The sequence below is a fragment of the Python bivittatus genome, unplaced genomic scaffold (assembly GCF_059951505.1).
Source record: "Python bivittatus isolate LINGU-HERP-01145 unplaced genomic scaffold, Pbiv_v1 ctg000440_np1212, whole genome shotgun sequence".
NCBI classification, from domain to species: Eukaryota; Metazoa; Chordata; class Lepidosauria; order Squamata; family Pythonidae; genus Python; species Python bivittatus.
The window spans coordinates 4,585,694-4,636,308 of record NW_028277063.1 but is presented as its reverse complement, the minus strand read 5'-3'; the positions used below and the strand labels follow the sequence as shown (position 1 = coordinate 4,636,308).

General features: G+C 43.5%; 3 protein-coding genes across 4 annotated transcripts; 1 reads left to right on the top strand and 2 right to left on the bottom strand.

Moving 5' to 3' along the window:
• The first annotated feature begins 349 nt into the window (after positions 1–349).
• LENG8 (leukocyte receptor cluster member 8) lies at positions 350–21,396 on the top strand. The gene is made up of 15 exons (XM_025168410.2): positions 350–1,319; positions 4,866–5,043; positions 5,613–5,714; positions 6,840–6,956; positions 7,684–7,966; positions 9,275–9,419; positions 11,244–11,429; positions 11,930–12,247; positions 12,663–12,791; positions 13,651–13,939; positions 14,651–14,752; positions 15,544–15,612; positions 16,630–16,759; positions 17,202–17,409; positions 19,687–21,396. Exons 1-15 carry the CDS (start codon positions 1,279–1,281, stop codon positions 19,847–19,849), a joined length of 2,460 nt encoding a protein of 819 aa, XP_025024178.1. The 5' UTR covers positions 350–1,278; the 3' UTR covers positions 19,850–21,396.
• LENG9 (leukocyte receptor cluster member 9) lies at positions 21,210–26,307 on the bottom strand. The gene is made up of 2 exons (XM_007430992.4): positions 25,839–26,307; positions 21,210–24,535 (listed from the first exon to the last, which is right to left on the bottom strand). Exon 2 carries the CDS (start codon positions 24,531–24,533, stop codon positions 23,022–23,024), a length of 1,512 nt encoding a protein of 503 aa, XP_007431054.1. The 5' UTR covers positions 24,534–24,535; positions 25,839–26,307; the 3' UTR covers positions 21,210–23,021.
• A 5,492-nt stretch (positions 26,308–31,799) lies between these two features.
• Positions 31,800–49,642, bottom strand: CDC42EP5 (CDC42 effector protein 5). Of its 2 annotated transcripts, XM_007430991.3 has the most exons (3): positions 49,342–49,642; positions 41,599–41,965; positions 31,800–36,387 (listed from the first exon to the last, which is right to left on the bottom strand). In XM_007430991.3, the coding sequence occupies exon 3, from the start codon at positions 36,385–36,387 to the stop codon at positions 35,713–35,715; it is 675 nt and encodes a 224-aa protein (XP_007431053.1). In that variant the 5' UTR covers positions 41,599–41,965; positions 49,342–49,642; the 3' UTR covers positions 31,800–35,712. The 2 variants fall into 2 exon arrangements, with proteins under 2 accessions (XP_007431053.1, XP_087998825.1); XM_088142699.1 differs by lacking the exon at positions 49,342–49,642 and having other exon boundaries at positions 41,599–42,213.
• Between the last annotated feature and the right edge of the window lie 973 nt (positions 49,643–50,615).

Here is a 50,615-nt window from a genome sequence, read left to right as displayed (position 1 = left end):
TCCCCTTCCCCACTTTTGTCTCCTCACAACTCCGTAAAGTAGGTTAGGATGAAAGAAAATCAACAGTCCGAAGACACCGAGCTGGATGCAGGTTACAACCTGCGTCTCCCATGTCCTGGGATAACATCCTGTGTGGATCCCCTCAAGTTGAGGTTAATTAAACCTGCAGGGCGATGGAAGTTGGAATCCTACGCCTCTCGAGCGGAAGGCAGACCTCCCGGCCTATAAAACAAACCACGTGACGAAGCTCCGCGGTAACGTCGCTCGCGTGACGCCACCACGCACGTCGACGTGCTCTCTTTCCCCGCCTTCGCGCGCACCGCTTCCTTCGGGGCAACCGGAAGGAAGGAGTCTGGCAGCCGAGACGGGTAGAGGAAGGGAAGAGTCAGCGGGCGCCATTTTGGGATGCGATAGGGCTCCTCTCCTCCGTACTTGAGCCGACGAAACTCGCGGCCTGCTTCGGACTGTGGCGCCAGAAAGTGGCCTCCTTTCGCCACGGGTGGCGACGCGGTTGGGGCTGAGCGGGTGGCGCGCTGCTCCTTCCGTTAGGCTGAGGGCAGGAGGAAGAAGTCGGGAGTGGGTGGGCGAGGGCAGCGAGACGGCCCGGAGTAAGTGCCGCTCGGGGGAACCCGGGGCAAGGCTGAGGGCAGCCTGTGCAAGTGTGCCTGTGGTAGGCAGGCAGCGAGCGAGCGAGCGGCGGACCCGAGTAATTTTTGGTGGGAATCTTTTTCGGGGTGCTGAGAGGGGAAGGCAGGGAAGGGTGGGCCGGGGCTCCGCTGCCAAGGAAGAGAGTTGTGGGTGAAGTTTTTGTGCCCGAGGGTGGGGGACCTTAGACTTTAGTGCAACCGAAGAAAGGGAGAGTATGTCACACTACAGAAGGGCCTCACGTGTGATATAGTTAAAAACGGGGGGGGGGGGGGCGAAAAGAATATAAGGCCCCAGAAAGGAACGTGGGGTGATAGGACTACATAGCATCTCGCTTTGTTGGAAGAAGCTTGAGCAGGGATCTCTTGACTAGTGTTGCCTACTGGTTGTGAAATCTTAAATTCCCGAGGCTCCTGAGCTCTTGCTTGCCCTGTGGTGAAAAGGGGCATCAGGAAGTTTATCTGAGAGTGCTAAATCCACGAGCTTGAGATGTGCCTGTTCCCTGGTTAACTTCCTTTGTTTGGCCTCTACTTGTGGAAGAAGAGAGAAGAAAAGATATTTGTGTCAAGAGACATTGCCAGGCTGTGGATTTGCAGCCATTTGATATCTACAGTTGCCTGTTCTACAAATTAGATGATGGCTGCCAATATAGGAGACCAGCATTCTTCAGAATGGTGATTGCAAAAGTTTATTTTAATTCAGCTCATAGGATGGGTTGGGGGGGAATTAAGGCTTGGGTAGGCTTGGGCTGATTTGAAATGTGTGTCTACCAGCAAAACCTTATTACATGGAATTGTTTATGAGGTGATGTCCTACTACTTTTTAAATAAGAGTTTGTTTTTATAAGCAAATTAACCTTTCTATATTGCAGTTAAGGATAGGTAACATGCAGCATTCTAGATGTTGATGGACCAACTCCCATCTGCTCTAATGGCTAGCAACATCTTTTGAAATACAAATTATCAACTTCTGAATTGAAAGATACCATGTACTGGATTTTCTTTCTGTATCTCTAAGCTGAGAATCCCAGCCTACAGCTGATAATATCACAGTCAAAACTGAGGAGGAGGGAAGAGAAGCAACTGCATTCCTTTGTATTGATAAATGGGAGGTCAAGGCTACTGAATTGTGACATGTTGACTTTTTTGATGGGGACTCCTATGAAATTACCAAGGGAGGGAGGTTTGAGGTAATAGGATTCATAATTATTGTAGAATCTTTGGAGTGCATCATATGTTGCAAGTTTTGTTATGCTAATCAGGAATTAGTGTTTTGGATTTTTTATGTTTCCATTTACATTTTTTTTAAAAAAAAATAAGATTTGAGTTTTGCTTTCAGAATTCTCTATAAAGTTTTTAAAATAGTGTGATTTTTCAGATCTAATAATTTCAATAATCAGTTTTGGATTTGCTTTTTTGTTCTTATTTTACCCATACTTATATTTTAGTTACTGCTAACCTGTATCCAGCTTTTGTAGGTTATAGCACCATCTCCACTAGACTTAACTGCCTTTTGCATGTGAAAGGATAAATTACTTTTATTGAATAATATAAACTTACTACCTGAAGATGACTAAGGAAATACTTTGGTTTCTGCTATAAAAGACCTTATAACTAATAATGCTTTCCTGGATTTGGGTTGGTCAATGTATATTTTCTGAATAAGTAAAATAGTAAAGTGAGGTTAGATAAAAATATTTTAGGACTTTATAAATTATGTATTGGAAATAAGAGACCTTTATATAGAGTGGAAAAATCTCATATCAATAAAGATTTGTAATTACAACAGCTTTCTGAGCAAATGTAGTCTTTAAGTCTTAGCTAAAGATGTTAATAGCTTCAAAGAATGAGAATGTGTGAGAAATCATGTTCTCTGATTCTGCTGTTTTTTGACAAGTAATTGAAACAAAATGTGTTTGTATTGTTGTACTTGTCCAAGCTACTTGGGTAATCCATTTGATATATTGTTTACAAAAGAACTATTTGTTACAGAGAGTATCTAAATATTTGCCACCAGTTAGATCAGGAGGAAATTTGAATGTTAACAAGAAAGAAGAGTAAGATATATTATTTAAAAAGCAGTATTCTGCAGTAAGAAAATTCACAGCTAAACCTCTTTCTTAGACTTGATTCAAGTTGAAATTGACATTCTGCTTATGACATCATAATGCTGATGATATTACAGGCTTATAGGTCTTACATAGATGACCATCAAGACATACTGGTAGAAGGCTAGGTGAAGTAACACTCTCCAATTAAACATAACTAGTTTAACCACCAAATGTGGGTAAGTGTTGGTTTTGGCTCGCTCATTTATTACTTGATAATTAATGTATTCCCAGGCAAATAATTTTAAATTTTGTTGTCATTTTGTCCTGGTAAAATTTGCCTGAAATATTGACAACAGATTTTATTTTTACCTATTTTGTTGTATGTAGGCAGCTTTAATTTGTTCTTATTTTTATTGTTAGGTGTCTTAATTATAATTTATAATTTGGTTATAAGGCAGCTGACACAAACACTGTGTTAAAGTTACTCATATTACCAGAATATAATAAGAGGGTAGGCCCTACTCTCAAATTTATAAACAAAAAGAAGGGAAAAGATAGGAAAAACTTTCTCAGATTCTTAATATTAAATGTGAAACCAGATTGTTGTGACACTGCTCACGCACATGAATAGAAATTCTCATTCTTGAAAAACAAAATCCAGTATTTTATGGCACCTTACAGACTTATTGCAACATATGTTTTGAAGGGGGAGAATTGTGAAATTAAGAAAAAAAGCATGTCAAGGTACTAGTTGAGCAAAACTGCTTATGCTTGCCAGTTAGAGTGACTAAACAAATTTTGCTAGGAGGAAGAGAAGCCAAAGTTCTCAGTGCATAATACTAAACAGCACAGAAGGCATTTCCTTTCTTTCTGGCAGGAAAAGCATGCTGCTCATTTAAGATGAGGTAAAGATCTAAGAATTCTGGATTGGTGGAATATGCAAGTGTCGTGTTCTAGCAACAGTCTAACATTGCTATCTCTTTTAATATTTAAATTCTTTATCCTGATGTATCTGAGAAATATGTATCATAAAAATCAGGTAAAAGGGAATATACAGTATGTCATTCTTCACAATAACATTTTTAAGTCACAAGTAGGCAGTGTGTGGCCCTCCACTGTTACTCAGGTTTCATCACTGTTAGTCAGTGTGGTGAGCGATAAGGGGGGTTTCAGTCTAACATCCTGGGGCCAGATGTTGCCTACCCTACTCTATATGAAAAGGGTGATGATAGTTTTGGGCAAAAACAATCTGATAATGTATAGGCTTACTTATAACAATTTTCATGGTGACTAGAATTGGTAATTGACCAGTCAAAAGTCTGTTGATTGTTTTATTGTAGTCCATGCCCATGAAACCAAGCTACTGTATACCTAGATACTGTTTCTAGTGAGAAGAGCAGTGGAGGTAGTATTGCCTATCTTGGGGTTACCAGAGATTCCAACTTCTACGCAGCAGGCACTAGGAAGTATTCTTTCATATGATTGGTTGTTATTCTGTCTCTTGAATTGAGAAACCTGCTGAAAGCTAGTTTCACAGTTAATTAATTTGAAGTGTTCTATCTGGACAACAAGGTAAAGGGGCTGTAAAGGTTGAATGTTTTGGATGGAGATGGGTGGGCAGCAAACAGCTAGCATAGATGTATGAGCTTGCTAACCGTATTTCAAGACTGAATTAGGAACTGGCTTAAAAAATGAAGTAAAACAAAGATTCTGGATTGACTGGTATAATTGACATTGGCAATATATATTGGCGAAGGTCCATGAGTAGAAGAGCACAGAACTTTCAATAATTTTTACTCTTAATTTTAATCATGCAAAGCTAATGAAACAGAAACTGTTCCTGTGCCACTGTCTTTTCTCCCTGTTTCCTGTTGAAACTATTATTTTACAAGCTCTAAAGTCATATTAGCTGGTGTATATGTAGATAAATTTTCTGTGATGACTCAGAGGCTGAATAATAATGCTCAGTTAGACTGAACCTGAGTTCATATTAAACCTACCCAGATTTTCTTGCTAGCAAACTTGAGCATAAGTCCTGTAAACTGAAAACAAGCACATCTAACGGTTGGAGATGCTGTGTGATTTCAAGGCTGTACCGGTGATACATGGGAATAGAAGTCCCTGTAACAACCGCGACTGGAATTCATTCACTTTCTCTTCTATTTTATAGGGCTTCACAGTACAGCCTGGGTTCTGCAGGCACCAGAGAAAACGGGATGGAAGGCCCAATGCATGAGAACCCTGAATGGGAGAAGGCCCGTCAAGCACTGGCTAATATTAGCAAGGCCAATGCTGCAGCTGCTTCTAGCAACAGTAAAGGTGCCACCAATGGTCAAGGTAACGCACAGGTAAGAGGGATCCAATGGTTCTTGCATCACTGTGCATCACTGTGGGTGTGTCTTAAATAATAATTTGAAGAACTCATACAATTATTTGTATCCAGCCTTGCTTGTCTAAGACTGAAACTAATATTTACTTCATTTTGTTTGTTGCTAACTTGGGAATTCAGTTTTGGGAATTCAGAATCAACAAGAACTCAAACTCTATTCAAAACCATTATTCTGAGGAAGGTTTTCGACAAGCTCACATGACTCTTTAAGTGTGGAAGCTGGAAATGAATGACATTACTGTCAGTATTCTGTTGATGTATCTCTTGGAGAAACTGGAACACTCTGTTTTTTTGTTGGGGAGCGTGTAAAAGGAGGAGGAGGAGCTTCTATTCTGGAATGGCTTTAGGGTCTGCATTATTGGGATTCTTAAGCACTGGGCTGCCACACACTAATTTGTCATCCTGCAGTTAATCAGAGGAAAAGACTTGCACTTGTTGGACAAGTAGCCTTACTTATTTTCGTTTTGGTAGTTGTGGGTGTAAACATTTGATCAGTGTATGACACACTTCTCCTGCTGTTTTTCATAGTACACAACACAGCAAGGAGAATCCCTGCAGCAGCAACAGCAGTACTACCAGTGGTATCAACAATACAGCTATCTCTATCCCTATAATTACTATTATCCTATGGTAAGTAACAGCATTTGGCTAACTTCATAAGGTCCCTTTAGAATGTCTTAACTAGGGTGTTGGTGAGGGACTCAGTCTTGTAAAAGCAGAGAATAATACTGCAGAATAAATAAGACAAGGTGGAAGTTTCCACGTCAGTTGAGCTTTATCTATGCCCTCCAAATCCACACAGTTTAATAGAATGATCCCAACTGTGGCCAAGTTGTGTAATGGAATTAAATAGCTCCTTGTTGCTGCTAACTTGTGCATTGACACTTAATTTAGGATTTTCGGGATGGATACCAAAGAATGAGAACACCAAGGGCAATGCCAGGATGGCAAACAAACTTCTTAGAGAATGTTTATTAAGAAATTGTCCCTGAATATATTCACAGTGCCAGGGGGCCCCTCCTTGATCTGCTGGGTGAGCCCAAATGGCAAGGATGGTCTCCAGAATTTGACTCAGGAGGAAGCTTGGTTTGTTGGGCAAATCTTACAGCCCTTTCCCCTCCTCCCCCACCCTTTGGAATGCTTACCCTGGCGCTGGGGCAATTAGCAGGAAGGAAATTAATATTTGTACGTACATTAATTGGAGAAGAAGGGATTACAAGTGAGTAAACAGGCACACAGTTGGGAATATACATTGAGAGGAATGCGCTAGCCCCTGCTGTTTGCCTAGCAAGACACATAGGAGGCAAAACCCTTTAGTATGTAACTGATTCAGGTCTTGTCAATTTCAGGCAGCAGTGCAAGTAGGCCAGAGGGTACTAATCAACTAATTAAGATCACAGAGCAGAGTTTGTTAACTTGTGAGAAGAGCTGCTCAGGAAGAGATAGCATTTTTAAGCAATCTCTCTGCTCTGGGAGGGGGGGGAAAAGGAAGGAAAAAAATAGGTCAGCCACAGGACTCTACTATACGTACCTATTACATATGAGATAAACACAGAATTTCATAAAGTTGAAAAAAGAGAGTTTAGGATTTCAGAATGCCAGAAATCCACTAAATGGAATCCAGTAGGCTTGAGGCAAGAGAAGACCTTGAGTGGAAACCCAGGTAATTAGCTTCTGCTTTTATATAAAAATTATATACTGCCTATTGTGTGAAGTACCTCTTCACTGATCTGAATCCATGATTTGCCTTCCCAGCAAAATGTCTACCCTGGGTATGGTTCTCCCGGGCAATATGGTGTCCCAGGCTCTTATTCCCCAACGACACCCCAACAGCCACCAGTTCCTGGGCAGCACCAAGGGAGCATGAGCCAGGTAATATATTTTATTTTATTCAAGTACTGTTTTTCTTCTATTTTAAATAGAGTAGGGGGAAATGTAAATACACAAATCCAATCACAAAAGATTCAAAACTCATCTCAAAAGTTCTTAGTAACATCTTAAAATTTGTTAAAAAGAGATGGCTGAGTAGTGATTTGATTTTTTCTGATACTTTCCTAAGGTTTTCTCGCTGTAATGCCACTTCAGTGTATGCAGTTGATGAGCACAGGCAATTGTATATTACACTGTACAGTATGGGGGTACAACTTGCTTTTTGGCTTCTCAAATTTGTTACTTCAGCAGCATCCAGTGACGGTGCAGTAGTTAATGACTGAAATGTAATGGAAGATAACTACAGCATGTAAAAATAAGCTTATGAGTCCAGAGGCTAAACAAAGTGTTAGAGGTTTCTGATTTCTTCTTGAACTAATGGCAGAAAGCAGAGAGTTTGGAATCTCAGTTTTCAGAGAGAGAAGTGAAGCTCTCTGAGTAAACAAGTTGAGCAACTTGTGGTCCTTAGGGCATTGCACTGCATTTCTGTTGGCCCCAGCCATTGTAGTCAGCAGCTCCTGAAGATGGGGGATTTAGTGTAACAATGTGGAAAATTAGAACCTGTCCATTCTTACACCAGCTTACACCAGAGTGTAAAGCTCTCTGCTTTTAACTGTTTTTAAAAGTGGGGCTGGCAGAAGTAGTAATGGCACAAATCTCCTTTCTCTAGCCTCCAGTCCCAGGCATGGAAGATGGAGGGATGTCGTATCCAAGCCAACCTCAGCAAATGCAAATCCCTAACCCGCCGCAGTCCCCTATGCAACATCCCAACCACCCTTCACAGCATAGCAACCTACCCATGGGCCCTGGGGGGCAGCAGCAGCAGGGTGGTCCTCCTGGAGGGTTGCACTCTCAGCCAAACCAGTCGGGTGCCTCCTATAGCCAGCAGCAGCACTCGTACCCGGAAACAGCCAAGCCCAAGAAAGGACAGCAGCTGTGGAACCGCATGAAACGTGAGCTTCTGGGAGCCAGAGGTGGAGTGGCTTGAGTGGGCCTTCAGTTTCCTTGAGAAAAGGGAGATAAAGCACTTTAGGGGCTTGGTTACTGGGAAAGGGAGTTGGAGAAAGCTTTATTCCTGGCTTCTGACGCATTATCGACAAAGAGTTGGTTTAAAAACCATTTGCTGTTCTCTCTGGCATAATTTAAAGCTTTTGCTTTAATGAACAAACTTTTGCTTTGAAGTTTATTAGCATGTATAAAATTGGGAAAGAGAAAAGAAAATGTATCTCTGAAATGCTTTGTTTCCTGTGCAGTACTCAAAAATGGTTTTAATTCACTTGTTGTATTGAGTCTACAGAAAGAATTGCCAAAGCATTAGTAACAAATTTAACTCTGCTGGCAAATCAAGAATGTTCTCTAATGTAGAATAAACAATATCCAGTTTTTAAAGATCTGCTGGCAGTTCAGGAAGGCATATTAAACTACTTTTGATTGACATCAAGTTTCTGTCATGGATTAAAAGAAGAGGAATTGTTGGCACTGTGCACGCGGCCCCCTCTCATCTGTGTTGGGCAGTGGGTGTGAAAGCTTCCCACTTTACTGAACTTGGAAATCTTGCTTGGGCTTTGGGAAACACCATCACACATTGGGGTTTCCCTGCTGCTGACATTTTAGTCCCCCCAGAATAGGGTGAATATCCTGCAGGCCACAGGTGGCCTTGAGCATCCTAGCCTATCTCCAAGAATGTGTTGTAAAACGGCCAGATTCTAGCATTGTTATTTTTTTGTTAGCTCAACATTAAGGGTGGGAATGGAAGCAGGCTGATGCATGAATTAATATAGGAAGGTATAATGGAGTCAGAGTTTGGTATTAATTTATGGGTCCCTGTGGGCAAGTGGAAAACCTTTCATATTAGAAGCTCTGTGGATTTAGTCCATTATGTTGGAGCCACACTAAGTTCTTGCACTTGTATCAATGGTTTTGGCAAGAGCTGTGCATGGCTTAAATCTTACTGATTTAAATGGAAACTGTAGCCTACATCTGTCCCATAGTGTTTATGAAAATACACAAAATACTCTTGATACTGCAGTAAGGGTGTTCGCAAATGCATAAGGCTGCTACCTCACATATGCAGTCTCAAATCTGGGGAGTATTGTTTATATCAAAATCAGTTAAAATAATCCTTGGTTTCTGTGCTTCTCTTGCAAGAAAGGTTTATATGTAGCTTTAGAGAGATGCATAGGCTACTAAATCTGCAACAGGTTTTTTAAAAATATGCATGCACACACATACATATGAATCCTCTTTTTATTTTTAAACAGAAGCACCTGGGTCTGGTGGTCTAAAATTCAACCTTCCAAAGCGTCCCTTTGTAGTAACAAATCAGAACTTCAGCTCTTTGGAGCAGCAACAGCAGCATGGAAACTTTGGTTCCCAGCAGAATTCAGAGAAACGTCACAATCACAGGTTTGCAACTTTCATCTCATCTCATTTGTTTATTCATATGCAGCCCAAATCACCAAGGTAACTCTAGGTAGCTTATGTCATAGGGTTAAAGCAATGATAAAATCAGGAAGGAGGACAAAAACAGATAATTTCGTGGGTGAACATAACGTGTGAATATACTGGGCAAATCCCAGGCTGGGGAAAAACTTTGTAATAGGACTTATGGGAGGCAACCTCTTGCTACTTCTCATCCCAGAGTTTTCAGATTCTGAATAGCAATAGGTACAGTATTTTGCATATAGAAATAAAATACTGTATTTTTCCATCAGTAATTCCTCCCTCATGTACAAGACGACCCCCACTTTTCCAACCCAAAATTAAGAAATCAATATTTTAAAGATAGTGCAGAATACATTTTTATTTAGTAATTAGGTAACATTTACCTGATACACTCGGTGGGAGGAGGTCCAAATCGTCTCTCTGCAGCTCTATTTCCATGCTCTTTTGCATAACTGATTACATTCAATCATGAGTGAAACTGCCGATAGCTTGTCTCTGCAAACAGACTTCCTCCAATTGGTTTGTTCAGCATCAACTGAGGTCAGTTACATAAGGCTCGTGATTGGAGGAAGTCTGTTTGCAGAGACAGTATGGGCAGTTTCACTCGTGATTGGAGGCTCATGATTGGAGGAAGCCTGTTTGCAGAATCAAGCTATTTCACTCGTGATTGGAGGCTAGCAATAGGAGGAAGTCTGTTTGCAGAGACAAAGTATGGGCAGTTTTGCAACCGCGCGGTTCTCTCCTCGGCTTACTTCCTTGAATAAGACACCCTTCAATTTTTAGTGTAAGGATTTTAGAAAAAAGTATCGTCTTACAGTCAGAAAAATATAGTATATTGGATTCTGTTCATTTGATGCTTATTAAATCTGTGCTTAGGATTGCCAGCCTAAGAAGCATCCTGGCCTCCTGCTGCATCAGATGGTGTGCCAGCCAGATGGAGGGAAGCCACAAAACACTGGTGCTTTTTCTTTGGTTTTCATAGCATGTTGGCTTCTGCTCCAGTAGCCCATCCTTGAATCTTCTTAGCTGGCTGATTTCGTGGTATATTTTGGGTGAAAAGCAGAAACTTACTTCACATGAAGTGGTGGTGCTTCCAACATGGTGAACATGCTCTGAAAATGAGGCATTCTTGTTTAGGGAGCTTAAGAAGCAGTGCCTTTTCCAGTGCTTTATGGAGTATGAAGGTCACAGTTGATACCAGCAGGTGCCCCATATAGAATAAAGTCATACATATTTTTGTGAAGATCCTTGCAAATTGTAAAAGAGCACTCCTCATGTCCAGTGGGAATGCTGTGAGAACGTGGCAGCAGCCTCTTGGAGGATGACAGTCTCTGTCTCATTCCATAGGTTGTGATGTGCTGGGAGGGAAGCAGTGATGTCAAGAGGGCAGAGGCCGGTAAATCAGAGCTCAGTGCTGCCAGGTCTTCTGCTTTGGGCCCACACATTTGAATGCTAAATGAGAAGGCTTCATGACTATTGTCTTCATTGCTTATGGAATATCACCTTGTAAGGCAATGGGAGGGGTTTTCAGCTTGGTGCCTGAATCTCAGCCAGTGTACGTGTGAATTGTCATGTGAAGGTAGGACTCAGGAGCAATTGGGCTAATGAGATAGGATGCAAATGTTTAAATAGCGGAGCACATTGAATTTTAAAATGAGATGTAATGGAACAAGTTACACAATGAGATGGTTCCAGGAGTGGAAGCTTTGCCAACTCAAGTGCGCATTGAGATTAAATAAATGTGTTAGCGGAGCCTTGCTATTTTAATAATTTTTTTCTGTTTAGTTCTTCAACAGGTAAGCCTGAGGATTGGCCACAGGACATGAAGGAGTATGTCCAGCGCTGCTTCACAGCCTGTGAGTCAGAGGAGGACAAAGACCGCACAGAGAAGCTACTTAAGGAAGTCCTGCAGGCCAGGCTGCAGGATGGCACTGCCTACACAATTGACTGGAGCAGGGAACCACTGCCTGGGTGAGTAGCTTTTGGGGCAGAGGATGGAGATAGAATTTTGGGGAGCGTTGATCTTTTTTATTAGTGCACAAATAACCCACCCAAACAAGCTTAGTGCATTGTACATATTTCCCTCCCATTTTATTCTGACAATATTCCTTTAAGATAAGAAGAGGCAAAAAGATAGTGATTGGTTAGAGAGTGAGGAACATTGTCACTGACTGGAGATTTGAATAATTTTCTTACCTATATCTAATGAACTAGGAAAGGAAAGAATGCTTGGAGGACCAAGATTTCTGTTCTTTTTTTTTAAGGATGCATTTTCCTTAAGAGGCAAGTAAGACTAGTAGACTTGATTGCATCTGGTGGATTTAGCAAACGACATCTCCAACTTTTTAAGCTGGTGTATATGTTTAGAGTTTAGAATGCGTATAATGGATGATCTAGTTGCCATGTTGAGTAGATTGCTCATTCACAAAACCATTTCCTAAGATTTAGCAGATCTGTTACTCTTCCTACAGCTTGGGCCGAGACAACTTGGCCGAAAGCCCCAAGAAAAAACAGCAACGCTGGGAGGTTTCTTCTCTCCACTCGCCACGTGCCTCTATGCAGTCAAGTCTTGCCCAACAGCAGCAAAGGAGTGGTGGTGGCAATTCTCAGCCCCAGCGAGGGGGAGGTAGTGGAGGAGCTGGGACTGGTCGGGCTCGTGGGAATGGCTTTCCCACCAAATTTGGAAACCGCAATGTTTTCATGAAGGAAAATAGCTCGTCCTCAAGCGTTGATTCACGTTCTAGGTCAAGGTCATCATCACGATCTCCCAGTCGCCACTTCCGAAGGAGGTAAACAACTGAGGTCAAAGAATAGAATAGGTTTGGGGCAGTTATCTTGGGGTCTGGGCAGTTCCTTTAGTTCTGTATTGGAAATATCATTTCATATCTTGCCTGTGTACACAGCAACAGTGATTAAAGCTTCACCTGTTTGATATTGACAAGCCTTTTATACTAGAACTAGAAGCTTCACTTTTTAAAGAAAAAGGAAGTTACAAACCAAGATTCATGGAAAACCTGCCCATATTCTATGATTCTGATTGGCAGCAGCAGTCTTAAAGATAGCATGACCAAATTGTTCCTTTCCAGCTCCAATTATATTGTTTGTTTTATTGAGCTTTTTTTTTTTTTTTTGGCTGATTACAACAATGCCAGGCCTTGAGTTTAACATAACAGCTAAAGATAATCTTTTTTTCATCTTATATAGTGATTCAGATTCAGACAGCTCCTATTCGGGAAATGAGTGTCGCTTGGGTGGCCGCCGGAACGCTCAGAAAAACCGAGGACGTGGAGGCCACATGGATAGAGGGCGGATGAGAGCGCAACGAGGAAAAAGGCAGGTTGCATGGGGAGAGGGATGTCAGTGTGACGGCTAGTTGCTAGTAGGTGATTTAGAAATAATCAGAAACTTGTAAGAGTGATTGTAGGAAATTTTTACTCTTTGTCTGACCCTCAGAGGAATGGAATCATACAAGCAGCAGTGTTGTACTCAGAACTGTTATGTACAGAGTTAGGGCACAGTCCTCTTTAACCACTTCCTCTCTGCAAGATCCTTAGGGATTTTGAACAATCCAAGTGTGAGATCCAACCCAGATTTAGTATAGTTTTATTAAAGAGATTATTCCTTACTGACACGTGTGATTACTCATATAGCAGATGTGGCTTTCTTCTAGGAGTATGATAGATTTCTTCAGACGTCTCAGTGTTGACAGTACATTCATGATCTTAAAAAGTCTTTCCTGATGTTGATCAGCTTAGCTCTCTTGGGATTTGTCTAGCTTCTCTTTACGTTCCTGGTCTTTCTTTAGCTTGCAAATAACAAATCTTTCTCTTGGAGACCTCAAAGGTTCCTGCTGTCTTCTTGGCATCAGTTGTAATTTTCAGTTTTCCAGTTCATCACATTTCTTGACACAGTGCCTTTGTTTGTAGCTGTTTGACTCCATGTTTGCCCATTCTTCTGCTTCCTGCGACATTTTCCCACTTGTCTTCCATTCATGCTCTAAAATGCTTATGTTGTGTTTAAATTTTAATTGATATATAAAGATTACAGCAGTAATGAAGACACATGGTTACAGAAATTAATACAAAACAAATAGATACAAAAACAGTAATAAGTATGGTATGGATGATTACATAAGGGTCTTACATAACAAAACTTCAGAGGATCCAGTTCATCTCTCTCTCTCTCTCTGTAGGCACGACCAAGGTCCTCCCAAGCGCAATCGGAAGCGCAACACTATGGATTATGAAGATCCTGAAAAGGAGTTCAAGAAGGAACGGCGGGCAGCACGCTTCCAGCACGGAGCCCATTCCAAAAAGCTGCGTCTGGAGCCCCTTATCCTACAGATCAATACCCTTGACACTGTTGGCTCTGACGGCCTTGACTGGAATGAGCTGAAGATTGTAGGCACCTGCCAAGAGATCACAAAGCATTATCTGCGCCTCACTTGTGCACCAGATCCCTCTACTGTACGGCCTCTCTCAGTGAGTAACCACTCAGGGGGAAGCAAGAAGTCTTTTCAAAGAGCCTGCCTAGTATCTTCTTCCTTCAGGTCTCCTTGCTGTTTCAACTTGCTGTTTTACAATTCTGGGATGGTTTCTAGGAAATAGGCACTGATAGGATGCAAAGAATTCTAAGAAAGAAAGGAAGATGAAAAAGAAGAAGAAACAGATCTGCCCAGCCAGGTGTGCTAGACAGGATGAAGTGGTAGAAAAAAGACATATATCCCTTTACTCCTATTCTGTGCATAACAAACATCCACTCCACTTCTCTACAGTGTTGCTTTGTCCAGTATTCCTGCTTTGTGAGCTAGGCAGATGGGCAGTCTTCTCACAACTTGGGCTGCTGAATGGCAGACTGATGTATTTTTTGATTAGTAGACAGAAAATGACAAACTGGGCATGTGTTCTTTTGGGGAGGGGGAGAACTGTTAAATATAAATCCTGCTAGTTGCCTTGAATATTCCTTGGACAGAAAGTGCAGGCTGATCCAGAACGATTATGCCAATCACCCTGCAGTCTTGGCAGTGGTCATCATTCCTCCATCAGCAGTTCATGTTTGTACACAATATTTTGTTTGTCCCTTTTTGAAGGATATTTTTCCTGGACTATGTCCAGTCTTGTTCCAGAGCTGTTTTAGAAGATGGTTTGTGTTTGCCAGATATCTTTAAACTTCACTTCCCTCTTTTCTCCCAGGTACTTAAAAAATCTTTAACTGCGGTGAAATCCCACTGGAAAGAGAAGCAAGATTATGCCTATGCTTGTGAGCAGATGAAATCCATCCGGCAGGACCTTACAGTAAGCCAGTTCAGGCCTTGGCACGGGCAGAAATTCATGGCTCAGTTCACAGTTTGTGTGCTGAGCTACAATTTTCTAACCATGATTTGTTAAATAAGCCACATGTGGCTGACTTCATACAGCATTGAAAGCCAGAATTAAGCAAAACAAACTAGACAGCAGCACAATATGAAGCTGGCCATCATTGTGATAGCTGGACTAATAGTATCTTAATATATTTAATTGCTAGTTGCCATTTTGTAGGTGGAGAAGTTAGAGGTACTTTACCTGCTCTTGAATAAGAACAGGGTTTTCAAGTCAGAGTAGAGCATCCTGGAGTCCCCCCCCCCTTTTTTTTTTTAAAGATCTGAAAATCTTTTGACAGATTTCTAAATCGGAGGTTTTCAAACTTTTTCAGGCCATAGAACCTGTTAATTAAAAGAAAAAAAATCCCAGAATCCTTGATCAAGAGGCAAAACCATTTCTGTCTATCCTCCTAGTTTTGGCAGAAATTATAATATATGTTATTTGGGAAGGGGGAGAGTCTAGAGATTTCAAGCTTTCAACCTTCTTCTCTAAATGCAGTTTTGGTGAAATAGTACTTCCCCTTGGGTTCCTGCCCTACAGAATTTCTCCACCCTTTCTATTGGCTAGAACTCAACTTTTGAATTTGCCTTGCATTTTGTTTAACCCATCTATATTCCAGTCCTTCTGTTGTACAAAAGTATGCAGAGATTTCAAGTCTCCTAAGCTAATATATGAAGCTCTAGGCTATTGCAATTCTTGGCAACTCTCTCTCTCATTCTGTTAAGGTTCAAGGAATCCGTACAGAATTCACAGTGGAAGTATATGAAACCCATGCCAGAATAGCTCTGGAGAAGGTAAGCATAATCTAGTAGTTAAGATAATGTTCCATACATCCAGGTTTAACTCCATGCTCATCAATCACTACCTTTCCCCTATCTGACTTATTAACATAAAATATTAGATATCTGTGCACCTTGGAAGAAAGAAAGGATGTAGTGGTGTACAAAATGTTTTAATTTGAACCATGTTGAATTAGAAACACCCTGTTTTCAGTCTGAAATTATTTAACAGAGTATAAACATACTGAAGCAGTCATTTTATGTCATGCAGTACTTCCACGCAGCATAAATCTGATCAAGTAGGAACTCATTTTCCCCTTTGTTTCTTAGGGAAATAAATTAATTTTCTTAGGCAAATTTTGAAAATATGCTGTTAATTTACTGCACAGATTCCAAACTAGGAAAATGACTAGAGCAGCACTTGGAGGTCCAGTTCAACCACTTTATCCCCCTTGTTGTTTTTTTTTACTATGCATACCTTCCTGCCACCCAAAATATTTGGACAATTTATATTCTTTTAAGGATTGGAGGAAAACATTTGATTTTACTTCATGCTGAATGTGTTCCTCTTGGATCAGGGCAGCATAGATATAGTGTAATATAAGAGAAACGTGACCTTTGGCACATGAAGATTGCAGCCCCTTTTATACTTGGCAGGGCATAATAAGTGTAAATGTGTCTTTTTATGTTTTACTCATAACTATGTAGCAGTGCAAGAGAGCTAATTTGGCTGGCTCAGATTTTGATTGAGTTATTGATTATATACCATCAACTCTTAGTGGCCACATAGATAGATTTTCTCCAAGATGATCTGTCCCCAGCCTGATCCTTCAATTCCTCCAGTGGTGTATCCATCATTGCTGTAATTGACCATCACTGCTGGTCATCCTCTTCTCTTCCCTTTCTCAGCATAATGGACTTATCCAGAGAGCTAGGTCTTGCAGAATTGCTAAAATTGCTATCTTACTCTAGTAAAGGTTCTGGTGTATGACAGCATAAATATTTTCCATGATGATGGGTTATCTTTTCCAGGGTGACCATGAGGAGTTCAACCAGTGCCAGACACAGTTGAAGTCTCTTTATGCAGAGAATCTCCCTGGAAATGTTGGAGAATTCACTGCTTACCGCATCCTCTATTACATTTTTACCAAGAACTCAGGAGGTACATGGTGGGGCTGTTGAGAGATGGACTTTTGGGGCTAGTCTTTGTAGGGTTTATTTCAACACCTGGGAATCCTTGCTGTTGTGGAGAGTTTCTGCACAAACACTCCCTTAATAACCCTTTTGGCCATGTTGTGATCTCTGCCGGTTTAACCCAAGAGGTTTTACAGATGTTCCCAGACTCTGTTTCTCTTCCTTAAAGCATTTTTCCCCCCCATAATAGCCAGTGCCAGTCACTTTGGGGAACTTTGTTCTTAAAATACTAAAGAAGCTTCTGGGGAAGATAATTTTGAAGACTAAAGTTAATTTAACAGAGCAGGCCAAACCCAGTCAAGGATGCATGTTGGAGCAAAGAGTAGTAAATATTTAGCCTAAGTCAGTGCGTGGTGAAAGTAAGTGAGAAACGGCTTACTTTGTGAGACTTGCTTTTCTCCCCCCTGCAGACATCACAACCGAACTGGCATACCTGACAAAAGAGTTGAAAACAGACCCTTGTGTGGCACATGCCCTTGCCTTGCGAGCTGCCTGGGCCCTCTCCAATTACCACCGTTTCTTCTGCCTGTACCGCCAGGCCCCTTGCATGTCCGGCTACCTCATTGACAAGTTTGCTGAACGAGAGAGGAAAACGGCCCTCAAAGCCATGATCAAAACGTATGTGGAGCTGAACCAGACCTTGGGATGAAGTGGGGGGAGATGCCTCGCACCTGCACGCTTCCCTCCTGCTCCCCCTTTTTTGCAATGTCTGGGAAAGGGGCAGATTAGTATCCAGTAGATAGAGGTGGGTCAAACGGGGTTCTCTTTTCTGCAGCTTTAGGGAAGTGGCTGTGTCCTGGGCAGGTAAGTATGGTAATTGCAGTCTCCTGAGGCAAGCATCCATGATGCTTGATTATAAACAGTGGCTTGGCTGTCCCTCGTGACCAGGTGGCAGGGTCACCGGAACTGTCTTGATTCACTTAGACAGAAAATGAATTCTTTTGCAGAAACCTTTGGCTCTGAAGTGTTGATGTAGAAGTATCTTCATTTGAGAAATGGTTGCAGGTTTATTTGGGTACCTGACAGTAGTGGCTCAGGTGCTGGGCTAGAACTCACAAGGGAGACTGTGAGGTCTAGTCCTCCCTTAGATATGGCAACTGGCTGGGTGAGTCTCTCAGCCCAACCCCCCTCACAGGGTTGTGCTTGTGGGAAAAATAAGAGGCGGGAGCATTGCCTACGCTGGCTTGAGTTGGACAAACAAAGGTGAGATATAAATCAAATAGTAAAATAAGCCATTAGTCAAAGCAAAGCCCAACTGAAAAAAAATGGGGTAGTGGGAAGAATCAGAGTAGACCTAGGATTGTCTTCATAGTTTGTTTTGCCCTTATCTTTTTTTTTAATTCTATACCTGAAGGGACAGACTTAATCTACCAGAAGCAGGGCATGCTGAATAGATACCCTTGTGCTTTGGACGTTCATCCTGGTTCCCTCACAGTCTTTTCGATTGGGAGGGAATCTCTCCATTTGTAGCTCTCCCTTCTTGACCCTTTCCTTTCCCACATTTTGGTGCCCAGCATGCAGATGGGATAGGGAGACAGCGATACCCAGGTGCTGTACCAATGCATGGCCCTGCTGTAGAGATTATCCAGGCCCCTGGTGGTTGGATCAAGGCAGTGTCAGTGGAGAAAGGAACTCTGGAATGGGAGCAAGAAGCAGCCAGGACATGAGAGCGAATGCTCGGTGAATGACTGAAAAGTTAAATCTGATATTTTGTTATGCCTGTGTCTGGCCATGAATAGTAAGTGATCAGGGAGGCAAGAAGAATGGGGTTTGCGCTAAATAAGAATTGTAAGCATTAGTTGCTCAAGTAGAATGCTTGTGTACCGATGTAACGTTCTCTGTCCTGCTTCTTTCCAAAAAATTAGTCTTGTTCACCAACAAAAGTGCCATAGAAAGTAATTCTGCATCACTGGAGGAGGGTTATTTCTCTTCTTGCTTGGGAGGCACAACTGTATTTATTTTTATAAGGCTGTCCCTATCACTGAGAAGAGACATCATTTCCTTTTTCTGTCTGAGCCTTTCCTACTCTGCCCTGATGAGTTAGGGGAGGCTTCTGCTTCAGTGCTAACCCCTTACAGCATTTTCTCTGGTTTAGCTAATCAGTTACAAGGAAAAGCACACCATGCTGATGTATTATGCTGGCAGCACGATCATCAAACACTGAGAAAACAAATCTTGCCGAACTTTCTTTTGAAAATGATCTCCGCTAGATATTGCATGAATAGGCTATCAGCTTCTATTCTTAAGCACCTCAATCTGTTCATCTTTAGTAGTTCTAAGGAGAACTTTTGCCTTTTCTTTGGTCCTCGTTTCAGAACCACTCCATTAAAAGGTAGAAGGCAGTTTAACTCAATATCTGCCATTTCTGTGGTGATGGTGACACTCAAAGCATCTTTGATTGTGCTTTGACAGTTACTAACCTGAAAGAATGTGCAGTCTTCTGTAACAAGCTTCTAAGTAAAAGGATAAAATGATACAATCGTTGCAACCAGCCTTTGCAATTGGGAGGTGAATGAGTGCATGCCAAGTCTGAATTCTTGCCCCACTTTGTAAACTGTAGACCCATAGTCCTGTTGCTTCCCTTTTCAACGTAAGGAACCTACTGAACTCTGTCTGGTCCAGCACTTTTCCCCCAGTGACCAACCAATATCTATAGCAAGCCACCAAGCAGCCTATATTATGCAGTACCTCTTCCAGTATGTATATCCTAACTGCTGAAATTCTGAGATCAGTTGAAATACTGGAATGAAAGTCTTCAATGAGGGTTGATTTTGTTTCCTCATGTTGCCAGAGTAACTAAAGGTAAATAGCTACACATTAGCAGGGTTCTGCATGTCATAGTTTCTAATGTGCTGCCCTTTCCCATTCACCAGTGTCTCTTTTTATCTCCCTCAGTTTCCGCCCGGTGCTTCCTGTCTCCTACGTTGTGTCAGAGCTGGCCTTCGAGAGCGAGGAGGAGTGCCAAGCTTTCCTTGCAGCTCTGTCCCTTGTGTACACTTGCCCCGACGCCACCAAGATTGACTGCAAGCAGAGCTTGGCGGTCCTGGCCAATTTCTGAAAGCAGAAAACCCACTGCCCTGTTCTAGCCTGTTTTAACATGTACATATATATAGAGATATATATGTCTGTGTTTGTGTGTGTATATATGTATATAAAATCAGATACAGTTGGCTGCCATGGGCAAGCTGGGGCCTCGGTCTACCACCTCTCCCGCTGTCCTCAACGCACACGGATAGAAGAGGGTAAGATCCAAGGACATCGGACGGCATCTAAGATCACCGGAAACAGAAGAGCAGAGAGTTCGGTCTAACAATTCTTGGGGTTTGCCAGCAACAGGGAAAGGAGGTTTCAGGGAAGAATAGTTTTGCACCGGTTTACAATCATCTGCTCCCCTCCCCTTCCTCTCATGTCAAGATGCATGAGATGCTAGTTGCAATGCCCCATCTCTTTCCCCACGGTCAGAAATTGCCAGGATAAAAAGTTGGAATCTGTGGATTAATTATGGGAGATGATGGAAATTGCTGCCTTGTGTTACCATCTCTTCATTGTCATAAGGATTCAGGAAGCTAGAAGATTTTCTCCCTAATCCACAGAGCAATCCCTCTAATTTATTTTTATTTTTTGGGTAAAATCTCAGCAGGCACTGTTTTATTCCACTTGACAGATCTCAAAAGGGCACCGGTACATGAGCACATACAGCTCTATGTGAATATGTGAAATATGGTTTTGTACAGAAGCTACAAGTTGTAAATAATACTAGGCAAACTCTTTGTTTCTAAGAGGAAAAAAAAAAATCCATGTTTTTCTACTTTTATAATGATGAATTTAACAGATGGTTTTCTCTGAAGATGAAAAATTCAGGTTTTGCGTACGCATTTTGTGTTCTTTATTATGCTCCTCAAAAACTAACACTGTCTCAGTTTTTTCCTCTTCCGAGCTATGGCCTGGCTATGAAAAAGCTTGAGAGATGCCACCTCTCCAGTCAAACAAAAAACCAGCCTGAAGGGGAAAGAGCAAAGCAAAATCTGTCTTCACATATTTCCTACCAGTTCAAAGACTTTTTCCTACCCAAAGGAGAATGTGAAAGACTTCTTTGTAACAAAACCCTGCAGGGATGTGACAACAACAAATGAAGCATATCCAGTGAAGGCGTGGCATGCAGCTGTGAAATCAGACCAACACACAAGATGATCTTCACAATCTCCTCTTCTATTGTGTTCTGGAGTTGTCATGCTAAGTTTTTTTAATTTATTTTTTTCTCCCTCTGTCCTCAGTTCTTTACAGGTAAACTTGAAAATGCACCACCCATTTTCACTTCCTCTCGTCACATTGTTTCAGTTTTGTTTTAAACTTTTGAAAGATTGTCCAATAGTTTTTTCTGTTGTTTTCTTTCTCCCCCCTCCTTCCCACCCTTAGTCTCTTTAGCTTCTCATAATCCCTTCTTCCCCTCTGTTCTCCTTTGCTCTAACTCCTCTTTCTTTTTGTTTTTGAACATGTGTAATTTTGGGATATTTTGGCTTGGGCTGGATTTTTCAAAGATCCCTTTTTCCTTTTCAGAAACCTGAATTTTTTCCCATTTGATTAAAGTCAGTTTTTTAAAACAGTGCTGTCTGCTTCAGTGTGGTGATGTTCAACGTTTAGCAGAGGCCAGGGGCAGCAGTGACACCAAACTGACTTTTCTGTCTGTGCAGTTAATATTCTAAAGGGTGGCCATTGGTCTGTTTCCCCCTACATCACAAGCCTCGTCATTCCCCAGCCTTGCACATCTCTGCTACTGGCAGTGGGGGCAAAGGCGTTACATATGTGCATCACTGGTTTGTAGTCTAGTCTGGCTGTCTCACGGGAAAGGAATGTTTAGGTTCCAGCTGGACTACGTTTTCCAGCAGAGGAATTTCATGTAGAACAATTCAGAGATTTAGGACACATTCATGCTGCAGTGGATCTTAGTGCAGTGTTTCTGCAGTTATTTCCAGTGTAAAGGTACAGAAACTAGATGTTAAATTGGATTCTGCTTAGGTTAAAAGAAAATATTCTGATTCAAAAGCTCTGATTTGACTGTTGGATCAACATTTTAAAGCTAAATCCCTTTAGTGTTCCACTATATAATTTTATTATACTTTATTGGGGAAGATTGATGAGCTAACGTGGTACATTAACTCCCTGGTTTGGTTTCCCGAATATCATAGATTAGGGCAGTTGACAAGGTCACTACAGATAGCTTCATCATCTGGTGTGGATCAGTCATACAAATGGATTTTTCAGTTTTCCTGGTCATTATCTGTGTGACTTCAGTTGAAAAAAACCAGTTTTCTTACACAACTACAGTTTTCAAACAAGTGACTAATTCACCCATGACATGCATTCAGATATAGTGACAATTATTTCCAAAGCAGGATGTAAGACGGGTGGGCAACCTGTGGGCAGTATGTGGCTATCCAGCACCCTGTCTGCAATCCCCCCAGAGGAAGCATGGCTGGAACGTTAGAATGTGGGGGGCTTTGCGTGTTTGAGAGCTTGAGGCATTTGCTATCATTCTAAATGTTGGCCCAATTTTGCTTCCCCCCCGCCAAAGGTTAAGGGCTAAAAATTACAGCATTGCCTCGTTTGGCGATGGTAGCAACTATAGCTTCTAGGCATGGCATGAAGCCAAAGCACAGCCCCTAGACTGGGAAAGATTGCCACCAGTTAAGAGGATTATGAGTTTTTTTTAATCTACAGGGCAAACACCTTCCCAAATTCAATGCTAGACATGCTGCATGCCCAAATGTTAGCATTTGTATCAGGAGAGAAGTACAGTTCAAAGGCCTTCATTGTGCCTTTTCCTAGAATCATCTGTCTATGGGCAGTAATTGCACAATTCCAGAAAATATGTAGTTCCTTTTTTCCCTTCATTTCTATTTATTAACAATGCAAGAGATTCTATAAAGATGTGAAATGCATACAACCCTATTTAATTAAAGTATCGGAACTGAGAAGAAGATAGTAAAAAATAATGTCTCCGTTATGCATGATTAATCTGTTTAAACCAGGTAAGGTAAAAAGTATCATCTGTGTTACCGTAATGCTGCTATTGTTTGTTTTCATGGTCAACTTTTCCATTAGGGCTGTAGTTAAAGTGCTCCAAATAGATGCTGCTGGGGAATTCTGGGCCGTGAAGTCCACACAGTCCTACCCACTGTCTTTTCTAAAGAGCAGAAGTTCATTTGGAAGATATCTCCCATTGTTTAAGTTCAACTTTCTCCATATAAATCCAATTTCAGTATACTGACGTACAAATTATCCGTTCTTTTGCCTTTTCCTACCTCATATAAACATATGGCCTCTACTGCTTGGGCTCCCAAATCCTGTATTGTAGGAGCCCAAACCAAATCTGATGGGAGTCGAGGCATACCTTTCCTTGGAGGAATCTTCACGATGGTCAAATGGAACTTCCCTTTGGCTGGAGGACAAATCACGGTCAAGCCCTTTTCAGTAAAGGCATCTTCCAAAGTCTGACCCAGGACACCCAACTGGGGTACAGGAACGGGTGCCAAGTAAAGAACCCGTGAATTAAAAGACTCCAATTTATGGAAGGAGAGAAGCAAGGCTGGGGGCAGCAGTCGCTGGAAGCCAGCCTGCAGTTCTTTGAGAGCCATCATCGCTTTGTGGATTTCTTCAGGGGTATCCAAGTGCAGCAGGCAAAGTGTGACATGCAGTGTAGCTCTGGGCACACAGAAGGGAGTGAAGTCAGAGTTGACAGCACATAGAGCTTCTTGGAAATGTTTCACAGCTTCCTGGATTTCTGGGCTGGTGATCGGGATAGCTATGAAATGGGTGGGGCGCTCCTTCAGATAAGAGAAGTGCCTCCCTCCCCTCCTTTCCAAATCTATGTTTTCTGTTTTCACCATCCCTGGTTCATTTTCTGATTTGACAGCACAAGCATGTTTGAATTCTTCACACTTAACTGAGCTGACTGCTTCTCTTTCCTTTTCTTGGCTCACCATGTTTCCTTCTTGGTTGATGAACGTGTCTCCAACCAACTCCAAATTATCCACAGCTTCCCCCAAAGCCATCACTAACTCCTGTCCACTAGCTGTCCTGTTCAACTCTTTCTCTTTGGTTGAATTACCATTTACCTCTTCTTGTTCAACTTGGAGTCTATCTGAAAGACCAGTTATTTCCTTCATAGCCTGAGTGTCTTCTTCCTTCATCACTTCTAAGATGGTTTTTCCACTTCCTGTGGACCCAAAAACGTCATCTGTGCGACTGACTTTGTCCCAAACCACACGGTCTCTGTATTTGAAATACTGGATCCTATGTTTAGGGATAGCCAGTACACCAGGACCAACAGAAGCTAGATCCTCCCATGAGAAAGAAGTAAAAGATTCCTCCAAGATCCCCAAGAACCGGTCAAGGTAGCCAATAGAGAACTGTTCAGCAGGTACCTGTGTATCCCAGAGGAGTCGGGAAATGACATCCTCAGCTGTTTTCATTGGAGGTTTCTTCCCTTCTGTGAGCTGCAAGGAAGGATCACGGACAGGTCCAGGATCTTCTAAATGATGAACATCCCCAGCACCACCAGGATGAAAGTTTTGGCAGCGGGCACCAAAACGGCAGCGTCCTTCCAAGAAAAAGCGACAGGGAGGGTTGATCTCGGGAGATGAATGATCAGTCAATGAATCCGGATGTGCTGATGGTTCCAGAAGACTATCAGAACAGTGGTCAGTGGAGTCCTTTCCAGGGGAGGTAACCAATTCGTCCATTACTGTATGGGAGAAAGAACATTAAAATCAGAAGAACAAAGGCTGCTCACCTCCAGTTTCACTCACTGGCCCAAGGACAGTTCATAACAGATGTTAGAAAAATTATGGGATGAGAGGGATTGTTGAGCTGAGAAACTCATCATCATACCATCTAGGCAGTATGATGATGAATTATGAACCAGGAAGTCTGACATAAAATCCAAGTTCAGGTGTGTACCAATTTTCTCGCATGGAGACTCTTATTGAATATACTACAGTAATGGACGTCAATGAATTATTCTGCCCTGTTGACGTCTCAGGTTGGTTCAAGGAATGCTTCTTTGTCGATGATTCTGGGATTACAGAGATGGAGAAACCAAGGCATTCACTTCCACTGCTAATCGTAACCTGTACTGTATGTCTGTACACCACAGCCTTTCACCCACCATGATGAAATTCAATCCTATTTTACAACATGGGTATAAAGACATTGCAGAGTATTGAATTATTGTTAAACTACTGTCACTGTTTTCCCTTTTAGACCAGTGTTTGTCAACCTCAGCAACTTTAAGATGTGTGGACTTCAACTCCCCCATGGCTGGCTGGGGAATTCTGGGAGTTGAAGTCCACACATCTTAAAGTTGCTGAGGCTGACAAACACTGCCTTAGACAGAGCACAGGGCACCAGAGTTCAAGTAGCAGAACAAATTCCTAACCCAAAATTAATTAATTTTGACAAAAGTAAAGCGTCCACCTTTCCTGTACTTCATCACACTTGCCATCTTTTCTTTTTTATGTTTTATTGCAATTTCTTTGATTGTTTGAATCTCCCAGAGTCCGTGAGAGTTGGGCAGCATACAAGTTTAATAAATAAATAAATAAATAAATAAATATTATTATTATTATTATTATTATTATTATATGAGGAAACTGAAGGCATGAGAATGCCAATGGTTCATCTCACTTCTTAAGCCACTTTGCCCTCCCGCGCCACGAATGAGTCCACCCCTCACAAGCTGCTGCTCTCCGCAGGTTGGACTACAATGCCCATCACGCTCAGCCGCCCTGAAAATCTCCTGTAGCCTCAGCAACGGGAGGTAGGGCTGTCCTTCTTTTTCTCTTTTCTCTTTAGACCAGCTAACGCTTCTTCCTCGCCATCCCCCCTTCACTCTCACCCACACACGCACGTGTGAATACCGATACGGGGGATCTGGACGCCTTGATTAATTTAGCTCCGCGCACTTCTTAAAATCAAAAGCAGCAGGGAGGGAAAAAGAGACGAGGGGAAAAGAGAAGGTGGGTCGTGTTAGGGGGGAAATCGCCTACCTTTCCCCAACCGCTCACAGCCGCTTCCGGGTCTGAGTTTCGGCGCAACCCGTTCCTGGTGCTCAGAGGCGATCGCTCGCCGCCGCCGCCGCCGCCGCCGCCGCCGCCGCCGCCGCTTTCCTCGCCCCGTTTGCGAGCAGGCGGAATTGAAGCAACTCGCAAACAACTGACAAGCATTGTGGGATATCACCTGTTGGGCCCATTTTCACGCCAAGGCCAGCAGAGGGCAGGGCTCCGCCAGTTTCTTTTCCCTCGAAGCGGTCAGACGCCGCGAAGCTTCACGCAGACCTTATTTGCAATCGGTGACTGTACTGGGCGGGCGCTCCCGACGTCAGAAAGAGGATGACCACTCCCCAAAGCAAAGGGAAAAAGGTTCAGTGGGAGACATATACAGGTGCGTGAGATGAACTCAGTTCTGACCTGAAAGCTATCTCCTTGCTGTCTTTTTCTAAAGAGATTGATTGATTGATTGATTGATTGATTGATTGATTGATTATGTGCCATCAAACCATTGACAATTCTTACACAGATAGATTTTGTCCATGATGATCTGTCCCTAACCTGTTCTTTCAAGTCTCCCATGGTGCACCCATCTCCACTGTAACTGAGTCCATCCACTTTGCTGCTGGGGGTCCTCTTCTCTTTCCTTCTGCCTTTCCCAATTTTAGAGCCTTCTCCAGAGAGCCAGGATAATTTGAGCCTGGTCATGTGTGCTTCGAGCGAGAACTCTGGGTTGATTAGTTCAATGATCTATCAATTTGTCTTTTTGGCTGTCCACGGTATTCTCAGGAGTCTTCTCCAACACCAAAGTTCAAAGGCGTCATTACTCTTCCTATCCTGCTAAAGATATTTCAGCTATTTTCTTCCTCCCCACTAAATTTTTGCCCTGGGCTTTATAAAGGTTGCAAAAGTGGGATCTCACACCTGTGTGGTTCTGCTATAATGTTACACAGAACCTCTCCCTCAGGTTGAATTTGTGTTGGGATCTAATCTTGCCCCAAAGGTCATGATGATCATTTTAAAAAGCAAAGTTCCTCAGATGATAGGCCAAGTATCCTTTCTTCACCACTGAGCGATCATTGCCAATTCCCACGCTTTAAACATTAAAGAGAAAGGTTTAAAAGACAGAAATGTCGATCTGAGGCTGTTTTAAGCCTTGGGTCCACCTTCTTACAAAGAAATTCATAATTTCTTTTTGTATGACGCACAGAAAAAATAGGCAGAGCTTTGATTGCACCACTGTGGCTGGCATCTTGACTTTTTTTAACTACATTTTGTGGACACCCTTGAATCACCACCTGCCAGGAGTTTCCTGAAAGTCAAATCTTAGAGTAGGTGGAGGAAATCACCTTCCTTGGGAAATTTTCCCAGCTGAATCTCTTCCTTCTTGCTTCATACAAGGGGTTTATTCTTTTTACATAATGGTTTGATGCCAAGAAAGGAAGTATGATCAGGCGGAAATGGGGATAACTCAAATGAACTAGGAACATAAGAAGGGCCTGAGGAAAGATCAGGATAACCACTTTACAGTATATAGTCCAAGAATTGGTGTCACATGGTGGCCAACTGGATGCATTTAGGAAGTTCACCAAGATGGGTGTGAGAACATCTACCCTCTTCCCTTGTAGTTCTCAAGCCCTTGGAATTTCAGGTACCTGGTGGCTGTGATTTCAGAGACAGTGAAAAACTCAAAGGGACTCTTAACGCTATGCTTCTAGACCAGCAGGAGAAATGTGGCCATCCTCTCATTTTGTCTTCATTAACCAGTATCACCTTCCCTATCGTATGCCTGCCATGATGCATTGAATTGCAGCTCCCATAATCCCCTAGCTGCATGGCTGTGGGATTATGACAATGGCCCGTCCTTCTGGAGGGCAACAGGTTGGGGAAGACAAGTCTAGAACCTCCTTTTTCTACCTCCTTCCCTGTAACCTTTTGATCTGGATTAGCCCTCCCCATTTCTGTACTGTTGGCTGGGGGTGTTGCCTAGTGGAAAAAGAAAGATGGAACTGCTTTATTTTAAAGATACAACTGGGGGTGCGTAAGAGTGCCTCATCCGAGTGCTTGCCCCAAAAGGAATGAGTCTCAACCGCTTCTGTTTTCTCTGAAAAAAACCCAATTTATTTGAATATTAGGATGAGAAGATATGGAGATTGGTATTCAGGACCATTACACTGACTTTGCATGTTCCATGTGCATATGGCCCATTTTCCATATTTCTCATGTCTTGGTTGAGAAGAGATTCCCCGGAGGTATGTGTTAAGAGAGCTATTGGGAAGGTCCAACACCACTGTAAACGAATTGTTTACAGCATCCAAGTAGAGCCCAGAAATTCAATGGCTAAAGTAAGGAAATACATGCATACAAGCCAAAAAAAAAAAAAAATCAGAAGTCTGGTAGCACCTTTTCCAGCTAACATATTTTATTAAAAGGCATCAGCTTTTGTGAACTGCAGCTCCCTTTAGGGAGATGTAAGAGGCGGCTAGACTGATGTCTACAAATCCTGCATCAGTCTAGCCCAATGTTTCTCAACCTTGGCAGTTTGAAGATGCGTGGACTTCAACTCCCAGAATTCCCCAGCCAGCATGCTGGCTGGGGAATTCTGGGAGTTGAAGTCCACACAGCTTCAAACTGCCAAGGTTGAGATACACTGGAATGCAGCTTCAGCTCACGAAAGTGTATGCCTTTTAATAAAATGTATTAGTTGGAAAAGGTGCTACCAGGCTCTTCCTGATTTTTTGCTACCATAGACTAACGTGGCTCTCCTCCTACAGTGAGTATAAGCAGGACGCAGACGCAGTTAATAACGTTGTGTTTGGCCATAGAAAATAGTTCTCCGACATGCCCCCGACCCCATCTTCATAACTTTCTTCAGCCTTCATTGAAATCTCGGGCTATTGAACCTTTGAATGAAGGCAGGGAAAGGGTCACCACAGGGCCAGCTGAGTCACGAGTCCTCCCCACATAGAGGTCTGTAGATGTCTGCATCGTTCACCACCAATTTTTTGGAAAGGTCTCCAGTAAATGAAGCGGGTTGCTTTTCTGGAGAGGAGGCTGCATCTGTTTCGTCAAAATGTTTGGAACCAAGACTTGAAACTTCGTGATTGAAACGGGAGAGGACTTGTCTGCCTTCAGCCAACTTGCAGATGGTGTGTTTCACAGGTTGCCGCTGCAATGGTTTCCTTCATCCTGTCAGGCCTGGCCTGTATCAGCAAGCCCTCCCCTCTCCCCCCACAGCTGCCCTGTTTATCCTCCGACAGGAAATTCACAGCTGGAATTGACCAGCAAACAGAGGCACCAGAACCCCAGATAAGGCTCCAGAGACACGTTGCAGCTGGAGATGGGGCAGGCAGCCCAATCAGCAAACATTTTTCTTCCTTCTGATCTGATCCCTGTTGTCGAGGGAGAGGGGGGAAATCCAAGCCTTGATTGGTGGCAAATGCTGAAACTCGGGTAAAATCCCATCTCTGAATGTGGTCATCAGAGTCAAAAAGGTGTAGTCAAAAGTTAACACATCAAGGTGGTGGCCATCGTAGTTCTACTGTATGTACAACCCACATAAAAAACAAGCATTTTTTGACTTTTGGCTGCCATCTTGACTTTTTTGACCATATCCATGAATACTCCTCTCTCTCACTTATTGGGAAGGGAAGCTTTGTTAAAGAATGCACGCAACATCCTGCTGGGCCAGAGCATAGCCGTTCCAGTTCAGTGCTTGGTTCCCACAGTGGCCTGCGAAATTAAGGCCGGATGTGAATGTAACTGCTACTTCCTGCTTAGGCTCCCTGAAAACTAGTATTTGATTCTGGAGGTAATCTACAGCCATCGTGGCTAATCATTATGGCCTGATTCGGCCGATGCAAGCTCAGTAAAAGAATCTGCATATTAAAGTACCCACCAGAGCCACGAGAGGCCCTCTTCAACCAGGGGCTTCCAGATGTGTCTCTGTAACCCATCCTAGTGCAGGGCAAGAGACGAAAGATCCACAAAATAGTGCATTGTGGGTATTCCCTGTCAAGATTCTAGCTACTTGGTCCTATTTTCCTTTATTTCCTTCCATATTCCCTCCACCCCCAATATTCAGCTAAACCCCAAAGAGTACTGTTCATCCCCCCCCCCCCCCCCCAATACTTCTGCTCTGCAACTCCTCGCTTATTGCTTACAATCTACACATTGGCATTTGGAGTCTGACCATCGGAAACGAAGGAAATGCTTAGCAAACGACAAGCAGAGCAGCGGGGAGGGTTGGGCACAGCTACAGGAAACATGTGGCCTCAAGATTGGGTGCACGACACCAGCCTGTGCATTAGTCCAGGCATGGCTAGAAGGTCTGTATTGGAGGCCCAGTCAGGTGAGGCAGAATGTTCCCGTATGTTGCAAAGAACTTTCAAGGGTGATCAGTGTGTTTGTGTGCACGGTGAAGGAAATACAAAACCATAGCTGAAGAAAAGGTACAGCGTTGTGACCTGGCTGGAGATCTGGCTCCTGGTATCTCCAGCTGGCATTTTGATAGGACTAGACAGCAGGTAATAAAAAGAACACGGCCAATACTGAGAATAACTACTAGCTATCACAACGGACAAGTGATCTGGATCATTCAACATTAATCAAAATGGCCCTTCCCCTACCTGGCGTCTGCCAGCTTCTTTGGGACTACAAGTTCTGAATGCTAGAAACACCAGTACAATGTCTTCAACTAACTTGCCATACACCCTGAGCATAGCCCTCTGCTCGTGGTACAGGTGGACCTTCTGACATCATTGTACCTGTCTTCAGAGAAAGGCAACTGCCTGTCTGCTTCTCTTCTCCTCACACTCCCCACCCAGGGCTGGGGTTGGGTTTTTTTTTTTGGTCATAAAATAAATCTGCTTTTATCTAAACATCCAGTGCCTGGCCATGTTTAGATAGAGTTCCTGGCAAAACTCCAGTCAAAGTACGAGGAATCACAGTGACTCAGTGACAGAAGCTTTGAATATGACTATTTCAATCATCCACATTCCTGATCAAAAAGTCACCCATCAATCCAGGTACTTCAGAGCCAATACGAGAAGAGGTAGACGGCTGGACAGAGTCTTCTTGCCTTACTCAATTTAAATTATGTTCAGTAGGTGAAAAGGAACAGATTTTTTTTAGACAATAGAAGCTAGTGTTTAACTTTTTCATGGCAACTCCCACTGCTAAGAGCACATACAGAGAAATCTCAGTGCTGCTTTTTTGATCACCTAAAATGGAAATACGGGAGATTACAAGGTCCACCACCATCATGAGGAGATGCCCTTTGCGGGGAGCCACATTCATTGTTCAAGGTCATGTGGATGAGGAGCAACTGGTGCAATTTCCAGAAAGGTGGCCAGTTCCAGAAAGTGAATTCGGTGCCTCCAAGGGCTGAGTTTAGGTAACATGGAAGGATAATATAATGATCACTGGTATGCATATGTGTGAGAGAGAGAAAGAGAGAAGGGAAGCAGGCTAAATCGGGAAGATCTGTAGAATTTTGAGCAAGATTCCAAAATGTCTTGGCTTGCTTTGGATATGATGTACTTTGACTTGGAATACTATTATAGTTCTTCTGCCCTGGCCAAAATAAAAAAACCACTCTTGAACAGATCCAGAACTCCTTACATGAACCAACCAGCAATAGCAAAGAGCATGGTAGGAACAGGGAGTTTCATTTACGAAAGAAAAGCATCCGAAACTAATTTGCTTTTAATTACAAGAAATATCAAACACTTTTTGGTCACTGTACAAATAGTTGGATAGTAGGTTGATAGTTAAACACGTCAAGTGGGGGCTGTATAGACATTCTCTTACATAGCAATTCCATAAAATGAGCTATTACAAACTGATAAATTGATACATAGAGCCATCTTGCTACATTGATTGCAAGGATTATTTAAAAATAAAAAATAAAAAGATTTAAGAATCTGTGGGGATCTAAGAAATAGGTTTCAGGATTAAATCTTGGGTGGGAGGGTGGGAGGTCTGGAAATGCACACCAATAATGGAGAACCGCAGTTGGTGGTTTTACTCTTCCAAAGGAAACAGAGATCAGAGTCCAGCCCCGATCTCATTTGCAGTCAGCAACCAAACCTCATTAATGGAACAGCTTTAAAATCATACCACAGAGATAAAACACACTCACCACAGGGAAAAAAATGTCCAGGTTATAAGTACAGTTTACAGTGAAGGGCAGTTCAGGGTTACAATATACATTGGGCTGGGCCCTCCAGATGTGCTTGGACTACAACACCTGTCATGCTCACAGGACTGAGAGTTTTGAATGCTGTAATCTTCACCATGTCTAGACTCAGGACCCACCCTTAACCCCAGCCTGATACATGGGACCCAGTTTTCAATTTTTTTTTTTAATATAAATTAGAAACCTACTCCTCTTTTGGAGTATATTCACATTGCAGACATACTGCTTTAAGAACTGTAGCTTATGTTGGGCGGGTAGAGTTACCCAGTAAAGAAGAATAAAGTAGTAGAATTGTAAGTTTGCAGTGGACACACCCATACCTTTACTCTCTTCCCCCCACCCTCCCAACACCTCTTCGTCATCCAGTATTTTTATTTGTCTCCTTCATGAACAGCATCACACTTCTGTCATCTTGTTACTTTGGGGGAGTCTCTTGTTGAAAACCAAAATTCTAGAGCAGTCTCCCACCATAAATTGGAGCAGTGTTTCTCAACCTCAGCAACTTTAAGATGCATGGACTTCAACTCCCAGAATTCCCCAGCGAGCATGCTGGCTGGGGAATTCTGGGTGTTGTAGTCCATGCATCTTAAAGTTGCTGAGGTTGAGAAACACTGATCTGGAGCAATAACTGGTTGTACATTGTGATTATCTGATGGAACATTCTTCAGCTAAGCTCCTGTTTGTAGTTGGCTAAAGTTGGGAGATACCTCCACCCATAATAAATCTAAGTCCTGAGCTGAAGACCAACATTAATTTATGGGACCTTAGCTTCTGTTGTAACATTCTGTACTTTACTTCCTGAAAAACCCAACCGTTCCACCCTAATACATTAAAACTCTTCTTATACCTCACATGGAGAACCCCAAATGATGGAGAACCTCCATTTCCTTAAGTTTCTGATATCTCCTGCCCAAACTTACATTCTTCAGCTAAGAATCACCAGTACCACAATATTCACTTCCGGTCTTGAAACTGCTTGCTGGGACATGCGACCCAGTAGAGCAAAATTAGAGAAAGCACGTTTCCCACCACAAAGCCAAGACCACTTTCTAAGGAAGGACAGGTGCTGCAAAAGCATGGTCACAGCCTTAAACAATCTTTCCTGCTCCCCCATCGCCACTCACCTGTCTCATTTGCAAAAGAGCAGAGAATAATCAAATACGTCCGGTGTTATACTAGAGGATAGGGGGTAAGTAAGTGAGATCTACTGCAAAGGTGTTTAGCTCTTTATGATCAGAGGGAAGTATCTGGCTTTTTAAGGGGCAGACGCTCCCAAAACCAGACAAAAACAACACTGAATTTTAAATGAAACAGAGTTTGCATGATTGCTCTCCATGAAATTAATTATTTCTTCCCCCTCCTTTATATTAAAAATGACAATTCAGTGGCAACATTTGGAGAAGCTCATGAGGCTGCAGCCATAGCTTCTGGGAGCTTCACAGGTGATGCATACTTTATCTTGTAGCAATGTCAGGACTGTACTAAGCACCCTTATTCCCCCATAATACTGACATATTTAAATCTTGTCCCCTTTATGCAGAGGGACAGGAGGTGATAACACTCACTCTGGCAAGGAAAACAACTTTTCTTTTTTGTAGCAGGTAAATACTTAAGGTAAGGCCATATACATTACAGTTCTATATACCTTTTCCATCATGATAAATGAATCAGGAATAAGAACCCAAAGCAGAAACACGGTGGAATCGAGAACATATAGACTAGATCCATCTGTAAGCAGTCCCCTAAGGAGCCAATACAAAGTTGTTTTCTATTTCCTGAAACAGCTTGCCAAGGCAAGGTGGATCCTGGTGACCGGCAGTCAGATCTCAGACTTGGAACAGGAGTGTGGATAAAGACTATGGGGAGAACAGAGGGGGAATGTAACGGGGAGGCATTATCCTTATATAAGCATTCTTACATTTAGCACAAACAAATACATCTACAGCTGTACCACCACCTCTGCATATATACAGAGAACGGGCAGATTTGTTTCCCAACTGTTTACCATTAACCTTCCAAAAATGAGTTATCCCCTATTTGACAATGTTCCCGCAGGCCAATTTAGGGAAGCCAAGAAAGTTGTAACAGAATCCCATTTTAAAAAGAACACAAAAGAAATATCTGATGGGCAAAAGGACAAGTTATTCATTTGGTGGATCAGGATCTGGGATTACAGAAGGGTTGTTCAAAAATACGTTGGCCAGTGAAAATCCCTCTCCAGTTATTGCCACTTCTAGCCCACTGAATTGTATTCAGCTTAAAAGCACCTTATTTAAAAGGGGATCCAGTTCATGTCAGATAGAGATGCCGTCTACGGATGCAACCCTGCCTTACCGCCCGACCCCGTCACAGCTTTAATGAAGAAAAAAAACTGATGCATATTTTTTCCACATGAGCATTCCAAGTTTTGTCCTTCATAAATAAATCCATTTAAAAAGTGACTAGCCAAAAGAGAAAAATAACGTGGGAATTGTTCCAGCTACCATGTCCGTTGAAAATTTTGTCCTTTTTTGTACATGAATGGATTGCCAAAAACAGATTCCTCTTTTATACAGGATGCAAAAAACATTGAGGTGGGCCACTGGGAGAAAATTCTGTCCCTTTTCATAGGCAACTAGGTGTGTGGATATTCGCAGCTCGCTCAACAGTCTCTTCAAATTATGAACCAAACATCTTTTCTTCATTCTTCCTGCCATCTCCTTTTCACTGGCTTCAAGAAAACGTGAAGAAGTTCTTGTTTTCCTTCTAACCATGTTCTTGTCTTAACACAAAATCATCTCTTAAGAAGAAATCTCACAACAGAGACAATACTGCTTTGGATATACAGATCTATAGGTGTAAGAGAAAGAACTGATCAGTGAATTAATTTTGAAATGGAAGCTGTTGGGCTAGCCTGTGTTCATCAGTTGAAAAGAGATTGGTGGACAGATAAAGACTTCATACCTTTGAATGTCATAATAGCATACAGGTTGATAGAAGAGACTGGCTACATAATTGGAGATTATTAGACAGATTTTCCAACACTGTATCATTCTCTCTTTGTCCTTTCTTCCAACAATGTGCCTCTTGGTTAAGACTGTGTCCTCACATCCTCTCAGTCTGTTTGCTTAGGTGGCCTTTCCTCAAAGCATATTCCAAGTTCATAGAGAGAAACTAACAGTGGATTAGAGAGCTGGAATTCAAGACGGTTAAGTAAAAATGATAAACATAAGAGCAGTTGATGGACAGAAAGTTTCGTAACAGACTCAGTGGTATGTCACTTTGATTCCAGACAGAGGAGATGGGCTGAAGCCAAGACGTATTTTTCCAGTACAAAGAAGTTGCACTGTCCCAGGCCTTGGAAGGAATATAAGTCATTGAGAAGTGGAGAGAGACAAGGATTAGAAGCACCTTCTGGAACCTATTTTTCAAAAGTAGCATCACGGAACATGCCATAAGATTCTGATTGGCGTTTTCCTGTGTAAACACAACAATAAGAAATCTGAAGGTAAAAGGCTTCTCTATAGGGATAAGTTGGTGGATTAGTTAATAGTCATTTGCTGGCCATATTTGGCCAAAGGGCTGCCAACTGCTGACTACTGCAGTAGAGGCTGAAAAACTCTGCAAGAGAAGGCTAGCAGAAATTTTAGGGGTGGGGAAAAGAAAAGAAAGGGCAAAGCCAGGATGTTCCTCTTCCTATAACCCAATCTCTTCATCCTGTTCATCTTCAAAACTGTAGCTCTGCCCTTCCTCCTCCTCTTCTTCTTCTTCCTCTTCTTTTTCATCCCCCTGCTGGGGGCACCCTAGTGGGCTTGGGCTCTCACCCCTCAATGCTTCCTGCTCCTGCCCTTTAATACTGTCCCAGTCTTTATCCATCACTCCAAGCACATCCTCCAAGATGGAAGGTCCCAAGTCCAGCTGGAAAGAGAGAAGGGATTCAGCATGTTCCAGCGTGGAACTCTCCAAGGAGAACTTCTGTTGCAGGTCCCAACCTTCTCCATTAGGGGGCTTTTGTGGCTTCCAGTCAGCCTTCTCTGGGCTCTGCAGTACCACAAAGCTGCCATCAGGGGTCGATGTTGCCGGACTCTGGACTATGCCATTCCCGCTACCAGGAGGAGACAGCAGTTCAAAGCAACCAGAAACATCTCCAGGAGAACAAAGGGACCCAGGAGACACTGCCACATCATGAGGCAACCCATTGGTCTTGGAGCCCCCGTGGTTGCTGAGGAAAGACGTATCGCCAAAAGCATCACCCCCACGGCCAATGTGCATCGTATGTCGAAAGTCCCCCAAAGGGGCACTAATCATGGCTCGATCCAGACGGGGCCTCTTCTTGGAATGAGAAACTGGGGACTGCTTGAGGATGGGCATCTGAAAAAAGAGAGAAAAGATGAGGATCCAAAGTGTTCCCAATGGAACCAGCACAGCCTCCAAGTTCAATTACTGTACTTTCCTAAAGACCCAGATTTGAGTCTCACTACAAAGTCTGACACAAAATCACCCACCAACACCCATGCGCAGCCTAGGTCCCACCTTTGTGAGACCCATGGGAACAAAATGCTGTAGTGAGGATAAATAGGAGGCTGCATATCCCATTGCAAGTTAGGAGTCTGAAGCATGAAACCAAAGTATGAGCTATTTGAATTAAGTCTATTATTTTTGGCCTAAATGAACATAATGCATTTTTAATCACACCACATGTTACTTTACCAATGGCAGGATGTTTGCTTTTATTGCTAATGTCACTTTGGGATAGCCCTCCATTGTAGCAGTCCTTGTCTCCACAGATTTTGCATTTCCCTCAACCTCATACCTACTGTCCCCCCTTTCTAGCCAACTATGAGTTTATCAGGCACATGACTCACCATGAAATCTTCTGCCATAATAAATTTGTTCATCTTGAAGACAGCCAAGAGCCTGTTGTGGCTTTCCTCTAAGAGATTTAGCCCAGGAACCAATGATATAAAAGAATAGTAATTTCAGAAGACAGCCTTCAAAGACAGCTACCCTGTTTGAATCTATTTCCTTCCAAGTTGCTGAGTATTGTGAACATGGAGTTATCCTATTTTAGCTCCTCTGGGGTAGAGTAAATAGGCCAAAGAGAGAATCACTTACTCCAAGGCTCTTAGTTTGGCTCATCCTACCAAACTCACATACGATGTACCAAAACTCACAAGATTGATGCAAGATCCATGCAGGGGACAATCTAGCCTTCCCCTCCTTTCAGTCTGAGGGGGTGAAGATTTTAGATTTTGCAGCAGCCAGAGCCTGAGATAAGTGAAAGAGTTACAGGAATACCTGCTCTGTCCTGACCCAGCTCAGGATATTTTTCACCCACTGACCGCCCACATAACAACTTGTCCAACCAGTTCTTTGAATGAGGAACACTTAGGCTGCTCTGGGACACTCAAGTTCCTTAAGAAGAGGAGCAAGATCTGGAGGATGGAAGATGAACCTAAGAAGAACTATTGGGGGAGACCAGAACTGGAAATCTTTGGTTACTTCTGCAACAGAAGCAGGGTTTAGCTGTATTCATGGCAGAATATAATATATTCAGGATGTCACAGGTCTTCCATAGGATCTATGCCTGAATTTACACAAGACACTAAGACATTATTTACTTAATTATGGTTTATTAAACAACTCACAATTTCCCAGTTCAAACTCCCCAACCCATGGTTAGGAAACAAAAATAGCTGGATTCACTCAGCACACTAAGTTACAACGGTGTATCTTGTTATATGAATCCAAACCAAGTTTGTCCATGGGTAATTGGAATGGATGCATTATCCAAGAAACAGGGAGTTCCTTTCTACACAATGCTGTGAACACTTCCAGTAATCAAATCCTAAATATTGTTAGATAATTTGGTATGGAATTTGAGGTGTGGAATGGCTCTTAAAACGGGAATGAGTTTTCCTTCCCTTGACTCAAATACAGAAAACTAGACTGCAAAGAAGTCCTCCCTTCTCCAATTTTTGGGATGCCTGCCCCCAAGTCTTATCCTGATGGCACTGCTGGCCATCCTACGCACAAGGTGGACTAGGCCTACAGACACTGGAGTTTCCCGTCTCTCCTTGTACCTGCCCAACATTGCAGTGTTCTCGTCTGAGGTGTGATGATCTAATAGTGAGAGATGATTCATGTTGAATGGGAACAATGGAGCTGCACTGGGGGTGGAAGGGAGACACCGTCTGGGCAAGTGCTAGAGGGGGGGAGGCAGAGGAGAGGGGAGGAGGCGCAGGCAAAGCTTCTCCTTCCCTCCTGAGATCAGAAAGTGCTGACAGAAGTGGAAACAGCCTAAGAGTTGAGTCAGCTGTGGGTGGTAAATAGACCCAGCATACAGTATCAGGAGGCAGAGAAAGAACCCAGGAGTCCTGATTCCTAGCATCTTCTCTCTCACATTTCTAAGCATTGCTCCCTTTCCTCGAAATCCAGGAAGAAAAGTTAGCTACTAATCTCCCACTTCTATGAACCACTTTGATGCCAATGCCAGTTCCAGGAATTGGTGGAGGAAGGATGAGGGCCTTTTCCTTGGTGGTTGAGAAGGGATGAGGAATAAAGGACATTATTCCTTTTTATGGAAGCAAGTATTAGAAACACACAAGGAAAAAACCAGTAGTCCAACAGTCTCCAGAGGTGGTGGGAAGGACAATCCCCCCCACTTCAAGAGTGTCATTTCCTCATGGGTAGTCTGTTTAGGACTGTGCCCTAGGTGTCCATGGGATCCACCACTTTTGCAAAATGACAACACCAGCATTCCAGCATCACCCCGCAAGCTCCTCCCCTTTTACACGCATGAGCGTGGTCATGACGCACATATAAAGGGAGAGCTTGCATTGCATCAGCACAACACTGCTTTTGGCTGTTCTACCAAACAGTTCTACCCATTAGTGGATGCCGCTGTTTGGTAGAAATAAAGCCAATTATTTATTAATCAATCAATCAATCAATCAATCATCAATCAATCCCCAATTCCCCTGATTCAGTTCCAAAAAGGTATTTCAGAACATGCAGGGACGCAAACATCTCACCTGTCCAAAGCACCAACATTTTTGCTCAAGATTGCAGTGTAGCTATGGAGGGCAGCTACACAAAAGATGCAGCTGCTTTAAAGAACTTTTTGGAACTAAATCCAAAGTGTGCACAGCCTGAAGACCTGAGACACAACCTGCAGTGATCTGAAAACTCTCAGATCTGTCTGAATGGAAGACCTCATCAACCCTTCCACAAAAAGTACCATCATCCTCTCTTCCTTGGTTCATGCCCTGCTATTCTTCCTTTCTCCCATCCATCACTTCCTTTGTAGAGTCCTTGAAACAGAAAACTGGTTTCATTGCCAGTATTATTCTTGAAGGCATCATAGACTTCTACAAATATTATTAGAGCTCTTCCACAATGGAGCAAGCCAGCATTAATAGGGCTGTCAAGTAGTCTCCTATGCAGGCCAAGGAAGAGATCCAAGCTTGCTTGATTTCTATTGAATACATGGTACAGGGACAACTTATCCCATGATGATGCTTGTTTGGAAGGGGGTTCTTAAGTACAATCCTTTTAATGTCAGATTCCTTGACTAATATTTTAGGGGACAGTTGGCCACAAAGTGGCATAATTGCCCACTTATGGCGAGCCTGAACCATCAATAGTGCTACATCTTACTGATGGAAGGAGCAAAAATGGAGAAGGAGAGGGAGCCAGGCATGAGTTTCTCTTCTGAGATGAAGTTTAAATCAAAATGTCAAAAGGGCTACGGAAGGCTTTCTACTTCTTAAAGACAAAAATGAATTAACTGATTTTTGATGGGAAAGTGCTCCACTTTTGGGACTATGTAAGGGGGAAGGGAGACAGATTCAAGGCCCAGGCATTTACAAAGCAGTTGGAGGGTGGGGTGGGGGGACTATCTTGAAGAAGCCTTATGCATGAATTTGTGGGAAGCATCACATTCACATACCTCAGGATAGACAATTGCCTTTGAGAATGGATTGCCCTAAGCTATTCATCTGATCACACAAGACTTTTATCAAATAAATGTATTTTCCATCAGGGCCTTTTGCTTGAAGCACTAAATGACCACTTGAGGGCTGCATGGAGACAAGGACTGCAAAGCTTGTGGACTAGACACTTCCATTTTGTGTGGTTTTAAAAATGCTTTTCAGCAGAATCCCAGCCTTCAGTATTGGCACCTTGTCTGTAGACCACAAAAACACATCAAGAGTGCAAGCAAAAATGTGAGACAGGGAACAGCTGAGAATCAGAACCACTGGATCTGACATGATCTTGGCGTGGTTCCAGGCAGGCTTACTCTAAGCCTCTTGGGAAAATATATCTATTCCTTTTCCCTCCATCCTTCCCCTCTCTGCGGATGACAGATATGGTTACTAGCCCCAGAGGACAATGACGGAATTTCCTTCAAAAATTGACACAAAGTCTTTGGAAATGCTCATGTACAGCTGGGATTAAGGAAACAGTTGGGCACTAGGCAGGGGTGGGGTCCAGTGGAACTCTCTAGCTTTGCTTGCAATGGAGCAGAAACACTGAGCCTGTGTGGAGAAGGGGCCCGTATGCCTGGTTTCTCTGGAAAAGGAGCTAAAACTAGCAAGCAGGAGGTGGAGAAAGAGTTGGAAGCATGCATCCTGGGGCACTACAGAAAGAATGAGATCTGATGGGCTACTGGGGCAAAAAACAGAGTTGGGATTTCAAAGTATGGGTTGGTTGACCAGGAGAAAAATCTGAGGAGCTACAGCAGAAAGGAGCTGGTAGGGAGCTAGAAGGAAAGAGAGGAAGTTTTATAGCAAGCGTCTTCCAAGAGCGAGGTTCTGCAAGAGGAGAACCTAAAAACATTCTGGGGGAAGCTGGAAGGTGGTTGAGCTGAAAATGTTGATATACCAGGAAAAATATCTCAAGAAGTCCAGGCAGAGATCTGTGGCTGGGGAGTTACTTGGTTTAGCCACAGCCCCCACTCTGGGTCTTGTTTTCAACCTGGCTGCTGTTTGATTTATGGCCACTCTCTTATTCCTCCCCTTCCAGACACATGCACACAGAGAAGACTTTGTGCTACCACACTCCTGCCCCAAGTTTCTTTTTAATCCTTGTGAAAAATTAAAGGTCACCTCATCCCATGCACTCACCTCCATTAGAGAAGAGGGTTATCCAGAAAAGACAGTCCTTCCCCAGGGCTTAGGTTGGCCATCTTGTTAGGGCTATCTCCTCTCCAGGAGAACTCAGAAGCCCACTTTGCTTTCTTTTTCTGCTCTCTGGACTCCTGAGACTCATTCTGAAACCACGATCCTTTGCTAGAGAAGCTGGAACCCTAGTTTTCAGCCCACCAGCTATCTGGGCTAAATCTCAGTTAGTGGGGAACCTACGAGCCCCAATTCCTGGCTGACCTCATTCCTGTTTTACTACTGCCTAAGCTACAGTCACAGTCCCCCCTGCCCCCATCCTGCCTGCCGCAACCCCGACTCCCTGAAGCCAGGAGAGATGTCAGATGATTCAACACACGTCTTTCTCCCGCTGCCCAGTCAGCGCTCCCGGGCGCCAAAAGCAAAGAGGAAAAGAGTGTTGTTAAGTTAGCAAACTCACCTTTGCTCAGAAGAAGACTCCAACTGCCTTTTCCCACACCTCAAGTGACTCACAGGAACGTCCCGTCTCCCTTCCTGCTTTTGTAGTCGCCCCAATCCGCTGCCTCCGCCAAGGGGCAGTGCCAAAGCAATCCAAGCCACAAAAAACTCTATATCCTCCCAGCGTTCGGAGTTGGATCCTGTTCCACTTTTGTCCAGCAACGTCCGGGAAGTTTGCTTAGAGTTCTCAGAAATCCCCAGAAAATTTCTTTTTTTTCCCTTTCATTTGTCCACCTCTCGTGCTCTCCTTCTTTTCCTCCCAGCTTCTTCTTCACCAGCTTTCACTCCACCCCTCTTGGGTGGTGGCCCAGAATGTTATTTATTTATACCTGAACAAAAAAGAAGAAATCGTGGATGTCACAAACACCAGCAAAGTCCAAACTGCGCCACAGAGGATACGAGCCCCTGATGTGACAGAGAGAGACCGGGAACCAGAAGCCAAAACAAATATTATCCCGGGGAAGGAAATTTAAACACATATCCACACATAGAGGGGGGGAAAACCCTCCAACTTTGTATAAAGTTCAGCACATTCCTGAATTCCGGAGTTTGGCTGGCATATTTGGAAACCCAGCTAAGAACAGGCTAAGAACAGACAATGCAGGATCTGAAGGGAGCGCCTGTAACAGGCTTTAGAAGTGAAATGGCACGCATAAACACACACACACACACACACACACACACACACACAGAGGCTAGTTAAAGACAAGGGTGGCAGAGCTGTTTTCACCCTTTGCCAAAAGAAACCAGGCAGTTGGACGGGGAAAACACATGCAACAGTTTTAGAACTGCCTTACTTTGAACTACAGTTACATCCTTGAAGGGGATCAGCTTTATAGAACCACCAATTCAGATAGTCAGAAATTTAAGAAGTGGCTGGCTGCAGGCATGCTCCCTTACAGATAGAGCCAAGTTCCCTAAGTCCTCTGCGACTGAAACACACAAACACACAACACACTTTGAACCTCCCCCCCAACTTTCTAGTCCTTAAGATTGGTTCTGAAGACATGACTGCACAAAATTCCCGTTGTTCTACATTCTGCATCTTTCCCAAATCATTTCAGCTCTTCTGCATGGTGGCAAGAGCGGCAATTTTGGCAAAAAACATACTCTCCAATATAGACTTTATATTTAAAATATACCTTAATTTAAGAATATCTTCTGAAGCGTTTTAAAGTCTTTGGAAAGTAGTAACAAAAGCTAAACGTTTTTTAGAAGAGAGATGCCTGTATTAATGCACATGTGTACATATTTATACATAAATACACAGAGACACGTAAACAAAAGAGCAACATTTAAAGTACCAGTCCAATTCAATGCAATAAACACATTAATAATCATATCAGATACAGTATAGATCAGCCTTAAAAGCACATTCTGGTTTAAAACCTGTTTTGGCAAGCACGGACACATTCTGTTGGTCAGCATAAAACATAATTCATGCTTTTTTAGCATTTCATATGCATTTTAAAAAACATAATAATTGGTGAGTAATGAAGAGAAGGGGAAAAAAGAGCGAAATGGTTACCAGTTCTCAATTTATGAAGAATGTAAACTTCTTCATAACTAAAAATCTACAACAGCAAGAAGGGCAGCACCAGAACATTTCCTTCTAATACACCGGCTCTTTTTTCAGTTTTTTTTTAAAGATTGCTTTTATCCAGGTTTTTATGACAGCTTTCTTACTGTCTCACTATTAGCTGCCTGAATTGTTACTTTTAGTAGAAAGATGGGCTAAGAAATCTGATACACATGGGTTATGGCAACAGCAGTTACTATATAATACAGTGTTCCCTGCACGTTTGGAACCACCTTTCCTCATTACCCAATATAATCCTTGAATTGAACAGTACAGAAATAAAGTCCTAATCCCAAAATTTCTGCCATCTGCATCTTAACTTTGACCAAGAACCTCATTTTCTCCTGTTGGAGAATGGGTGAAGAGACCCAGGGATAAATGTTTCCTTTGTTATAAAAGAGTGACATGATAGGGATTAAGGGGGGGTGGGGGTCTTGAATCGGCCTTGATTCCAGGACATCCCTCCCCATTGTTTTTAAAAAAATGAGCAATTGGCTCAAATCAGGGTTGAGAAACATGGCAGCTATACAGTCCCTGCATTCCGATGGACTGATGGAGTGTTGGAGACAGAAAAAGGGTGAGATTAGGGAAAGGAAAAGACTAGAAAGATGAATGGTTCAAGTGAAGAAGAACGATTGCCCTCAAGATTAGTTATGTTTTTCTTTAAAAAAAAAAAAAAGGGAAGATAGATCTGTGTTGGTGTGTGGAACACAGGGGTGAAAGAGGTTAGTCAACACATAGCGATAGATCTCAGAGTCAAGGACTTTTTATCTCTATGAGCATCAGGTTCAAAGCTTACATTTCAGAGTGGACAGAACAAGAAACGGGGAAAGAGATCAAAGGGTGAGCAAGAGGCAGCAATGACTCTCTGCAGCCCCTTCCACCACATCCCTTCCCCATCTTAGCATCTTTCTTGATCTTCACTTAATTATAGCATTTTTCAGAGAAGAGTGTTGGGGAGCGTCCTCGTTTGTTCATGCTTAAGTTGGCTTCTTTCAAGAAGTTCTTGCAATGAAAAGGGGAACATTAACCCACCGGTCATCTGAACTGGGATACTTGATCTCCATCCTTCCTATTTTATTACATGTCTAAATTGTAACTTCGTTTTCCTATTGTAGCCCTATAAAGATGCTTATTTTTTGATGGCTTTTTAAAGACTTTTGAGACTACGTGATAGAGTGCTCTTGCAGAAAGGGGGTTTTCTTGCATTCCATCATGCAATTGGGAGAAGGGAAACTTGAGATTCTAAGAGACTACGGTTAGCCTAATGCAGGGGTAGGAATATATTGCCTTCGGATACCGCCTATGGCACCTTGGAGGCTCCCTGCTCCACCTAACTTTAGTTTCCTTTCATTTTAAACAATGGAAACAGCATGCTGTAGAGCAAACTGTTCTGCTTTTAACATCGCCTTTCTTTATAACAGTGGCTGTGGAATTCTGGGAGTTGAAGTCCTCACATCTTAAAGTTCCCAAGGTTGAGAAACACTGCTTTATAAGAAGGCCTTGGGGCCCAAATGTCTCCGTGGAGAATAAAAAGTTGAAACCCCAGTCGGTTATTTTGAAATGCACCACCTGCTCAAAGAAAAAGAAAGAAAACTGAAGCAGGATAGAACATCTTGGAAGGGTTAGTAAGGAAAAAACGAACATGATTTCTCTTTGGGAAAAATGTCTTATGATTGCCCCAGTCCAGCATGGTACCCATTTGGTGAGCAAGAAAACCCCCTTTCTGCAAGAGCATCCTATCATGTAGTCTCAAAGGTCTTTTTAAAAAGCCATCAAAAAATAAGCACGTAGGCAAGGCAGACTTTAGCACACCACCACCACCTAACTTCAAATCCCAGTGAACAGCACCTGTGCAGTAAGGGATGCTGGGAACTGTAGCTCAGAGACCCCTAAACTAAGCCTCAGGTTATCCCCCGCCCCATAACGGTCTCATATAACCATAGTGCGACGGTCCTTAATTCAGCCTCCAGGAATTAACCTGGGGCTCAAGAAACAGAATAGTGAATTTAGGTTAAATGCATCAGCTATTTTCTTGGAGTACTGTATTATTTTAATTAGGCTAAAGAAATAATTAGGAGTTTTCTCTTCCAAGCATGATAGTAACAGCATATCATATGTGGAGATGGCTGGTGGGGTGATGGGTTTGGTCCCCCCCCCCCCAGCATCTTGAAGGTTTTAGGGCTAAAATTTACAGGGGGGGTTTAGGACATTTTTAATGTAAGTTTCTATTTTAATTATTTATGGATTTTAGCCATTGTTGGAGGGATTGGTGTTTTTTCCTTTTTTGTTATTGGGAGCCGCCCAGAGTCACCCATTGGGGGAGATGGGCGGCATACAAGTTTAACAATAAATAAATAAATAAATAAATAAATAAATATTAAAAATGTGAAATACTTCTCAAGAGCAGAAGCAGCTACCATGGAGCAAATATTTAAAAATAAGCAGAATATGGGACCTTTTGGGGGGAGAAAAATAGAGGATAGATTTATTAACTATACCAGGGGATCAGCAATATGATTAATGAAATGTTTTTGTTATTGGAAACCAGCTTCTACTTTTCTGTGCCTTTAGGCACTGGCAAATTGGCGTCCTCTAGATATTCGGGAGTTTAAGATCCACTAGCCTTGGCCAGCCAACAGCCAGGTATTGAGGACATACAAGCCCAAACATCCAGAGAACTCAGTTAAAAACAGCTCCTCCACCCCAAAAGAGAAATGAAATCCATGTTCAGTGGTATTTTTTTATTTTCCCATCTCCCCCCAAGGTATGTTAAACCTCCCCTTTGGTTCTCCTTTCATAAAGCCAACAGATTTGTTCCCATGCATATTGCTACTTCTCAGAATCTTAGTTTTGATTTTGCTGTCATGTGAAATATTTATATACTATCCCCACAAAGAGAGAGATGCCTCAGCCATGCGCATTGCAGTGGGACCCGTTGACTCTCCTTTAACCAGAGTAAAATTGGACAGGCTTCCCCAGTCTGGGGCATTCCAGATTGTGGAACTACAAATCCCTTCTGGCAAGCCTGGGTGATGGATGTTGGGGTCTAGAGAGTACCAGGTTGGGCAAGGCTAGGACAATGAGGTCCCAGGCATAGGCCAATAAGACAAATGTTTCAAAGCTTTGTCCATAAATTGTGAAGTCAGATGGGGTCCCCCAGTGGTTCAACAAGGAGCCCTGGATTCTTCGGAAGAGGAACAGAATCTGGTCTGTGAAAACTCAGGACCGCTTCACTGACATGCTCCAAAGATGTTACTTTTGTGTAAAGCGTGCAAACCCTGTGACTATAATGTCTTTGCAGATGCCGAAGCTGAGCGTAGTCCTTATTTATTTGGCACAGCGGCCATCTCCAGTTCACAAGCTCCATAATACAGAATCATCCAAAGCTGATTTTGGGGTGCGTGGTCATTATGAATTTCAGGTTTTATTCAGCTGCAGTTCCAAATACGGGATAACAGGAACTCAAAATCGACAGGAGCTTTACCTGCCCATGTAGATCTGCAGGAAAGCTACAGGTCGCTCTAGTTTCCACCTACATACATACTCACAGGAGATCACAGATATTGGAATGTTGGATATTCATACACCAAAGTGATTGCGCACATTGTGCGCAGAAACAACAACATTACTCTGCAAGATCAGGTGCAGAATTTCATCCAGTAGATCCTGGGACTGGATAACGTTGGACTGAAGTGAGAATACAGAACCCAGGAGCATTTTCTTCTAGGCAACTGCAGTTAATCCACCATACCCCAGCCAGCATTTCTTTCAAGGTGACAGATGTTATCCCCCATCCTGTACGCAGGAGAAACCCTTTGCTCTGGCAAGTGAAGCGATAAGGAGGTTTTCAAGTTTATTGCTGTCGGCTGCAAATAGTCGAAGACTGAATTCATACAGAAGTTGGATGTCTTGTTTCTTTTTGCCTTGCTAGGGTGTTAAACAGCAACACTTTTTTGAAAGTGGGTTGGCATCTCTAATTAAAAGCTAAAGGCTGAAATTGGGTTGGCTAAAGATTTTCTTCTAAAATGTTCTGCCTACACCATTGGTAGAAAGCCACGGTGTGAATCCAGTTGAGCAGTCAGCACATTTAAATTCAACTCCACACTCCTTGTAGTTTACAAAGCATGTCCTTGGATGACATTTTGTAAACAGCAAATAACATGGCCTGTTTAACCACATTACTCTGAGAACTTAATTTCTCTTGATCCCAGTTCCCCTATCCAAAAATACCAAGAACGGTATGCTAGTGTTGGCCAAGATGAGAACCCAGCATATGACATGCTACAGATTTCAATATAATCCAAAGGTTATTAGGGTAGTTAAATAGAACCTCTCTATTCAAGAGAAGTAGCTCTTTGAATACAGATACTAGTGATAAACTGTTGCTGCTGTGACCAGATCTGCCTACGGCAACTGACAGGCTGTCTGCTGAAAGCAGGAGGCCTAATTGAAACAACCCAATAAGTCTCTTATATTTATTCATTTATATATCAGATGTATATCCCACCTTCCCTGCAGGGGCTCAAGGTGACACACACGGTGTTGCTTCCTTCTACTTTTTTCCCACAACAACCCTGCGAGGTAGGTCAGGCCAGGGCAAAAATAGAGGCTGAAAAGCAAGACTGACAGTTTCAACAAGAACAAGACTAGTATGCCTAAGATCGCTAACCCAATTCAGATGTGAAAGACACCTAGCAAGCAGCAGCAACATTAAAACAGAAAGAAAAAAAAATCAATCACTTATGCAAGAAGGGGAAAACACTGAATCACATGGTGACGTTCAATAAAAGAACCCAATTTATATAACAAGCAGAAGATCCATGGTTCCCTGCCCCCTCCTACTGGCCTAGAGATCGGGAACATGCTTCAAACATGCCTCCTGCCATGTGATCCTCAAAGGTGTGGCTGAGAGGACAGACCTCAGCCCAAATTGGCCAGGTTTTGCCTGGGGAAGCAGACTGGCCTTGCTCAATGCAGCTCAAGGATAGAATATTGTTGCAAAAGTTCACAGGAAAATCTGCAATTCTACACACCAACAGTAGCGTAAGCCCAACGGCCTAGCCGCCCTGAGTTACTAGTCTATTGGGCAGCCCTATAAATCAAATAAACACAGAAATAAACTTCTCCAACTTCTATGTAAAATGATCACTGGTTCATAGCTGCTCTGTGCACCAGTTCATGTCTCCCCAGCTTCTTTTTCCAATGCACCACCTATAAGCCCTTCCACTCCGCCCTGCCCTACCAAAGGCCACTAGAAAATGGCACAATATTGTCCAAAGGGCAAGTTCTTGGACAAAGAGCGGAGTCTTTGCGCAAGGAGCAAGATCTTTCAGGATACCTCCATCATCATTTCTTAATCCAGCGCCCTCAAGACGAGATGGACTACAGCTCCCATCATCCCCACTCAGCCCGGCCGAGATCCTGCAGAATACAGATGATCCGAGCTGTCACACCTTTAGAAAGCACAAGGAAGACGCCAAGGCGCCAAGGCTGGGGGATCTCTGCAGTTTCACCCCCTCCATCCTTTGTTTCGCCTTCATTGTGCGCCTTCTGTCACTGGTTTTGGAAGGGCTTGATTCACCTCCTCGCCTTCGCATTGCTCACCCCGCCGGCTCACAGTTCATCATCCCGCATATTTCGGTGCCACATTTCTCCACCGCCCGCCCCACCCAGACCCACCTCTCTGAGGTGGACACAGCGAGGGCGGCAAAGCCCGGGCATTCCTCCACAGCAACGCCTCCCCTACGAACAGCCTCGATCTCGGCTGCCCGCTCGAACTCGCCCCGAAGCTCCCCTCCCTGCCGCAACGAGTCCCAGACAGCGGCTCCCTTTTGTTCGGCTCCAGCCCACTAGTCCACGCTGCCCCACACGAAGGGGCCCTTCAGGCTCTGCCGCTCCCAGCTCCGCAATCACCTTGAAGCGATCCCACCCCGTTTCTAATCCACTAGGCGACCCGGTCCCTTCCCGCGAACCCAAGATCCTGCTAATCTGGTGAGGTCTCCAGACGCCTTTCCTTCAGAGCCCAGGGCTTTGGCCCCCTGCTCTGCCCCCAAGCACTCCTTCTTCCTCCCCCCAAAACCGGAGCAATAATCCCAGTCTTTTATACCGGCGTTGCGCTCTTACCTGGAGCGTCACTCCCTCTGCCTTCTGATCCAGCGACTCCCGTTCGCCAGGCAGCTCCGGCAAGCCAGCGGTTAAAAGGGAGGGGTGTGTCTCGCAAGCCACGCCCACTTTCCCGGGGCTTTTGCCCGGGCTGTCTTTTTCTTAAAGGGGCACCCTCAAGCCAAGATTTGGGGAATCGTTGCGGGCGCTCGGGGCGATAAACAAACAAACAGGCGGCCCGAAAATGGAAAGGGGGCTGTGCGGAGAGAAATGCTTTCAAGGAGACCCAGAAGAAGAATGCAGATCTTGGAAAGCAGGAGGAGGAGGAGGAGGAGGAAGGGGAGGCAGAAGAGAAAGCGCATTGCTGAAAAAGGGACCCTCGCCCCACCCCCGCCCCCACAAGTCTTACCCAGCCCGAGGATGGAATTTCCTGAAAGTGTCTTTCCCAGAGAGAATAATTAGTTCCAGATGGAAGACGGGGGGGAAAGGGGAAGGAAAAGCAGGATTGTTGGAATACTGTAGAGCGGAGGAGAAAGACCCTGGAAGGTATGGAGGGACCGCCTTTCCCAACCTGGCGCCCTCCAGATGGGTGGGTGGCCGTCCTTCCGATCACCTCTGCAGGCAACGCGCTTTCTGCTCTAGGAACAAGATAAGAGCGGGCGAGAGAGCGCGGGACTTACACGCGGGCGACAGTCGCGCGGGGGGGGGGGGGTAGGCGCCAAGCGAGGAGGAGGAGGAGGCAGTTTCGCACGTACAGAGTCGAGCAAGCCAGTTCTGGACACGTGCAACACAGCATGGTCCCGCTTGCTTCCTTCCAGCGTGTGAATGCGGAGCGAGCGTGCGGGAGAGCAAGGGCCTGCGGTCCTACGTTCAGGTGACACAGGCTTCAGCGCACGGGGGACGCTCTGACCGCTGGAGCCGATAGCAGAGGCGGCCAGAAACGCAGCTTCCCGCGCGGCTCGCTTCCCGGGCTGGCGAGGGCAAAATGGGAAAAGGAGCCTCGGGGAGGGGGTGACTCGGGAGCAGCCCGCTTCTCCTGGCCCCGGCCCCGGCCCCTCCGCCGCCAGCACGCCCGGCCTCTGCCGCCTTCCTAGGGGCGACCTCCGCGGGCGGGTGGGGGCGAAGAGGCATTTGCAGCCGGGGGCCGCGCAGGCCGGGGAAGCCTTTTTCGGAGAGGTCGCATTTTCCGGGGAAACCTCTTGGGGACTCCACAGCAGCATCGGAGCGAGGGCTGGGTGGGGTCGACTACAGTTCTGTCTTTTTTCCGCGTTCCCATTCTCCCCCCCCCTCTTTTT

Excerpts from the sequence above, each read along its gene's own strand:
- CDC42EP5 (XM_007430991.3), bottom strand. The coding sequence starts at position 36,387 with ATGCCCATCCTCAAGCAGTCCCCAGTTTCTCATTCCAAGAAGAGGCCC.
- LENG8 (XM_025168410.2), top strand. The coding sequence starts at position 1,279 with ATGATGGCTGCCAATATAGGAGACCAGCATTCTTCAGAATG. Across the intron at positions 6,957-7,683 it reads ACCAAGGGAGCATGAGCCAG|CCTCCAGTCCCAGGCATGGA; the intron begins GTAATATATTTT and ends TCCTTTCTCTAG. Across the intron at positions 13,940-14,650 it reads CTACTGTACGGCCTCTCTCA|GTACTTAAAAAATCTTTAAC; the intron begins GTGAGTAACCAC and ends CTTTTCTCCCAG.
- LENG9 (XM_007430992.4), bottom strand. The coding sequence starts at position 24,533 with ATGGACGAATTGGTTACCTCCCCTGGAAAGGACTCCACTGACCACTGT.